Genomic DNA, 72,089 nt, shown 5'->3' with positions numbered 1-72,089 from the left:
GTGTGGGTTTGATTAGATTATATGTTGTTGCATTGACTATTCTACAGTTATGGTAGTCATTGAAAAGTTATTTTGTTACATCCATTTAGACATATCTATGTTATAGGAATCATTTTGAAATATACTTAGGAAATTGATACTTTGCCTTCTGGGGTTAGGTGTTTTGTTTGTAAAGTTTTATTTAGAGTGTAATTGTTATAATGGAAGTGGCATTTGTTTGATTGGGTTCTTTCTTTTGTTTCTTTTTTTATAAGGGCTTGAAAATACTCGAGGTTTGTTTCGATAATGTAAGTGGCTCTTATGATGTTGAGTTTTGATGTATTTATAGAGTATAGTGTCTACATTAAGTTTAAGATTAAAGTTTATTTATGTGTTTGTGGAGAGTGGGGGTAAGTTTATGTTTAAGTTTAATAATTAATGACTGTAGAAGTTGTAACATTTCAATTGTTGATGAGGTGGATGCCTTATGATACTAAGTTGTTGTTGATAAGGCAAAGAGTTCGAGGGAGGATATTTAGCATTTGATTAGAGTTCATGTCACATCTTGCTCCAAATGTTACTTTATGCGACCAAGTGGGGACGTGATCGCATAGAAATCTTTTATGAGTCTCTCCAGATTACATTCGATACATGGTACAAAGTTCCTTTCAGAAGAACTATACACAACTCAAAACAACTTTTAGACTCTTCTCGCCTAGCTTCTACATTTTACGGGAGTTGAGAATGGTCACTACCAAAATGATGCGTTCACAAATGGCACAGTAGGCGATTAAGGCTACAAGTTCCATACTTGATGTCTTTCACTACCTGTGGGGGAGAGGGGATTAAAACAAAATATTTGAAAGGTTTGACAAAAAATGTTTAGGGAGTAGGGTCTTTTATCAACACCTTTAATAAATTAAAGCTGCCTTAACTTGCTACAAATCATGTTACAAATACTTCATTTCCATAATAATATTGAGTTTAAAGCCAATCATGCATCAGGTAATTAACATGATTCAAATCTCACTATAAAACATCTACAATTCGTATGGAAAATCATTTCCTTTTTAAATCAATCATCAACGTTCGTATCGCATAAAAAACACATTCACCATCATTCATCTTATAATTATAACGTTGAATCATTATGCTTATCTAATTACATCTTTGTATTATTTCTTCAACTCAAGCGTTTACCACACTTTTTTGCTAAGTTATACCTATGTGGAGTAGTCTCAACGCATTTAGCAAGTTTCATCAATTTCATTACGCATGATGCGTCTTCCAATGTCATATCATATAGCAAGCAAAGGGCATCTCACACCAGATCACACAGGAAGTATGAGGTATTCTATTTCAGATCACACAACAAGAATATAACATCTTATCTTAGATCACATAGCAAGAACAAGGCATCTCATACCAGATCACACAACAAGTTTGAGACATTTTCATCGCTTAGAGTATAAGAGATCATTATTTCACTATTTCAACTCATATCAAATTTTATGCATTTATAAATCATGGACATTTGGAAAACATAATAGAAATTTTTCAATGGAAATATCTTTAAAGATGTAATCACATTGGGAATCCTTTTTGTTTTGAAATCATTTTGAAGAAGAACCATTCTCAATCAATGGGTTTCCTTGTCTAACTCTTTAGTCAAGAACTTCCTTGCAACATCTTGGCCGATCAAAATTCTCTAAAAATCTTCTGGAAATCTTGACAATTCTCTCAATTCTTTCTTAAGTGGGCTAAGGGTAAAAACAACTTCAAAATGGTCGAACTTCACCTATTTATAAGCCTTTTTGACGACACTTTCCATGTAGAAATGATGACTTTTGTTTGACAGTGAGAATCGACCAATGCCAAAATACCACATGTCACTGTCATTTACTTTTTCTGGATTTGAATTGGACGACAAAGTCAAATCAATTGTCAACTTCCTTACACAAGGGTGACGTCACTACTTCTCGGTGAAGTAAGCTCAAAACGCATAATAGTTCCTCGCATAGCCTTTATTGCATAGTCAGTTATTGGTCGCATGCATTCTGATTGCGTAGGGAAGAATGCGTTCAAGGCCTTATAGTTCGGGGTGGAGAGTCTTCAAGCAAATGATGTTCCATCCCCATTTTTTTAGATTTTCAAAGTAGGCAGTTGGAGGAATTCAACTTGATGGAAACTAGAACATAGCTAGAAAATTTGGGTAGTTTTTTTATATAGCTAAGTTGGTTATCTTTGTTCTTTGGCTATAAGTATAATCTGAAGCTTGTTTTGTATAACTAAGTTGGTTCTTTTTGTTCTTATGGGTCCGTAAAGATTGAATTGAAACTTAGATTTGCAACATTTATAGACTGTGTTTATGCTTATGTAGCCTGTGTTTTTATTTTAATTTTGTGTCCCTTATTTGTCTTCTTCTAAGTATTGATATCGATCTTTATTGACTTTGTTGAGGGTTATGGAAACATGATATAGTTTTTAAGTTCATAGATTTGATTTAAAGTTGACTGCATTTTCTCAAGTTTTAGTCCATTTTGATTTGGAGCCTATATATGCCTTTATGTTGTGGATTATATTGTTTTTGTTAGTAAAGTTTGATTTAAAGCAAGTTGTGTTAATGCAAGTGACATTTCAAACTTCAATTATAGTTCATCCTTTATTTATACATTGGCTTCTTTTGAAAATTTCATTTGTGTGCATATTATGAAGGTGAAATCTACTTGACATGTACTTAATGAATGTTAATTAAGGTTCATTTTTTGGCAAGTTTGCAGATATTTGAAGAATCCATGGACCATGAGATCGATCAAGTCAATTTAATTATGCGTTAGTTTGATTAGATTAGGTTACATTGATTAGATTAGGTTACCTATACATGTATTACAATTAATTTATTTATTGGATTATTGTAAAACCTTTACTGATTATGTAATTTAAATTTTTTATTATCAATATAAAGATGTTAAATCGTAAATTTTATTTTTTTTACAATAGACAAAAGTCGAAATATGTAAATATATGATAGAAAAATATGTGTTGTGAATTGAAAAATAACGATGATAAAAAAGTGTCATAATATAAGCATTTATTACACATGAATAGTGTTGAGAGAGATATTTCTTGACAAGAATTATGTGTAATGAAAAGGTAAAATATGACATGAAATAAGTGTCTTCAATAATGAAAAAGTGACAAGAACAAACAGATTACCACATGAATAACAACATTGTTTATGTTGAATTATAGATAATAGTGACACATTAAGAGCGTCAATATAAGGGTACTAATGACAATATATTGATGTCATCTACACATATTTAACAACACTTTTTTCGAAGTGTCATTAAATAACTTATCTTGATAGGGGCTTCAAGGATGCAAATTTTGTGTCGTTGAAACTTGTTACAACACAAATTTTGCGTTGTTAAATCCCATTTTTCTAGTAGTGTAAAAAGGTACCCAACTTTATCCCTATATTATAAATCGTTTTGACTATCTACTCAAACTTGGTTCTCTTTTATGTCTCTAAATAAAGTTCTACTCATACTCATAGTCATGAATCTTAGTTTATTAAATTTTAGGGTTTTCTAATATGAAATAAGTAATTTAAATATTCAATAACAATTTTATTGAATAAATATCAATATCAACTTTATTGCAAACAAAAATATGTTTAACGTTTACAAACCACGAGTTTTAGAACATGAACCTCAACAAGAGAATGTAACAAAATTTACATAGTGAACATAATGAATAATGCCTAAAGAGTTAGGGTGCGCTTGGTTTGTCTTTTTTAAAAAAATGTTTTTCAATAATACATTTTCTTTTTAAACACTTTCTTGAAAATGAGTTTAAAATTTAAACACTTACACATTTGGTTAGACTTTTTTATAAGTGTTTATAGGTGAATTTTGTTTGGTTTGTCATATAACAAAAATCTTTATACTTAACTCAAATTACCATAAAAGACTACTAAATACTATTACCTAATTTCACAAAAAAATACATATATTTTGATTTTTTAAAAAGAAATCTATTTTGAAATTAATTGTACGTTATCTTGAAACTAATTTTTTTAAAAAATTTTGAAATTAGTAAAGTTAAAACCAAACATTTTTTTTTTTTTGCATTAAGTACTTTTTTAGACAATTTTATTTTAGAAGTAGAAGTATCTTGATACTTAAGTTCATAACCGTAAAAAGTATGATTGATCTCCAACAATAAAACATAATAATAATAATTTTTCTTAAACAATACAATATCAACTAGACATGAGAAGTTTTGCAATTCGATCACATTTTTCATTTATTTCCATTTAGTGAAATAAACCTCTATGCTCTTCATTGACGTCCTCATAATTTATTTCATCATTTGAAGGTAGTAGTATCTCGTCGTCGTCATAAGGCTTGAACTCAAAATCTGCTTTTGAATGGACCCTTATAAAGTTATGAAGAGCCATTGAAGCAACAACAATTTTTACCGGTTTGTCAAGTGGAAAACTATGCATTTGCCGAACAATTCTCCATTTATTCTTTCAAACACCAAATGTTCTTTCAATTGTGCATCTTAATGAAGAATGTCAATGATTAAATACCTCCTTCATGTCTCTTGGTTGGCTTCCACGTCGAAAATCAGCAAGATGGTATCGTTCACCTCTATAAGGACCTAAATATCCTTTCGTTTGTGGATAACCAGAATCTACAATATAATATTTTTCTGAAATAATAAAGTAAACACTTAATAGTAAAAAATAAATATTTAAAGAATATAATAAACATTAATGTATTTATTCTTACATACTAACCTTTGGGTGGATGTGAAAACCCTAAATGTGGTCTTCTTAATACCTACACAGAAGTTTGAGTATCATGAGCAACTCCCTTCCATCCAGCCCAAACAAATGTAAAACACATGTTAAAATCACAGACTGCCATAATATTTTGGATGGTAATACTTTTTCGACCAATGTATGGTATATGCCTTCCTTTAGGTGCTACAACCTGTATCATGAGTAACATCAATTGCTCCAGTACAATCTTTGAAATACGACCAATATCGAGTGTCTTGTTTAACCTTATCAGAAGTAGTTTTGAATTGTGGATTTGTAGGCTTAATTACATCTAAGACCATATGACAAATAACATCTAACACTATATTAAACCACCTTGATACAGTCTCACCTGAGTGTTGAAATCTTTCTTGAACCATTCTATTTGAGAAACTGTGACTCAGTGTAATAAGAAACATTGCAAGAGTCTTCTCCAAAGGCAGACGTTTGGCTTTACTAAAGTTATATTGTTGTTCAAGTACTATTAACAATTTCTGAAATATATGTTTTTCCATTCTAAATTGTTGGTGACATCTATCCTCGTGACCATTCAAGATCTCCATTACAAATTTGTAATCAGTGTGAGAAGATGTTCTGCAAGGCTCTTTCCTGCAAGGCTCTTTGCAAACATGCATCACAAAATAATGAACTCCAGCACCACATCCCAATTCAACTAATTGATCGAGTTCATATTCAACATTACTTTCGTCAAAATGATCATTGCTATCAATATTGTAATTATCAAATGACATCTGAAAAACATAAAGGAATTAAAAAACAAAATTAGAAACCAAAGATCCTAACAATATAATATCTTGTTATTATTGCTATCTCGACGACGAAATAACACTCGAAAATGGTAATTGTCTACGAGCAAACATTTTCTATATATCTAAGGTCATCAAAAATTTCTTTTCCTTTAACCATACAACTTGAATCTCAGGCTCCTGTAACGCTACAAACATTTCTCTATTTTCCCTTTTTGTAAAGATATATGCAGCTTTCATGAAAAGCTCATCACCTTTTATAATTCCAGGTATATCTCGTAGGACATTCATCACTTCAAAAATACTTCAACTTGGAAGATCTCTTCTCCATTTATCTATTGATTCGCACACACGTTCCAACTAATCACAAAGTTTATTTGCAACATTACCTTTTGATCCTATTCTTTTTCTTTTTTTTCCTTTCCCTTGAGTGTAATCCTCAGCAGTATGTATCGAATATTCCGTTTCATTAGTATCATTATGCTCCATATCCTCAAATGTATCGTCATTTTCTTCTACATGTCTAGATGAATTGCCTTCAGTACTTTGAGGTACAAATCCTTGAGATGGTGCCCATGCTCTATCTCCCGTAACTGCAATATATTTAAAAAGAATATCTAATTGGTCTGCATTTTGCAACCCCTTTGCTCGAAATTTTGTTGCCTTAGACTTAACCTATAAGATATTGATTTAAGAAATATTTAATTATAATTTTTATTTCTAATAAATAAACTATATAAATAAATGATATACCTTTAAATTCTCTTCTCACCATTCAGTTGGTGCACCAATAGTTTGTCTTCGTGAATCCCAACCTAAGCCTATGTTGTTTCCAAGTCTGTCCATATCTGCTAATCTTTTTTTAGGGATAGTTGCAAATGTAGCAATTATATTTAAAATAATTAAGTATATAGCAACATTTTTAAAAAATCGCAAATATAGCAAAATTTGTCAAAATCTATCAATGATAGGAGTCTACCATCGATAGACCATGTAGCAAATGTTGATCTATCATTGATAAACCATAGGAGTTATTAAACGATAGAAGTCTATCACCGATAGATTTTGCTATATTTGCAATTTTTTTAAAATGTTGCTACATAGTTAATAATTATTCTAACAATGGCTATCCATTCTAATTACCCCTTTTTTTTAATACAACCCATTTATTTTTCATTTGTCTTTGATCATAATTTCTTTTGATTTTCTTTCTAGATATTCTAATAACATTTTTCCATCATTCTTGACTTAAATGTCCATTTAGCCTATTCCCTTTGAAAGTTTCATCAACACAAGCATGAATAAATGCATCGGTTGTAGTATCATCCTAAATTGCCTTAAATTGTTTTTCTTTTTCATCTCTATTTGTAGTTATATTTATGGACATCTACCAAAACAAAAAGGTGGGTTAAGTAATAGGTTTTTCTATTTATTAGAACTAAAATAGAAATAAAGCAGAGAACACACAACCATTAAAAACTACTTGCAACAAGTACTTCTCAACTACTCATCAATTACACAAGATGTAAATCACATGGTGGTATAGAAGGCCAACGTCATTCACAAAATAACCATCAAACCAAATGTTATTGCTGCTTAAACAAAAATATTAAAGTAAATTCACTCTCCCTCTTACTATTGACCAGAAGGAAAAAAGGGTTACCAACATTGCAACAATCAAACAAACAAGTAGATCTACAAAACACTAGACCTATCAACATAGAACAGTAATTCAACAAATCAAGCACAAGAAAACTCCAACAATGATCAAATGATAGTCTTTGAAGGGTCACCATCTTGAACAACAATTCCGCCATTGTTGACCAATTGACAGAGCTGCAAAATTGTACTTAGTTTTTAAGTACAATTTTTTTTATAGTATAAATAAGAATCTAACTTCTCAACATTCTCAAAATGTTACCTTCACTTAAATCTAAAATTCTCTACTCGTATCATAAGAAGTATTCTCGAAAGGACTTATCTCTTTAATTTTGGCTACAAAGAAGCTGCTAGACAACTTATTTTCTTTTCCTTTGGGTAGCGTCAGTTCACACTAAAGTACTCAAGAAGCTTGACCCAACTATTGAAGAAAAAGAATAAAAAAAAAAAGAAAAAAAGAGATTTATCTTCCATTGACTGTTGTATGTACATGAATACATAATTCAGTTTTGTTGCTAGGTTTACAGCTCGTTTGCGAAGTATATTCTGTTTTTGTTCATACAACTATAAAGTTGAAATAAAGATAATACACAATTTTATCAAGTTTGCACTGATTTGGGTTTCAATTGAATTTTGCTGTTCTTTTCAATTTATAGCTAAATTTCCTTTTCTGGGTTTCTAATTTCAGCTTAGTAAAAGAATCATGAAAACAGAGCTAATCTATTCTATATGAATCATCAACCAATTCCTAATCTATCATCTAGTACCCTAGAAAAGAAATAAGAAAGATAAAAACTGAAAGAAAGCTACATGATTGATTCTATATGACACCAAAAAAGAAAAAAAAAATCATCGGAAAAATTGGCACAATTCCAAACAGAGAAGCGATTAAAGTTCTAATGGCCAAAGGGACTATGCACATTTTATATTTAGTTTCAACGTACACAATTTTGTAGAAGAATTAACTTTATGAAAATTAATTTTATGGATAACTGATGTTTAGTCCTCTGAATTAAGTATACAATCTCAAATTGAAAAACAGAAACTAGTTGCAAAAATCCAACCAATCCAGATGAACAATAAAAAAATAGATATAGATGATCCCACGCAAAATAATAATAATAATAATAATAATAATAATAATAATAATAACTATGCACAATTTTCTACACGAACGATCGTTCCAAATCTAAACCATTTTTTTTTCAAAATTTGGTATAAGATCGTTTAGATTTGGCTACACGATTGTTCACATTTGCTTACACGATCGTTTAGATTTGAGGTTCCAAATCTAAAATTTATTTTTTCAAAATTTGGTATACGATCGTTTAGATTTTGCTACACGATCGTTTAGATATGGCTACACGATCGTTTAGATTTACCTACACGATCGTTTAGATTTTGAAAAAAAAAATCGTTTAGATTTGGAACCCAAATCTAAACGATCATGTAGCCAAATCTAAATGATCTTATACCAAATTTTTTTTTAAAAAAATTGGGGTAGCCAAATCGTGTACCTAATCAATAATCTTCTAAATATTTTCAAAACTACAATATATCAATAATTATTTTCCAAAATTACAATATCTATTCAAATTTTCCAAATAGCAATGTCCATTAAAATTTAAAAATACATTCAAAAATTCAAATTCATATAAAAAAAAATTCAAATTCATATAAAAAGTAATAATCACATAAAATAGGAATGTTAATAATGTCTAATAATGTCCAATAATGTCCATTCAAATTGAAAAATAGATTCAAAAGTTCAAAATTAAATAATGTCTACTAAAAATACATTAAAATGTTCAAAGTTCAATAAAAAAAAATTCCATTGGTGTCCACAATGTGTCACGACGATGATGATTTCGGGTAATTGTTCTTCTGAAAAAAATACAAACACATAAGAATTACATATAATGTAAGTAATAACATATAATGCTATAAAAACTCACACTAATTATCAATATGCTCTTCTTCCAAATCCTATTCATTAGTCCAAAATAATAGAAGATGATGGGTTCCCTACAAAATAAATCATACAAAAGTAAATAAAAATATACTTAGCATAATACATGTTAGTCGACAATAAAGAAAGCAATCAATTACCTATCTCAATATTCTCATAAGTCTCTAACTCTTCAAGTTGTGGATGAAAATCCAATAACACCAAGCAGCCTCGAATCCAATTTTGCGTACATATCAAGGTTTCAAGTGTTTTAGGAGTCAAAGAACTACGAAAGGAATCAAGAATCCTCTCACCTATACTAAATGCAGATTTAAAAGCCACAATAGATATTGGAACCGCCAAAACATCAAAAACAATTGTTGATAGAATGGGATATTTGTACCCATTCATTTTCCACCAATACATAATATCAAATTCCTCTTTATTTACTACATCTTTGTCAGACAAATAAGAAGTCAAGTCATTCTCCACTTCCATTGAGCTTTTTTCTTCTCTCAAAGCACAAAATGTTATCCATGGATCAACTTCTTCATCGTTCTCCACTTCCATAGTAACATTGTTTGATTGTTTAAGATCATCCGTGCTATGACCAATTTGAGTAGAAGGGTTGTGTTGTGATTTGTAAAAGTCATATAGACGATACAAATATATCTTCGTGCTCTCAACTACATCCTTAACAACATCACTCTCATAAACATTAGAAAGGCAATAAGTCAAGTACTTTAACTTGTACCGAGGATCAATCACCATAGCCACAAACATCAACTTATTCATCTTCTCAAGCGAATCCCAATACTTATCAAACTTTGTTTTTATATTCATAGCCATCAAACTAAGAACAGAGTTGTTGTTGTTGCTCCATTTTTTCAAAACAAATTGAATTTTGTTAATCTCCTTATAACCAACATTAGAAGTCACATATGAAGATCCACTTACTTTTGTAGTGGTTTCATAAAATCCTTTCAAAAACTTTATAAACACACTTACCGCCAACCAATTAGACTCACTTAGGGGCCCCAATCTCTTATTTTCACGATCATTTTCCTCAAAATACTCTACAAAATCTGAATCTTCTTTCTCTTTCTCTAAAATTTTGAAAGTTTTTTCAAATTTAATTGCATGTTCAAGCATTAAATATGTAGAATTCCATCTAGTAGCTACATCTAAACAAACAAGAGCCTTACACTGAATTTTTTCTTGCTTCACACATGCTTTAAATTTTTTCATTCTCTTAGGTGATGATCGTACATATCTCACAGCATTACGAACACTAGCAATAGAATCATTCATATCTTTCAATCCATCATTTACAATAAGATTATAAGCACAACATCTCATATGCAATAGCTCTCCATCTAAAACAATGGATTTCTAACTTTTAAGTCTTCTCTTAACATATGAAATAGTCATATCGTTAGAACTTGCATTATCAACAGTGATTGTGAAGATTTTATCAATCCCCCACTCCAACAAACAATTTTCAATTGCCCTCCCAATAGTCTCTCATTTATGATTAATGTCATTTTTCTTTAAAAGTTTTTCTTTGTGGAAATTTTCTTTTCCTTGATGGAGTTAGAAAATTCTGACCCACGTCATTTTTTTTCAATTCTCTTGTGAATAATAAATTATGACATGAACAAAATCTCTCACATTTGAATATACATTAATAATAATAATAATAATTAAAATAAATAATAATAAAAGAGATAACATGAGTCCCTTATGTTTACTTGTTTTTCCAATTTTATTTTTTTTAAAAAAAATCAAGTTTACCAGAGATATCTTGTGAAAAACCCTAGTGTATCGTCTTCCTTGCGATTTTGCAAGCCATCCTTTGTTCCTCGTCGGTCTTTGAGTTTGTGAGGTCCTCTCCGGTTTTCTTCGGCGACGTAACTCTCCTATATTCCCTTTACGATTTCAGTTTCATTTTTCCATAAAATTTCAAGTCTGCCATCCATTCGAACGATTATGTTCTTATCATCATCTTCTATTTTGTGTTTAGGCGGGAAGCTTGTGTATCAGACTATACCAAGAAAAGAGCTAGTACCCAAATGTCCAATTACCGGCAAAAGGATTAAGGGGGTATGTATTTTGATCACTCTTATCTACCTCTTTTATCACTTAATCTTGTTTATGTTTTGATTTGTTTTATGATGCTTACATTATCTCTTAGTAGTCTACATATTTGCGGTAAATGCCTTTAAAACTTGACAATGAAAGATTAAATAAAAACTGATGTAGATAGTTTTTCCTAGTTGCCACACTTGTGTTGCATTAGAGAAAAATTTTGGTCTCCCAATACTAAAATTTTGGGTTTTGGTTCTTTATCATCGTTACATTACCTGTTACTGAATGACAGACTTTTACAGGCTAAAATGCTCTCACAATCAAAACATATTGTTTATGATCGTCATATTTTTTTAACAAAAGGGTAATTTGTATTACTTCTTTGTAATTGTCGAAAGGATTCTTTACTGACCTAAACTTGATTCTCAAAGTTTGACTCCTCATTCTAATTTACTATTGGAGACTATTAAAAAATTTCTACTTGCATGTTTCTTTTACTATTCATTATTCTAGGTTTATAAATTCCTTTTTGGGCTTTGTATTTATTGTAAGTGGAGCAACTAGGTTGATGGTAAAATATTTTCTTATATAATTATTTGAACAGGTTTTGTCATTGATGCTTTCTTTTTAGTTAGTTATCTAGATACATAAATTATATCTTTTCTGCATGCAACTTAGAGTTTATCACAAGCTTACAACAAAGTTGAAGAGAAGTAATTTTAAGTTCAACAAGCATCGATGATCCTCCACAATTTATTACGGTACTTAGCTTCAACCTTGTATATTGAAATCTGGAGTTGTTTTCTACCATTCTTATGATGTCGTATTTATAACTGATATAGAAGCTTAAGATGTTGACCGCACACGAGCTCTCATTAGATGATATCTAGATATGATGATTAGAAGCAACCTCTAGTTGCATTTTCTTCGACCATCTCTTATAGCTATTATTTCTACATTTAGTACAATCTAGTTATTACATTACATTTATTTCATTTGCAGCTGATGAGACAAGCACCTTACACGCAATTTGAATTGGATGCAGTGAGAGTTGATTACAGTTGTAACTTTCTAGGACGCTACATATGATACATGTTTTTTATTGCAATGAACCCGTTTTTATACTTATAGGTTTAGGTATATTGTGATAAGATGTCAATTTATGCAGGGTTATGTCTTATATGATCCTATTTGTTAGATACTATTTTTTTTAGAAACATTGGTTCATAGTTGATTAATAAAAGTTAATTAGTTTATACGATGGATGTCTAGTAAGTTTATGAAATATATGTTACTTTCGTTTCAATTAAATGGTATAATTATATGAATTTTATATTTGTGAGTGTTGATATTTTGCCTAAGTTGTTTGAAGTTGTGAAGTTAAAAGTTTCGAGTTGTTGGAGTTCTGGAGTTGTGTGAGTTCTATAGTTTTAGAGTTTTGGCGGTTATGTAGTTGAAAATAATTTGCAGAAGTTGTTTGAAGTTGGTTTGTAGTTTTATGCAATGGATTTTGCATATTTTGACGTTTTCGTATTTTCAAGTTTTTGGAGCTTGTTTGAGGTCGATTGTAGGTCATATGTATGGAGTCGTAATGACCCTTTTTTTTAAAAAAAAAAAGTTGTTATAGTTGATGGGCAAAAAACATCAAGAATAGAGTTTTGTCAACAGGCACAAACCGTCAATAGAAGGTCTATCTTGATGGGCTAAACACGTCAATGAAAAGGGTTATCTTTACGGACTGATTCAATTTCTTGATGGACAAAAGATGTCAAAGTTCCCTTTCTTGATAGGCAATATCATTGAAAAAAAAGGTTTTTGATGACATGTTTTGGCCATCAAGAAAATGAGTTTTCTTGATGGGTCTTTTAATTTCCTTGATGGCCAAAAAACATCAAAGTCTCATTTCTTGATGACCAATACCATCAAGAAAGAGTTTTTTATGACATGTTTTGTTTTCTTGATGGTCAAACTTTCTTGATGTCTGCCTACATGATGGGCAAAAACCATCAAGTAGACATTTTTTGACATGCTTTGCAAATCGAAGGCCAAACTTGTAGTAGTGTAGGTAACTTAATTTTAGTCCTGAGCTAATTATGAACTTCTGTTTAAACAAAATTATCCCTAGATTTACATAGGTGAGAGCAGCTCAACGGCACTGGCCAATAAGCCTCCTATTTCAAAGGATAAGATCGAGTGGATGGCTAGGAACATAAGGTGCAAGACGGAATTCTCTTCTACCCACTTTTAAGGTTAATAGATAAGTTGTTCCCTTAAGGACTGAATTGAAGTCTTAAACAAGGGTCCTCACCCTTTCATTAGCCTAGGAGGGATTCAGTTTATAGGTTGAACCTTAAACCAATTGTTCAATAATGGATCAATAAGACTTAAGGAACAAGATGTAATTTTAGGGGTAAACGGTATTTTGACCTAACCGGGGTTATGAACAACCTGTGAGGAATTAACTTACTGATCATGGTTATATCAGATGGACATAAATATATCTATAGTGAGGGGAGTGCAACTATGAGATTTTAGTGGAATGATCCGTTAGTTAACGAATATTGATTAGCTCGATCTAAAAGGGTTTAGCCAATTAATCTCGAATCGTTGGAGCCCATGATCTATAAGTCCATTAGGTTCCCATGCTAGCTCATGTGGAATTAATTTAGAACAATATGTTGGAATAATTCGAATTTTTTGAGCATTTTATATTTAAATTACATTTAAACATAAAGCTCTATCTCAAACTTATGACCGACAACTATAGTCGTTGGTTTCTCTCTCTTTACCTAATTTAAACAATTCGAATTATTCCAACATATGTCCTAAGTTAATGTCATATGAGCTAACAGGGAACCCAATGGACCTAATAGATTATGGACTCCAACGATCCGAGATTAACTGGCTAAACCCTTTTAGACCAAGTTAATCAACATTCGTTAACTAACGGATCATTCCACTAAAGTCCCGTAGTTGCACTCCCCTTACTATAGATATATTTATGTCCAGTCAATATAACCATGATCATTAAGTTAATTCTTTATAGGTTATTTGTAACCTTGGCTGGGTCAAAATATCGTTTTACCTCTGAGACTACATCTTGCTCCTTAAGTCCCACTAATCCATTATTAAACAATTGGTTTAAGGTCCAACTTATAAACTAAATCCTTTCGGGCCAATGAGAGGGTGGGGTCCTTTGTTCAAAACTTGGATTCAATCCTTAAGAGAACAATCTACCTACTAACCCTAAAGCAGGTATAAGCGAATTCTATCTTGCACCTTATGTCCCCAACTATCCACCTAGTCTTACCCCGGAAATTGGAGGCTTATTGGGCCAACGCTAATGAGCTGCCCTCATCTATGCAGATCTAAGGATAATCTCGTGTGAACAGGAGTTCATAGTTAGCTCAAGATTAAGATTAAGTTACCTCGGTCATCAAAAATCGAAATAGTCAGTTTTAGACAGTAAACGACGTTATAATGTAAAAGTGACTATTTCATGGTTTAGTCTTATGTAAACTCTTTACAAAGGATGCCCCCATTTTCAAGTCTCTATGTGAACGATTCAGGATACATTGTTTGTACTAAATACAAAGCAAACTGCATTCGTAGTGTCTCCGAATAAGGTGTCCAACATTTATTCATATACTATATTTCGTTTTAGGCTATATACTTGAACTTGGTCCACGTTTATGTCTGTACATAAAGTTCAAGTTTACTCAAAATAGCCTCAGGACCTTAGTTTATTGGATTTAAGATTATGTAGTTGAGAGCATGAATATGTATTTGTATCGTATATGACTTCTACAAATAACAACATAACCCTTCAACTCGAGGTAGCCATAGCGTCAATGATCTTAAACAATCAAACAATGTTAAGTGGAGAATGATGAAGTAGTTAATCCATTGATAAATTTTTGTCCTTTGAAAGAAGAAGAAAACTCAATAAAAGTGGAGAATGACTTGACTTCTTATTCGTCTGACAAAGATGTAGTAGATAAAGATGAGTTTGATGTTATGTATTGGTGGAAAATGAATGGGTACAACTATCCCATTCTATCAACAATCGTTTGAGATGTTTTGACGGTTCCAATATCTACGTTGGCTTCTGAATCTACATTTAGTATAAGGGGAGGATACTTGATTCCTTTCGTAGTTCTTTGACTCCTAGAATAGTTGAGACCTTGATATATATGCAAAATTGGATTCGAGATGGCTCGGTGTTATTAGATCTCCATCCACAACTTGAAGAGTTAGAGACTTGTGAGAATATTGAAACAGGTAATTGATTGTTTTCTTTATTGTGTACATATCTAACAGCTAACATGTATTATGCTAGATAATATTTTTATTTACTTTTATATAATTTGTTTTGTAGGGACCCGTCATCTTCTATTGTATTGGATTAGTGAATTGGATTTGGAGGAAGTGCATGTTTAGTGTGAGTTTTTCTTGCATAAAATAATATGCTATTACTTACATTATATGTAATTTTTATGTGTTTGTAATTTTTTTCAGGCAGTAAGAAGTGTGGCCTAAATTCCAAGAAGAACATTCACCCAAAATCTTCGTGGCGCACTTTAAATGTCAAGTTGGAATGTTTTTTTATTGAACTTTGAACTTTTGAATGTATTTTTAATGGACATTAATGAAGTTTGAACTTTTGAATGTATTGTTAATGGACATTATTGAACTTTGAACTTTTGAACGTATTTTTAAATTTTAACGGACATTCCTATTTTGTTTGATCATAAATCTTATATGAATTTGAACTTATGAATGGACAATACTGTATACTTATAATTTGAAAAATAATATGAAAATTTGGGTCTAAAGAAAATATGAAAATGATGGAAATTGAATTATTACACCTATATAACCCATAAAAAATTGAAAAACAATACGAAAATTTGTCTAAATTATGGAGAGATAAAAAAAAAAAAAAGACCAACCTGTCAACCCAACCCAAATTTTTTGAGGTTGGTTGACCCTTCATATTGAACCGATAAGGTTCATTTTTTGTTAATTTAGTTTTTGGGTTGGTTCATATTTTTCCTCCAACCTAACTTATGTATACCCTTACCAAGGACCAAATACATTATTCAACTTTCTTAGAGGAATTGGTCTAGATAGCAAATTTTAGGGTTTGGTTTTAAAAATATAAAAAAAAAACAAAAATCTTAAGAATTATAGCAAACAATTTATATCACACGTGATTTCACTTATGGATAATCCTAAAATACTCTCGAGAGGATTGCAACTATTTGACTGTATCTTTTTTCTTTCTTTTTTAAAATTGAGATTTCGTTAGTAAAATCTTTTCTTTAAATTTACTTGTACAAATTTGCTATCGACTAACAATTTTTAAAAGATTATGTATTTAACCCTTATGGCTATGCAAATTTGTGGCATCTCCGTCTACCAATTTCAATAAAAACTCAATTCCTCTTAATTTCTCTCATATATCCATCTACAAATATCAATAAAAACTCAATTTCCCACACGATCCTTTTAAGAAGAACTATGAGATTTATTATCGCAATACAAATGTATTTTTCATTTTGTTGAAGAAATAAGAAGATTTATGGAGACAAAGAAGAATTTCAATGAAAAGAGGAGGTTATCTTATGTTCATGGTGAGACGAGAAAGAGTTTTTGGTTAGTATTTAATGTATCTACACCATACATAGCAATAATTATTTGGTTGAGATTTCTTATTCTAGTATAGTTTCTGGGTGCAATCTCAATAGTTAGCATCTAATGTATTTGTTTTATATTGAAATATTTTGTGTTAGTAGGTTTTGATGGTAGAAATTAAAGTAATTTATTTTATTTTTCTAAATAATTAGATTTTTAAATGTCGTTAGAATCTTGAATTTTTTAAAAATTAGATTTTTAAACAGTTAATAGAATCTTAGTTGTTTCAGATTTTGTTCGTCAAAATCTTTAAAAAAAATCTTTTATTGTATTTTTTACTTGGCATTTAAAAATCTTTAAAAAATCTCATCATTTCATGTTCATGCTCTCAATAGATTTTCTTTTATTATATTTTTAGGCATAGTAATTTCTTGTAAAGTGATTGGAAGATTATGGAAGAAACAAATAATTTTTTTTTAACACTTTACTTACGTTGTATTATTGTGTAGTTGTATCAAATTGTTTTGTGTAGTTGTATCAAATTGTTTAGTTATAGTTTATTTTTGTGCAGTTGTATCAAATTGTCTTTAAGTTATACTGTATTTTTGTGCAGTTGTATCAAATTGTTTTAGTTAAAGTGTATTTTTGTGTAGTTGTATCAAATTTGGTAGACTTGTGGCATAAGGTAAATAAAATTGTATATATTTATTTAGGTACGATGTATTTTTGTACTGTATTTGATTTGGTAGATTAGTAAAGATATGTACATATTTGGTTAGTTCTATTTTTGTGTATTTATATTTGATTTCTTAGAGTGGAGAAGAATATAACTAAATTTGTATATATTTGTATAATTAATTTTGTATAACTCTCTTTGATTTTGATTTAGCAGAACGGGGAAAAAGTTAAATCAAACTTATTAATAATGAACTAAATTGGAACAATTCATTAGTGATATTTTTAATTATTTTCTTATATTTATGGATTAGTTAGATTTTCGGTTAGGGTTATTTTCGACTTTCACTAATTACTATTGTAGGGCTTGTAGGGTATTTTCGTCTTTTGGTAATTAGTGTTTTCTATTCATAAAATTCAATTTGCTATTTTTACTATTTCGAAACTTTTTTGTTATTCTCTTAAATGAACTTTTAAAATTAGGGTTTTAAAAAAATATAACAAACTGTCCAAATATTTAAGAAAACTTTCATAAATCTAACAAAACACTAAACTATTTACGGCCCGTGTAACAAAGCCCATAAAATTAGCCAGTTTTTAAATATTCCAAGTTTGCTCTTCTGCCTTTATTCTTTTCCTTATTGCGTCCTCACTACGATTCATCGTCTTTCTTCTTTTCCTAATTTTATTTCTTTTCTACTGCGATTTCTTCCCATCGTCTTTCTTCTTTTCTGATTCTTTTTTTTACATCGTTTAACATTTCCATCATCTTTCTTCTTTTCTAATTCTTTTTTTACGTTGTTTAAATTTGGATAACCAAATCTAAATGGGACCGTGTACAAAAAATAGTAAAATCTAAAAGATCGTGTATAAAGAATCTTGAAAAAAAAATCATTTAGATTGAAGTAGCCAAATGTAAACGATCGTGTAAAAAAATAAATCATCGGGTAGACAAATCTAAACGACCGTGAACCAAAAGAATTAAAAAAACCATTTAGCCAAAACTAAACAATCGTGTAAACAAATATAAACGATCATGTAGCAAAAGAATTAAAAAATCGTTTAGTCAAACCTAAACGATCGTGTAACTAAATTTTGAAAAAAAAAATTGTCTAGATATAGGAATCAAAACGATCGTGTAACCATACATAACCAAATTAAACGATTATGTAACAAAATTAAACGATAGAATTGAAAAAATAAATTGTAGCCATATCTAAACGATCGTACACCAAACAATAGCCAAATCTAAACGATCGTGTAGTAAATATATTACTCGTGTATTGTTGACAGCGTAGTTGACGGGACATTTTTGGTATTTTACACGGTGAGCCTCTAGGCTTTTTCCGTTTTCAGAATTGTTTTATACAATGTAAATACTTTGTTACTTTATTATATTTTTGAAAAGACCCCAAATATTTATATGAAAAAAATTCTAAAAACGGAGAAAGCATACATGCCCACTGTGGAAAATACCAAAAATACTTCCGTCAACATGTAGTTAATAGGCTACACGTGCGCATGCAATATTTTTCAAAAAATGTTCATAATACGCGATCATGTAGATAATGATACACCATCCTGTAAGTAGTATCAACAGATCGTGTAGTTATTTTTAATCGATAGAAAAATGACTTTAAATCTAAATGATCGTGTTGACAATAGTAAACGATCGTTTAGATCATATCCACACGATCGTGTAGTTATTTTTAAACGATAGAAAAATGGCTTCAAATCTAAATGACCGTGTTGACAATGATATAGAATCGTTTAGATCATGTTATAGTGATATTTAAACGATCTTGATATTCTTGAATATAAAGAAAATGAAGTAGCTTTAGAAAATCTTTCTGAAAAATGGTGAAGATGAAAAAGGAGATTTAAACAAAAGAATAAATCGTTTTAAAACATAAGAAAGGAAATGTAGAAGAGGAGTCAAAAGAAATCTAGAAGAGAAAATGAATAAATCACGAACAAGAAAAAAGAGAAGTGACGAATTGTCGGCAATATTCAAGGGCAAATCTAAAATTTTTGAAAAATATTGTATCGGCTCATGGGCTTTTGCTTATTGTTATACGTGCTGTAAATATTTTCGTATTTTGTTACATTTATGAAAATTAACTTTTAAAATTTGCTATTTTTCTTGTTAGCCCATTTCCATACTTCAATTTGTACTTAGAAAAGGAAGAACAATCGTAGCCATTTTTTTAACTAAAAAAACTAAGATTAAATTATAAATAATGTCTCTCGACTTTGTGGTTTGTATCCAAAAAGACCTCTAAACTTTCAAATTTTAAAAGATGCCCTTAAACTTTCAAAAAATGCCTTTATGTTTAGTTTTGGATAAAAACCATGAAAGTTCGTTTAAAAAATACCATTGAACTATTGAAAAGTTTCTAAATACACTTGAACTTAAAAACAATTTTTAAAAAATACTCTCACTAATCTAAATTCTACACCAATTTTCTCACCAACCAAAATCTTAAGTTAAAACCACAAATTTAAATTTATTTGTCTATTAATACATAATGATATATCGCAAACATAACAAGTCTCAAGAACTATCTTAAAAATTAATATACAATTAATTGTCAAATAAAAAAAATATTTAACTATTAATACACAATGATAATTTGACAGATCTATCAGAGTGAGATTTTTTTATTCGACTACTTATTGTTTAAGTATGTTTTAAGTAGACATTTTAATTTTGGAATTTCGTGAGATTTTTTGTTTTAACCAAAATTTAAAATATGTATGTCGATGGATATATGAAATTCTCATTTTAGAGAAAATTCAATTTTGATTGATATTTCTAAAAAAATTATTAAAACAAAAATTTAAAAAATAAATTTCAATTAATAAATAAATATTTTTATTATTTTCAAATAAGGAAACATGTCTAATATTTATATTAATGTCGTTTTAATGTTTACTTCTTGTGATTTTAGATTTTTTCTATAATGTAATGAAAATATCGATTCACCTCTTCTATCGATTTTGAATCCACTGAAATATGAAAATATCGATTGAAATATCAAACACATCGATGCAAATTTAAACTATGATTTTACTTAAGATTTTGGTTGTTAAGAAATTTGGTGTAAAAATTGAACTAATAAGAATGTTTTTGAATTAAAATTTATAGAATTTTTCAATAGTTTAAAATTATTTTTTAAACAAAACTTTAACGATTTTCATTCAAAACTAATAAAAAAATATTTTTGAAAAAATTTTAAAAATTGAAAGACATTTTTTAAAATTTAAAAGAGAGATTTTTATAGAGTAGAGTAAATTTTTTATAATTTAACCAAAAAGTAATTAGAGGTAAGGAAGAGTAGGCAGAAGAAAACAAAAGAAATAGGGAAATCGAGGGAAGTGACAGCTTACTTTGTTGCGGGAAGGAGAGTATAGTTGAGAGCTGACATCAGTAACCATGAAAATGGGAGTGAAAGACACAAAAAAGATATTGAGAAATGGGTTTTCTGTTCAAAAACCAACAAAAAAGTGGGCAGTGGAGTAGAAGAAGTGGAAAGGACAACAATGGAGATAGATAAGCATTAAGCTCCCTTCCCTCTTCTTCATTCTTGTCCCTTTGCAATCTCTAAGTGGCATACTCGTACGCTTCCTTTTTCTCTCAGAACTTTCTGTCCCCTCTTTTTCGTTTTTCCCTTTTTTAACTTACTAACTTTCTAGGGTCTCATGAAGACGCCATTATCGTTCTTCTCCATCTTCCATTTCTGTTCTCCACATGGGTTTTTCTCTTTCTTCTTCTTGCCTTGGAACTTCCTCTCTCTCAATTAAGGTGCGTTTTCTTGATGCTTCTTGTTTGTGTTCTTCTCCTTTTTCTTCTGGGGTTGTTTCTGTCTTGCTGTTTATGAGAACTACTTTGATTGATTTGAAATCATTTCATTGTTTCGCCACTCAATCTTGTTTCTCTCAGATCTGTGGAGGGTTTCTTTCATCTGAGTTTTAACTTATCTGAGTTATGTGAACAGGGTGTGGTGTTTTTCTTCTTAATTGAGTTGTAAATGAATTTTGGGAGGTGGGTTCGTGTAAATATAGACTGTGCTTGATTTTCGTGTCTTTGTTTAAGCCATTGGCTCACAAAAGAATCTCCCTTTTCCTTTTTGCTTGTTTAGATGGATTTCTTTTGCAGATCCTTGTTTTAATGAGTTGGGAATTCACTGATTATTGACCTTCATTGGGTGAAAACCCAAAAAGAAGTGGGAAACACTCTTGGGTTGGATTAACTTGAAGTTTGCTACTTGGTTTTAGTCCAAATTCAAGTTTTTGTTTCACACCTATGTTAAACTACAAATTTAGTCTCAAACTTTGAGTATTGTGTATCATGGATTTTGAAAAACTTTTACTTACATTGTTGAGCTCTTGGCTGTATTTTTGTTTAGCCCTTGTGAATCACGCCATTCAAGTGTTTTGTGGCATGTTTATTGAACAAATTTTAACTAACTTGTATGAAATGTTGACTGCTAGATTGGCTAATAGATATTAACCATTAGTGTTTTGCAAGCGGTGGAGATAATTGGAGGTAATTAAAAGTAAAATCCAAAGTTCAGTGGTGCATTGTACATTTAAAGTTGAGTGATTAAATTTTATAATCCTACCCTTTCCCTATCATTTTCATGAACAAATTGATAGAACTCCGGCCAAGTAAGCTGAATGAACTCTTCTTTTATTAGAATCAGTAACAAACACACAGAATTGATGAGGTATCAATTCTGCCACAAGCTCTTGATCTTGCTTCTCAAGAATCAAGTACAACTTCTTTACTAAATTTCTGATGCCCTTCTTCTATCATTACTCCCCTATTTATACACATTTTCTTAACACATTTAACATGTGTTTTCTAACTAATTTCTAACTAATCTGTTAACTGCTTTTCTAACTAATTCTGTTGTAGCTTATTTCTTCTTTGGTAAACTAACTTGATTGGAGGTCTAACATTACTCCCTCCTTTGAGATTCACCTTGTCCTCAAGGTGTAGATTAGGGTACCGCCGGTGCATTTCATCATAGTCTTCCCACGATGCTTCATAGTCCGGCAGATTCTTCCAGGCAACTAGCACTTCCCATTTCCCGGTTTTGTCTTGTCTGTAGTCCCGTGCTTCTTCCGGTTGCGACTGCCACTCGAGCTTCTCTGTTATGTTTTGTAGTGTGGGCACTATATTTGTCTGCTGATTTACGAACTTTTTTAGTTGTGAAACATGAAAAACAGGGTGGATAGCGGCGTCCGTTGGTAATTCCAATCTATATGCTACCTCACCAATTCTTTCGAGAATTTTGTAGGGTCTAAAATATCGTGATGATAGTTTTTCATTCCTTTTGCTTCGTAGAGTGGCTTGACGGTATGGTCGTATTTAAGTAATACTAATTCATCAACCTGGAATTCCACTTGTCTTCTTTTTCGGTCAGCATATAGTTTCATTTGTTGTTGAGCTAGCAATAAGTGCTCCCGTAGTGCGTCTAAGGCCACATCTCGTTCTTTCAACTGCTCGTCTATTGAAGAATTTGAAGTTCTTCGTTCTCCATAAGACAGTAGGGCTGGCGGTTTACGGCCATAGACCACTTGGAAGGGTGATTGTCCCAGCGCCTTTTGATAAGTAGTGTTGTACCAGTACTCGGCCCAAGGTAGCCACATGATCCATTCCTTTGGGCGTTCACTACAAAAGCATCTGAGATAGGTTTCTAGTCCTCTGTTGACTACCTCTGTTTGTCCGTCGGTCTGTGGGTGGTAAGCTGTGCTTTTCTTGAGTTTAGTGCCCGCCATTTTGAACAATTCATTCCAGAAGTGGCTGAGAAAAACTTTGTCTCGATCGGAGACAATGGAGGTAGGGAAGCCGTGCAGTCGTACTATTTCTTTTACAAAGCTTTCTGCTACTGTCTTAGCTGTGTAAGGGTGTTTAAGGGCCAAGAAGTGGCTGTATTTGCTGAGCCGATCTACTACCACAAGTATTACAGCCCATCCTTTTGCTTTAGGTAGACCATCAATGAAGTCCATGGAGATATCGCTCCAAATTTGATGCGGTATGTCAAGTGGTACTAATAGTCCGGCTGGCGATAGAGCTAAAGCTTTTGTTGCGTTGGCATGTTACGCAAGCTTCACAATGTTTTTTAACATCTGATTTCATCCCTTCCCAATATAGCTCGCTTGCTAGTCTTTTATAAGTTCTTAGGAACCCGGAGTGTCCTCCTACTACTGAGTCATGAAATGTATTTAGTATGGCTGGGATTAGGGAGGACGCTTTTGAGATTACCAGTCTATTCTTGTAATGCAGGAGGCTATTCTTTATTGTGAATTTGCTGGTTTGGCCTTCGTCCTCTTCGTTTAAGCTTGCTGCTATTTTCTTTAGCTTTTCATCTTTCTCTACTTCTTCCTTTATGGTTTCCAAGTCCATCCAATATGGTATTGAAATGTTGTTTAATTGTATGTCCGGTGGTCTTCTTGATAAGGCATCGGCTGCTTTATTTTCTAAGCCGGGTTTGTACACCACTTCAAATGAGTACCCCAATAGTTTAGATAACCATTTTTGATATTGTGGCTGGATGACCCGTTGTTCTAGCAAAAATTTCAGTGATTTTTGATCCGTTTTTACTACGAATTTTGCCCCAAGCAAGTATGGCCTCCATCTTTGTACGGATAGTACAACCGCCATCAACTCTCGTTCATATATTGGCCGAGCTCTATCTCTCATGGATAGTGTGTGGCTGTAGAAGGCAATGGGTCTCTTTGCCTGGATTAGTACTGCTCCCACTCCAAAACCAGACGCATCTGTCTCTATTTCAAATGGGAGTGTAAAGTTGGGTAAGGCTAACGTTGGTAGAGACATCATTGCAGACTTTAGCTTTCGAAACGATTCTTCCGCATCTTCGTTCCATTTGAATCCCCCTTTTTTGAGTAGTTGGGTTAATGGGGCTGCTATTGATCCATAATGTTGGACAAATCTCCTGTAGTAGCCTGTTAATCCAAGGAATCCCCGAACTTCTCTTATATTTGTTGGGCATGGCCAATCTGCCACAACTTTTATTTTCTCCGAGTCTACTTCCACTCCTTCTCCTGATATGATGTGTCCCAAGTATTCTACCTTCTTCTGGCCAAAGTTGCACTTCTTTTTATTGGCGAAGAGGCTATGCTTTCTCAATGCAAGAAAGACCTTTTCAATATGCTCTATGTGGTCTTTTTCATTCTTGCTATAGATCAGGATGTCATCAAAGAAGACCTGCACGAACTTTCTCAAAAATGGTCTAAAGATGCTATTCATTAGGGCTTGGAAAGTGGCCGGGGCGTTGGTTAGTCCAAACGGCATGACAAGGAATTCGTAGTGGCCTTCGTGAGTGCGAAAAGCCGTCTTCGGGATATCTTTATCAGTCATTCTTATTTGATGGTATCCTGACTTGAGGTCTATTTTTGAGAATACCGTTGCCCCATTTAACTCGTCAAATAGTTCTTCAGCTACTGGTATTGGAAACTTGTCTGGAATTGTGGCGTTGTTCACTGCTCGGTAATCGACACAAAAACGCCAGCTGCCATCTTTCTTTTTAACTAGTAGTACAGGGCTTGAGAAGGGGCTATTGCTTGGTCTGATGATGCCTGAAGCTAGCATTTCTTCTACTAATCTTTCCATTTCTGCCTTTTGTTGGAACCCATATCTATAGGGTCTAACGTTTATTGGGTTGGTTCCTTCTTTGAGATGTATTTGGTGTTCTATTCCTCTTCTTGGTGGCAGTCTTTCCGGCCAGTCAAATATATCTTCGAACTGTTTCAACACCTTTTGCAGGGGTTCATCTCTGATGGTTGTTACTGCTGTGCTGCTTTGTCCATTTTCTGTATGAACTTGTACTGCCCTGCATTCGATTAAGAATCCTTCATCTTGTTCAACCCAGGTCTTGATCATACTTTTAAGGCTAATGCATGATTTAGTGAGGCTGGGGTCTCCTTTTATTGAGATCTGTTTTCCCTCACTAGAGAATGTAAGTGTGAGGTTTTTCCAGTCGACTACTGTTATTCCGAGTGAGTGGAGCCATTGCATACCTAGTATGACATCCACTCCTCCGAGTTCTAATGGTAGAAATTCTTCCTTCATCTTCCAATTGGATAGTTGGATTTCCACGTTTTCACATATTCCCTTACCTTGTACTGCTGTTCCGGATCCAAGTATAACACCGTAGTGACCGGTTTCCTTGACGGGTAATTGTAGTGATTCCACTAGTTTTTCAGAGATGAAGTTGTGGGTGGCTCCACAATCTATAAGGATGATTACTTCCCTCTCTTGGATTTTCCCTTTGACCTTCATCGTGCCCGGATCATTCAGCCCAACAACAGAATTTAGAGATAATTCGGCAAATGTCTTTTGCTTTTCTTCTTCTTGCGGTAATTCTAATGTTTTTTCTTCAGCGGTATTTTCCTCAATGATCTCGTATTCCTCGCCTTCTTTTTTCACCACAAACATTTTCAGTTCGCGTAATTCTTTCATTTTGCATCGATGATCCGCTGAATATTTTTCGTTGCATCAAAAGCATAGTCCTTTTTCCTTCCGGGCCTGGAATTCTGCGTCGGGTAATCTTCTTGAGTTGCCATCTTTACGAATTTCGGTATTATTAGAGCTCCTCAAAGTGATGGTTCGCATGGGGAAGTTGGTATTCGTCTTGCTATCGCTGTTGGTGTTTGCCGGCGTTCTGCTGTTCACTGTATTTTGCTGAAAATATTTCCCGCCTGCGAAATTATTCAATTTTGCCTCATTGCGCTCGATTTCTCTGTTTTCGACTAATTGCGCGAATTCCATCATCTCAGCTAATCCTTTGGGTCGACAGATTCTTACTTCCGCTCTTATCCATGGGAACAAACCATTCATGAAGGTGTCTTCGACGATTGGGTCTGGAACATCACTTAATGGCGCGACGAGTTTGTCGAACAAATTCCGGTAATCGTCGACTGTGGATTCTTGCTTAACTCGTAAGAACCGTCCCAATACTGTTCCGTCTCGGCTTGATCTGAACCTCACTAATAGTCTTTCTTTCAAGTTTGCCTAGCTGGTGAACTTCTCTCTTTCTTCTTGCGATCGGTACCAATTCAAGGCAGGGCCGTCGAAGCTGATCGTGGAAACTAACATTTTCTCAGAATCAGATAGTTTATGGATCTGAAAGTACCTTTCGGCTCTGAAGAGCCATGAGTCTGGATCTTCTCCGGCGAACACGGGCATTTCTACTTTCTTGAATTTATTCCGGTCGGCTGCGGCTTCTTCAGTCTCTATTTTTCCTTCATTTCGGTTGTCGGAGTTGCTTCGTCCCGATACGGCCGATTTGCTGGAATTTGCTTCTTTTTCCTTTCCCTTATTTGTCACAGACATGTGCGCATTGGGTTCCTCATTACGTTCGCTGGTGGTAGTTCGATCCTTGGCTATAGTTTCCATTATCATCAACATCATCTGTTCTTGTTTGTCCGATTGGGTACGCATCGTCTGCATATTTTTTGCGATATCGTTCAGTGTTAATTCCATGGTCGGCATCTTTCCGAGCTCTTTCTTTATCAATGCTATTTCTTGATCCATTACTTCAAGTCGTTCTTCGATCCTAGTCTGTACCATCTTGCCGGATCACGGGCTCTGATACCAATTTGATAGAACTCCGGCCAAGTAAGCTGAATGAACTCTTCTTTTATTAGAATCAGTAACAAACACACAGAATTGATGAGGTATCAATTCTGCCACAAGCTCTTGATCTTGCTTCTCAAGAATCAAGTACAACTTCTTTACTAAATTTCTGATGCCCTTCTTCTATCATTACTCCCCTATTTATAAACATTTTCTTAACACATTTAACATGTGTTTTCTAACTAATTTCTAACTAATCTGTTAACTGCTTTCCTAACTAATTCTGTTGTAGCTTATTTCTTCTTTGGTAAACTAACTTGATTGGAGGTCTAACACAAATATCATGAGTGACAAATGTTAACTTCAATTGATATGTAGAAAGTGTACCTATGATCAGCTTTGGGGTGATTTTCAACTTATATTGTTTTACTAGCATGGTCAGGGTCCACATTATATATTGATGATTCATGGTGCTTCTATTGATGCTTATGCTCACTTTCAACCTCAACGTTTAGATTTTCTAAGTAACCTTAGCTTTTTGTTGGCTATTTCCTGAAACTTCATCTAATTGTGAGTTAAACTTGATTGGTCTTTGTCAATTGCAATACGGGAAAATTCAAACTAAGTTCTACATTTTCTTCTCTATGTAAAATGTGACTGTTTGTGGCAAGTTTATTGTTCACTTATCGGGGACTTAAGTTTCATATGGAACTCTTATTTCTTTTTAATCTATTTTCTGCTTGAATGTTGAACTCTGTAGTCTTCTGCATGCTTTAAGATTTGTTGCTTAGTTTCATTTCCTCACATGGGCACGCATTTGATTCAATTTTCAACTTCTGGAGCTGCCCTGATTAAATTTTTTGCTGTTGAAAACTTGGGGCAGATTACAAAGCCCTGTTGTGATGTCAGACTTGGCCAAAGATCCTCTATCTTTACAAGAAGTCATAAACTCAATCTCTTAGGCCAACCAGTACATGGCTTGACTGCAGATGCATCAAGAAACTGGAGTTTCATTACAGGATCAAGAATTGCTATTAAACCAAAACTTTCAAAAGTAGATTTTTCCAAGAACGTCCAAGGAGTACGTGCCTCATGTAAATACTCACTTTGCCTTTTGATCTTCTAAATTTACTGCATAATTGAGTAGCTATAATAATCTCAAGTCAATGGTTGATACTGCCAACATTTTGTTTTATATGATTCTCCTAGAAGGTATGACATCTGTCCAATTTTTTAAGGCCTGTGATCTACTCTGTAATTGAAGACCACACTTAATATGACGACAAAGATTGTTTCTGCTGATTATTGCTTCTTGCAAGAACATGATAAAAGCATCCTTCAAACAGATCTATAGATTCTCTCCCCCTCTCATCATCTTGTGATCTCCTCACGCTCATTAGGCTAATTCCCTTCACCAAAATAACCGATGTGGGACAGCTAAAACAAGCTTTTCTAACAATTTCCATCAACAAGTTTTGTACATTCTGATAATTTCATGGTATATCAGCATAAGATTTAGTTCATGATAGTCATCCTAAGGCTTCTGGTCTCTTTGGAAGGAGTTTTTATGGATAGTGACAAGTTGACTACTTAGGAGGTGGCGATTGAGGCAAATAGTGAGTTATTAGAGTTCTAGGTCATTATAGTTGGGTTAAAATAGATTACGTTTCGATTATTTTAGTTTGAATTATAAATTGGATGCATTTGATATGTAAACTATTTTAATTTGATAAGGAAATAGTGTGAGTTGGGAGATGGTGGAGCGTCCTGTGTATGATGGAATCCGATTCCAACACAGGTATAAGATAGAATGAAATGTAAATCTTTATTGCTTATCAAACTTCTCTGTTACAATCTTAGGAATCCGAATTGAAGAATGCCTTCAATTCGTGAAAACAATAACTCTCCCTCACTAATCTGTAACCTATCTCTCAAGGTTGAATAGAATTTCTACTCAAAGATTTCCTACCTCTTCTCCTCTACGAATTCCCTATTTATAACTTCCTGCTCTACCCGTTGGTCCCCCTCTATTCTGTTACATTTTCAACCGACTTCTATAACTACCTCTATAACTACTTATTCTTTCCCCTACTATATTGATGAATTATTGGTGGTCTATCATTGCATCCTTGCTCCAAATTCACCTTGTCCTCGAGGTGGAAATCATACTTCTCCCATGTTGCTTCATGTCGTGGTAGTCCTTTCCAACTCATCAGAACTTCCCAATCTCCTTTGTCATTCTTTGTATAACCGTAAGCCTCATCAGGTACTGCCACCCATTCATGATTTTCGGTCAAGTAGGGTACCACTTCTTGCCTTTCCTTGCATTCACCGAAGGCTCTTTTCAGCTACGAAATATGGAAAACAGGATGGATGGTGGCTGAAGCTGGTAGTTCCAGTTTGTAAGCCACAAATCCAATTCTTTTAAGAATGCAGTATGAGCCAAAATACTTGGGAGATAGTTTTTCATTTTGCCTCTTTCTCATTGATACTTGTCTATATGGCTGGAATTTCAAGTATACCATCTCTCCTTCAAACTCTACACATCTTCGTTTAATATCAGCATAGCTTTTCATTTTCTCTTGAGCTACACGAAGGTGATCATTCAATGCTGTTAGGGCTATGTCTCTCTCCTTTAGTTGTTCATCTAGTATTGAGTTTGGAGTTTCTCTATCTCCATAGTAAATGAGAGGCAGTGGTGATCTACCATACACAACTTGGAAAGGAGATACTCCTAATGACCTTTGTTACGTAGTGTTGTACCAATATTCTGCCTAATGGATCCACCTATCCCATTTTTTCGGTCTTTCGCCACAGAAACAACGTAGGTAGATTTCTACTGATCTATTCACTACCTCGGTTTGGCCATCCGTTTGTGGATGGTATGTTGTACTTCTATTCAGTTTGGTTCTGGCTAGGCAAAATAATTCCTTCCAAAAATGGCTCAATAAAATCTTATCTCTATCCGAGACAATGGATTGTGGGAATCCATGTGATCTTACTATTTCTTTAATGAAGAGACCTGCCACTGTTTTAGCATCAAATGGGTGTTTGAGTGTTAGGAAATGAGCATATTTGCTGAACCAATCTACCACCACTAAGATTACTTCATATCCGGCTGATTTAGGTAAGCCCTCAATGAAATCCATCGAGATGTCATTCCATATTCTATCTGGAATCTCCAATGGCATTAGTAAACCAATAGGAGTTAGGGCTAAAGATTTATTTCTTTGACAAACCGTGCATTCTTCACAATACTTCTGAATGTCATGCTTCATTCCTTTCCAAAATATCTCTCTTGTCAATCTTTTGTAGGTTCTTAAGAACCCTGAGTGCTCTCCAAAGACAGAGTCATGGTAAGTGTGCATTATCGTTGGTATCAAGGAGGAGGTCTTTGCAATCACCATCCTTCCCTTGTCGAGCATATCATGTTGCATAGAGTAATTCGTCAATTCTTCACCACATTGCAGCTTAGCAATAACTTCTTTCAATTGTTCATCCCTTTCCACTTCTTCTTTTATAACCTTTAGATCAATCAGTGTAGGGGCTGTCAAATTATAAAGGTGTACTGTGGGTGGCATTCGGGATAGGGTATCTGCTGCCTTGTTTTCTAACCCGGGTTTATACAACACTTCAAACGAGTACCTGAGCAGTTTGGCTATCCACTTTTGATACTGTGGTTGTATTACTCTTTGCTCAAGTAAGAACTTCAATGAACGTTGATCGGTTTTGACTGATTTTCCTACCCAAGAGATAGGGTCTCCAACATTGCACTACTAATACTGCAACTATTAGCTCTCTCATATACTGGTTTGGCACGATCTCTCATTGCTAATGTATGGCTGTAGAATGCTATAGGTCTCTTGTTTTGCATCAGCACTACTCTAATTCCATACCTGAATGCATCGGTCTCCACTTCAAATGGTATATTGAAATCATGTAATGCAAGGACAGGTAATGTCATCATGGTGTCTTGTAATTTTTGGAAGGCTTCATCAGTTTCTTTGGTCCATTTGAATGCTCCCAATTTTAGTAATTGGGTTAAGGAGGCAGCCGTAGATTGTAGTGTTGTACAAAACGTCTGTAATACCCGGTCAATCCTAGGAAGCATCTGACCTTACGCACATTAGTAGGAATTGGCCATTGTTTGATTAATTGAATTTTCTCTGGATCTACTTCCACTCCTCTTCCAGACAAGATATGGCCCAAATATTCCTTTTTTGAGTAAGCAAAACTGCACCTTCTTTTTGTTAGCATAGAGTTTGTTTTCTCTAAATACTTCTAAAACTAACTCTATATGCTGAAAATGCTCTTCTAGCCCCCTACTGTATATGAGGATATCATAAAAAAAACCAAGACGAACTTTCTTAAGTAGGAGGGGAAAATAGTGTTCATCAAGGATTGAAATATTGTTGGGGCATTAGTCAGCCCAAAGGGCATAATTAAGAATTCATAATGTCCCTCATGTGTTTTGAATGTTGTTTTTTATATCTTCTTTGCACATTCTTATTTGATGATATCCAGTGTTTAGATCGATTTTAGAATATAAGTTTGCACCATTTAATTCATCAAAAAGCTCTTCAATAACGGGAATGGGAAACTTATCTGGGATGGTCAAGTTGTTGAGAGCTTTGTAATCAACACAGAATCTTCGGCTGCCGTTCTTTTTCTTCACCAATAATACCGAACTTGAATATGGGCTTGTGCTTGGACGGATGATCCCAGATGAAAGCATCTCATTAACTAACTTTTCCATTCTGGCTTTCTGTTGAAACACGTATCTGTAGGGTCTTACATTTACTGGATTGGTTCCTCTTTTCAAATGTATGTGATGCTCAATTGCTCTCTTTGGAGGTAATTATTCGGGCCAATCGAAAACATCTTCATATTTGTTTAGTACTAATTTGACAATTTCCTCGGCTGCAGATGTTTCTCCTTCTTCTTGTGCATCACTGCTTCTAAGGCTCTGCATTCAACCAAATAGGCTGAATCAGATACTATCCATGTTTTAACTAGACTTTTCAAACTAACTTGAGTCTTGGTTAAGCTTGGATCCCTTTTAATTATGATCTTATTGTTGTGGAAAAAGGTCATGACTAGATTCTTCCAGTCCATTTATGTGACTCCTAGTGAGTAGAGCCATTGCATTCCTAGTATTACATCAAATCTTCCTAGCTCCAATGGAAGGAAATTTTCCACAACCAGCCAATCACTCAACATGATTTCTACCTTCTCGCACACTCCTTTTCCTTTGACAGCAGTGTCGGATCCAAGGATCACTCCATAGTTGGAGGTTTCCTTTGTGTGCAGCTTTAATGAAGTAACTTCTCTAAAATGAAATTGTGTGTCGCTCCACAATCAATGAGCACAACAACTTCCTCTCCATGGATTTTTCCTCTCATTTTCATTGTGCCCAGATTGGTCAATCCAACAACTGAATTAATGCATAATTTGACCAACTGAATTAATGCATAATTCGACTATTGTGCCCAATTCTTCTTTCAATTCCATGGTGTGTAACTCTTTTTGCCCATAATCATCTTCTTCAGCGATCTCTTCTTCTGTATTATCGGGTCTTACCACGAACATTTGCAATTCTTTCAATTCTCTTTCCTTACATTTATGACCGAGTGATATTTTTCATTGCACTTGAAGCACAATCCTTTCTCTCTCTTTGCTTGAAATTCTGCGTCAGAGAGTCTTTTAGATGGTCCATCTTTCTTGTTTTCTCCCGTCGGTTCCCCTCTCAAGTGATCGTCCTCATTAGGAAGGTTGTTCCCGCTTTAGTTTCGTTTGAAACTAAGAAGGAATTAGGTTTATTAGGATTTGCTGGATATAGGGAATATTTGTTACTTGAATATTCGCTTAGATTTGCCTTTCTTCGAATGATTTCCCTTACTTCTACTCTTTGGGCCAATCTCATCCTTTGTGCCAGCCCAATGGGATCTGAGAATTCCACCTCAACCTTGATCCATGAAACTAATCTGTTCATGAATGTTTCTTCTAGTACTCTATTGGGCAAGTCTGTCAATGGCGCCACCAATTTATCGAAAAGGTTCCGATATTCTTCTATTGTCGAAGTTTGTTTATTCATGAAAAATCTGCCGTAGATTGATCCTTCTATAATGGATCAAAATCTCTCCAACAATCTTCGTTTCAAATCACTCCAATCTTTAAATTTCTCTCTTTCTTCTTGCGAACTGTTAGTTTCTTCAAATCATTGAGTTTATGGATTTGGAAATATCAATCTGCTCTAAATAACCAAGAGTCGGGATCGCTTCCACCGAAAAACGACATCTCCACTTTTTTAAATATACTCCGATCGCAGCTTTTTCTTCTTCTTCCTTCATCTTTTTCTTCGATTCGTCGAGTGATTCGTTGACCGTTTTTTTGTTTTCCTCCTTCCATTCATTTTGATTTGTTGGATGATCCTTCAGCATTGGAAGTAGTTGTTGACTTATCGTTGACCAGGCCCTTGATATACTTCATTAGCACCTGATGCTGTCATTGCTGCTTATCGCTTTGCGTACTCATATGATCTAAGTTCTTCATCAGCATCTGTTGCTGTTGTTGCTGTTTTTGTCCTTGAGTACTCAATCGCTCTATATTTTTCATTATCGAAGACAATTTATCTTCCATGGCGGGTAGCTTCTGTAAGTCCACTTTCATCTCTAACAACTTCCTGTTCTAGTACTTCGAATCTTTCCTCGTGCTTCTTCGCCATCTTCCTATGCTTTCCTAGGATTTCCGCTTTGATACCAATAGGATGGAATTCGATTCCAACACAGGTATAAGATAGAATGAAATGTAAATCTTTATTGCTTATCAAACTTATCTGTTACAATCTTAGGAATCCAAATTGAAAAATGCCTTCAATTTGTGAAAAGAATAACTCTCCCTCACTAATCTGTAACCTGTCTCTCAAGGTTGAACAAAATTACTACTCAAAGACTTCCTACCTCTTCTCCTCTACGAATTCCCTATTTATAACTTCTTGTTCTACCCGGTGGTTCCCCTCTATTCTGTTACATTTTCAACTGACTTCTATAACTACTTATTCTTTTCCCTTCTACTATATTGATGAATTATTGGTGGTCTATCAATGTATCAAGGGGGTTAGAGATTGACAATCTTAGAATTTTGATATGTTGGCTAAATGGCTCTGGCGCTTTTCTCATTGAACCATACTCTTTATGGCATAGGATTATTGTGAGTAAGCATGACATCCATCCCTTTGACTGGATGTCAAAAGGGGTTTAAGGTGCAAATTGAACTCCCTAGAAGGATATTTCCTTTGAGCTTCCCACTTTCTCTCGATTTACACGTTGCTTTATAGGGGATGGTAAGAATATATATTTTTGGGAGGATCAGTGGGTGGGAGAGAATACTCTTTGTTCTTTATTTTCTAATCTTTATCATTTATCCTCGTTAAAAAATTGTATGGTCTCTGATTGTCTGGTTAGCTTGGAGAATCTTGTGCCTTTTTCCCTTGGTTTCCGTCGTAATTTGACCAATAGGGAAGCGATGAAGATGACCTCTCTTCTTTCTTTGCTTGAGGGGTGTAACTTTAGGGAGCGGGGAGAGGATATTTGTGTTCGGAATCCTAATCTTAGTAGGGGCTTCACGTGTAAATTCATGTTTAGTCTTTTGATTAATCTCTCTCCCCTACTAAGTCAGTTTTTGACGTGGTCTGAAGGGTTAAGGTTCCTAAGAAAGTTAGGTTCTTTATCTGGCATGTCTTGCTTGGTCATGTTAACATTGTGGATAGGCTTGTTAGGGTTTAGGGTTTACGCTTGTTAGGAAAAGGGCTTCACTTGTCAGGCCTTTTTGTTGCATGCTTTGTCAAAAGGTGGAGGAAGATCTTGATCATCTTTTATGGGACTGCCATTATGTGACTGCCATTATGTGACGGCAGTGTGTAGTTCATTTCTACTAGGAATTTCGTGTTAGTTTTGCTGGCTCTAGGATGTCAAAGCGACGATTGAGGAGCTCCTTTCCATCCACCATTCAAAGATAAATGGAGATTTTTTATGGTTGGCTGAGGTGTGTGCTATTATTTGGGACATTTGGGGTGAGAGGAACAACCGGGCCTTTAGAAGTAGGAAGAGGGAGCATAGTGAGATTTGGTTTTTGGCTAGATTTCATGTTTCCTTCTAGGCTTCAATTTCAGAGCACTTTTGTAATTACTCTATTGGTGACATTTTACTTGGTCCCCCTTCGGTTAGTGGGGGTGTTTTGATCGGCTGGTTCTTTTTTTTGTACGCTCTTATATTCCTTCATTCTTTTTCAATGAAAGCTGTTTGGTTCATAAAAAAAATTGATAAGGAAATAGTAAACATTGTATCAAAGAATAAGAAAAATGATGAATGTAAAATAGTAAAACTGTAGCAAATAGTAAATATCGTAGCAAACAGGGGAGTTTTGAATTAGTGTTTATTATAGCTAATTGGAACTTTTAAATAGTATTTACTGTAGCAAGAAGTGATTATTATAGTCTTAGATAGTCTATGTCTCAAACGGCTTCTTAAAGCTTACTTATCAGGAGATAGAGGAGGTGAACTAGGTGTGGCCATACAAAATAAAGGTTGCATCGAGGCTTGTTAACTCAACATGTACTCCAACCAAATCTCATAGATCACACTTTCACCATTATTTTAAGAATATTCTTGGAGTGTCTTTGTGTAATGAATGTGTTAGAATTATTAGAATTAGTGGGCTTAGCCCATTGGAAAGATTTACCCTAAATATTCTTTTCTTCTTTATCACTTTGTATTTTCTATTTATTCCCTCTCGTACCTATTGTATGAATATCAGAAAATAATAAAACTAAAAACATCTTGGTTTTTCTTCCAGTTCTCGGGTTTCCACGCAAGCCGATTTCGTGTTTATTGCTTTCAATATGGTATCAGAATGAAGCAACAACAAAACCCTAGAAATAATTTTAGGAATCACCCAGACCAAAATAGCCACCGCCACCGTTGCTGTCGCCGCCACTACCGTCATCGCCGTCGTCGTGGACACCACCATGGAAAAACTACTCTAATGGATTTAGATGCCGCTGATCTATCCAATAGGCGAACCCTCGCCGTCGTTTGCACAACCTTCTGGCTAGAAACTACTCCACGCGCCGCCTCTGTTGAGCGCGTGGGCCCACGCGCTGTCGTCCGTTAATCTCACCGCCTATCCCATTCGCTTCTACGCGTCTTCACCTGTCCAACCGTCTCACCCTTTCGGTCATCCGCCGCCGCATGCGTCGCCTATCGCCGTTAGACAGCAACCTTTAAAACTGTCAAATTTGTACAGCAGTGCAAATTTGTTCGTCGACCCTTTACAGCAACCTTTCTTCTATAGGAACGGGGCTGACCCTTTACAGCAATAGATCAAGGATTGAAACGGGTGAGTCATTGGCACTCTCTAGTTATGGACAGCCATATGTTTGTGGTTTTGGGATTAATCAAACCTACAGGAGAGCTGTTTTTTAAGTTAGTGCATCCTTGACACAGATCGATCTACCGATGTATTCCAAGAACCCAGTAATTTCGCTTCTTAACGTGCCTTCAAATTATATAACTAACTCTGTTGCCTTTAGTGCTCGATCCTTGACCCATGATAATGGAAAACCAATTCTCGTTTGTGAGCACCACAAGAAACAATGACATACCAAGGATCAGTGTTGGAAATTCCACGGTCGGCTCCCAAGAGGTAACAAACGCTCCTCCAACGAACAACAGAACTCAGGGCGTACCGATGTTAGGGAGACTGCCAGCACCTCTTAGCCAATTGGCCCTACTGCTAGCTAGACCAGCTTTCCTATTCTAAGCGCCATTGCTCAATCAGGTATGTCTCAGTCCCTTGGCCTTATTAGGGTTGATAGGACGAATCCTTGGATTTTGGACTCGGGGGCCACAGATCACTTGACAATTTTCTCGGAGCACTTTGTCTCTTATATTCCTTGTGTCGGCAATGAGAAAATCCGGATAGCCGATGGCTCTTTAGCCCCGATTGCTGGAAAATGACAAATAGTTCTCTTTGACGGTTTCTCCCTCCAAAATGTTTTGCATGTGCCTAAGCTTTCTTACAATTTGTTATCTATCAGTAAGATCACCCGTGAGTTGCACTATAAAGCTACATTCTTACTTGAGTCTGTTTGCTTTCAGGACTTAAATTCGGGAAGGACGATTGCCACTGCCCGGCATAGCAAGGATCTTTACATCTTTAATGATGATACCTCTGGTAGTAGTATCTCTACGACTAGTTTACTGTCTTCCTATTTAGCACCTCTGAATATGACTTTATGTTGTGGCATTTTCGATTAGGTCACCCGAACATTACGTATATGAGATATTTGTTTCCCCATCTCTTTCTTAAAATAGATGTCTCCTCGTTATCTTGTGATGTGTGCATTCGAGCAAAACACCATCGTGTTTCTTTTCTCTCACAACCATATAAACCCACACAACCATTTACGCTTATTCAAAGTGACGTTTGGGGTCCCGCCAAGGTCACCACCTCATCTGGGAAAAGGTGGTTTGTAACTTTTATTGATGATCATACCTGGGTCTACCTTATCATCGATAAATCTGAGGTTTTCGCTATTTTCCAAAACTTCTATCACACCATTGAAACACAATTCGATAAAAAAGTGGCTATTCTTCGGTGTGATAATGGTCGGAAATTCCAAAACCATAACCTTAGTGAATTTCTAGCCTCTAAGAGGATTTGTTCACCAAAGCTCGTGCGCCTACACTCAACAAAATGGAGTGGCCGAGCGAAAAAAACCGTCACCTTCTGGAAGTAGCCTGTTCCTTTATGCTTTCCACTTCCCTTCCTTCATACCTGTAAGGAGATGCTATTCTTGTGATAGCTCATTTAATCAATAGAATGTCTTCTCGTATCCTCCATCTTCAGACTCTCTTAGAATGTCTTAAGAAGTCCTATCCCTCTACTCGTCTTGTTTCAGAGGTTCCTCTTCGTGTGATTGGGTGTACCGCTTATGTCCATAGTTTTGGCCTTAATAAGACCAAATTTATCCCCTCGGGTTCAGGCTTATGTGTTTGTTGGGTATCCCCTTCACCAGCGTGGTTATAAATGTTTTCACCTGTCGTCTAGAAAATACTGTCACTATGGATGTTACTTTCTATGAGGACCGACCCTATTTTCCCGTTAGCCATCTTCAGGGGGAGAGTGTTAGTGAGGAGTCTAACAACACCTTTGAATTTATCGAACCTACTCCTAGTACCGTGTCTGACATTGATCCTCACCCTATAATCCTACCTACAAACCAAGTTCCTTGGAAACCATATGACAGGAGGAATCTCAAAAAGGAAGTTGGATCCTCTATCAGTCAGCCGCCGACTCTAGTCCAAGACTTTAAACCTCCTCGAGATCAAGGTATGGAAAACCCTACTGAACCTTGCACTAATAATACAATGAATGAGAATGACAAGTCTGATGTTGCTGTTTTTGACAGTGGTGATGAGATTGAGGTCAGAACAAAAACCAGTAACAATGAAGCTTAATAGAGCCATACAGGTAAACTTGACAAGTATGATCCTTCTCTTGATCTTCCTATTGCACTGAGAAAAGGTACTAGGTCTTATACAAAGCACTCCGTATCTAATTATGTGTCATACGAGAATCTCTCATCACAGTTCAGAGCTTTTACTGCCAACCTTGACTCTACCACAATACCGAAAAATATTTATATTGCTTTAGAGTGTCCTGAATGGAAGAATGTTGTCATGGAGAGATGAAAGCTCTTGAAAAGAATAACACTTGAGAGATCTGTGCTCTACCCAAGGGACACAAGCCTGGAGGATGAAAATGGGTGTTCACTCTCAAATACAAGCAAATGGAACACTTGGCAGACACAAGACAAGGTTAGTTGCAAAAGGATTTACTCAGACCTATGGTGTTGATCATTCAGAAATTTTTTCTCCTGTTGCTAAGTTGAATACTGTCAGAGTCCTTCTTTCTATTGTTATAAACAAAGATTGGCCTCTATATCAACTGGATGTTAAAAATGCTTTTCTGAATGGAGATCTAATAGAGGTCTACATGAGCCTTTGTCTGGCTTTGAAGCCCAGTTTGGTCAACAGGTTTGTAAACTCCAAAAATCCTTATATAGTCTGAAACAACCACCCAGAGCATGGTTTGACAGATTCACTACTTTTGTCAAGTCCCAAAGATACAATCAGGGACACTCTGATCACACTTTATTTACAAAAGTTTTCGAGACAGGGAAGATTGCAGTTCTTATAGTTTATGTGGATGACATCGTTTTGTCTGGAGATGATCATGCAGAAATCAATCAACTTAAGCAAAGAATGAGTAATGAATTTGAAATCAAGGATTTAGAAAATCTGAAATATTTCCTTGGAATGGAGGTGGCCAGATCTAAAGAAGGCATCTCCGCGTCTCAGAGAAAATACACCCTTGATCTGTTAACCGAGACAGGTATGTTGGGATGTCGTCTCGCTGACACTTCTATTGAATTCAACTGTAAACTAGAAAACTCTGATGATCAAGTTTCAGTTGATAAAGAACAATATCAACACCTTGTGGGTAAATTGATTTACTTATCTCATACTCGTCCTGATATTTCCTTTGCTATGAATGTTGTTAGCCAGTTTATGCAGGCTCCCTGTGAGGAACACATGGAAGCTATCAAAAGAATTATGAGATACTTAAAAACGACACCTGGTAAAGGGTTGATGTTTAGAAAGATAGACAAAAAGATCATTGAAACATACACTGACTCGGATTGGGCAGGATCTGTTGTTAATAGAAAGTCTACTTTCGATTATTGTACCTTTGTTTGGGGTAATCTTGTAACTTCGAGGAGTAAGAAACAAAATGTTGTGGCCAGGAGCAGTGCTGAGGTCGAATATAGAGCTATAAGTTTGGGAATATGTGAGGAAATTTGGCTTCAGAAAGACCTGTCTGATCTTCGTCAAGAATGTGACTCCATTGAAGCTCTTTTGTGATAATAAAACTGCTATTAGTATTGCTAACAACCCAGTTCATCATAATAGAACTAAACATGTTGAGATTGATCGATTTTATCAAAGAAAGACTTGACAGTAGGAGCATATGCATTCCGTACATCCCTTCAAGCCGACAGGTTGCTGATGTCCTCACCAAGGGGCTTCTCAGACCAAACTTCGACTTTTGTTTTAGCAAGTTGGGCCTCATTGATATTTATGTCCCAACGTGAGGGGGAGTATTAGAATTATTAGAATTAGTGGGCTTAGCCCATCGAGAAGATTTACCCTAAATATTCTTTCCTTTTTTATCTCTTCCTTAACGGATTGTTGACACGCGTTTTAAGGTGGGAGAAGATGGAATTTATTTAATTCTAGGGATTAAGGTAGAAAAATTGACAAGCTGGTAGAATCATGGAAAGACCAATTTCTTCCATATCGAAAGCTACAAAAAATGGTCTAACCTTGATATTATCCCAATTCTTTTCACACACAACCGGATGTAGATTAACGTTGTTTTGAAATCTTATCATAAATAAAATATACATCTTTTTCATTCTCTTGTTTTGGAATGTATTTGGAAGGGGAGCCTGATAGTGTTTTATTGTAAAGGAACAATGTATTACTAAGCGTACATTCCCCCTAAAATAACTTAAAACTTCTTTCCAACTTTATATCTGAATGAGCTTTCATTTACAGGGTTGGCAAACGCTCAAGTTGCTAGCAATGCTTTTACTTTAGGTACAATAGCTGTTCTCCCCTTTTATGGCCTCATGGTTTTGGCTCCTAAATCAGAATTGGTATGCTAAATTTGATAATATCTATATATATTTCTTTATCCATCAGTTTTTTTCATTTGCACTGGGTTTCTGAATGTAACCATTCTGACCTCTTTGATGTTTTCTTTCCCTTAAATTTCTGCAGACTAAGAGGTCTATGCAAAGTAACATACCATATGTAGTGCTTGGGCTTCTATATGCATATCTTCTCTACCTTTCTTGGACTCCAGAAACTATGCAGCTTATTTTTGCTTCCAAATACTGGCTGCCAGAGGTTAGTGCTTAGTCCTTTGAGAAATTTCGACCATATCGTAATAGTCCTATGTACTTTTCAACTCATTGTCCATGGTACTTTAAATGTTCAGCTGCCTGGTATATTAAAGATGTTCTCTAGCGAAATGACATTAGCTTCTGCTTGGATTCACCTGCTGGTTGTCGACCTCTTTGCTGCAAGGTTTCTCTCTCTGCCTTTCATTGGTTGCTGTTTATTAATTTGATTCACTTAATCTATGCACTTAGTTTCAGCATATTAAGGTTTGCTAATGAGTTTTCTTTTGAAGAATGAGTAGAATCGATACTTTCATACAATTTTGAAGGAGAGAAAAAGAGAAACTTATTACATAGATGAAGAGCATTATGTAAAATTGAGATTAGAAAATTTTAAATTCTTAAACAGAGCCTTCTCCCAAATCTGCAGGCAGGTTTTCCACGACGGAGTTGAAAATAAAATCGAGACCCGACATTCTGTGTCTCTTTGCCTCTTCTTTTGCCCCATAGGAGTCCTCATTCATGTTATCACCAAAGCACTAACAAATAGAGTTGGCCCCGCAAAACATGGTTCGTAACAGGGCAGGGAGTACATCTCAACTAATGCTTCACCCATCTTCAGAATTTATATTCTAAGGTCGTGTTATCAGAGTTCGGAAGTCAATGCAAACTTTTAGCACCTAATGAACTCCATTATTTTGATATCAATGTTTGTATTCAAACCAACCCATACAATCTTTACTGAAATCTCAGTGAAAGAAATACAGGCGTACCAGCAATACCTCTTGGCCTTTAAATTTTTATGAAACTCAAAAAGAATTTTGATATTGCGGTGGAAGATCAAGAAATTTAGAGAAGAGAACTTGAAAGAGATTTCTTCGTATGAAAACTATCATTAGTCTATGTATTAGTGAAGTTTGAAGTACAAATTAGAGATGAAATGAAAACATAAATTTAGAGGACCTTATAAATTGTCAGCGCTACATATATTCAGCAAAAATTTGAGGCTGCTTGGAAAGCAGACTGTACAAGCATGAAAACATGGTATGTTAGATCAATGCGCACATTTGCTTGATGCAATTCAGTACAGCACTTCGCAGCCGTATAAGAAGATTTTTCTGCCTTACAACAGTTGTAACAATGGGCCAAAACGCCATCTTGTGTACTGCACAGGCACCGAATTGTTTTAGGTTAGGCGTTGAGATCAATAAACCTAAAGGAAATCAGTAAATGGACAAAAAAAGTTGTCAAATTTTCATATGATGTGAATACTGATAAGAGTCTGTTTGGGAGAACGGTCTCAAAATATCCATTCTAGGATCACTGTATGGGTGGTTAGACTTTCTAAATGTTTAATTTTAAAAACAAGTAGTTTTGGAAAGTAAATTTTTGGATAACAATTCAAAATAGCTTTCGAACAAGGGTATTTTTAAAGTTTTTATCAAACAGTTCAAATGAGAATGACTTTGGAAAACACTTCTCTGTAAACAAGTTTTAATAGGGTGCTGACACAAATGCGCATCAAACATTTTACTAACATGGCCCATCCACTAGAGTGGTAGTTCAGAAGATTCAATCGACACAAATATTTCTCAACTAACTTGTAAAACATGAAAACAAAACATAGCAAAGCATGGTAGAAACGTACATCAAGTTGGAAGTGAGGGCATCTGATCCTGGTCGTCCAACAGACCATTTGATGTATCTTGATTCCGAGAAGAATCTTTTCTACTGCGGTCTAAAGAAGTTGCTTCATATATCCCTAACAACCGTTGTCATTTGGTATTAGTCAATCCAATTGAAGAAATGAAAAGCATAGGAAGATTGGGTAAAAAAAGAGATGAGATGGTTCACATGGTGAACTGGGGCAAATTGTGACCTCTATAAAGATTCAAGCAATAACAAACGGAATATATGAAAACTTGAGCATACCAAACCCCAAAATTGAGCAGCAGATAACAAAGCCGACCAGAGAAAAATCCATCTTGTATACAATCTCCAGAAGAATGATGCTTCCACCAGCTACCATCAAATGTCTTGGAGAAGAAAAAATCATGTGCAGTCTACAAAGACACAAGAGTATGTTATTTTCAGAGTCTTCAAATGAATGAAACTGGTGAATAATCTGTAATGTAATGTAGAAATTCATACAAGGCCACTGAATATAACACTGTCCTCCACAACAGAAACCGTTATTTGTCTCTCTTAACAAATATATATGACGAGCAAAATTACGTGGGATACAATCTTCATTCCAAAATGTAAGAGGCTCTTGCAGACACAACCACCAGTTCACCCACTCATCTTACAACCCATGCTTAAATAGTATTTTGTTAGGGCTTTGAAGGTTACAATCCTTGACTTAGGGAAATAATAACATTTTGCAACTGTTGGGTGTTCACCATGCCTAGGACAGAAAGGAAGAAGAGAGGATGGGGGACAAATAGTGAACATTTCCATAATTGGAATGCCCATCACTTTTGATTTATATAATTACCTTTCTTCAGCAATGCTGTCAACGTAGAATATAAGAATAACACCAAATATTATAGTGCTTAAAAATGCCCAAGTAGAGAAAGGAAGCTCGCTGCCGTTATCAGAAGTTGATCCCTGAAGTTACGACAATGAAGAAAAATCAAACACTACTTCAGGAATTAATGTATTCAAAAATCCTGCTGGAACTTACAATTATCATGTCCCACATGGCTATAGGAAAGAGAAAACAAGTCGCAGAAGCCATTGTTATAGCATGAAGTCGTCTTTTAAGTTGATTCTGAGGTGCATTATAAAAGTAATCTCACATGAGAATGGCATTAGTAGCTTAAATATCAAAGAATACAAAGTAAAATGAATATTAGACAACACCTTAAGTGAAACACGCCGAGCAATGACCCTTCGCAATGCTGATAAAATTCCAGCAAAGATGGGTATTACCATTTCTTTCAAACCCAACGCTTCTTCTGTCAGACCCTCAGAGTCAAAGCTATCTTTCCGAGGTAGTCTCAAGTTAAAAGTTCACAACATTTTTTTGATATAGGAATGAAAATGCAGAAATACTAAAAGAAATAGGAATGATAAATAAATAATAATAACAATAATGTACGAAAAAGAAGAAAAAGAATCCAAAGGTTGCAACAAATAATCACAGCCACTTGCTTTCATACATACAGTTCCAATTGAACTTCCAAAGGATATAGAAGGGAAAATGTGTGGCCATGGCCCACCCTTGTGCTAAGAAGTAGAAAGATACCAACATTGCAATGAGACCGCCAACCTGATATGATATTTAAAGGAAAATCTGGTAATTAATCTAAAATTGAAACAATCTACCATACCTACAGTGAGACTCTCACAAGTTTCAAGTTTCAAATTAAACTGCAAGCCTAATTTAGAAGAAGACTTCAGATTCAGATAAAGCAACACTTCTACAACATACTGTTAAGACACTCCCAGTTCCTTTTCTATTTCCTTTCAAAATTCAGATTACAGCCCAAGAACTAAATAACAAAATAACACTAAGCTTAATAATATAGTCTCACTGAGCTTGTAGGAACACTCAAGCTTGCGAACAATACACACAGAGAAAAGGAAAAAACAAAACACAATAACAAGGAATTTCTGCCCTCCTTCCTTGCTACCAACCAGCTACTTAAAACACAAAAAAAACACAAAATAAACAAACGGTAACCTGTGCTGCACTCTCCCCTCTCAGGAGGTGGCTGCCCTGCCTTCTGCTTCAAAACATTCGTACCCTTCTCTGTGCCTCCTGTCCCCCTTTTAATCCCCACTACTAACGGACTGTGGGTCCCCTCTCTGGTCCCCATCCTCCTTGCTTTCTTCCCCTTCAACACGTGCCTGCTCGGGATTGGTTTCATGGTTATGATCTTCTTTGCCACTTGTCTCCCCCTCATTGGTTTCATGTTTTTTCTTATTCTTCCTATGATACGTAAATAGAATTGGTGGCCTAGCATCACTCTCCTCTTCCAAATCCACCTTGTCCTCAAGGTGGAATTCCGGAAATTGATATTTCATGTCAGTGCAACTCTCCCATGTCGCCTCGTGTGGGGGCAGTCCTTTCCAACTGATCAAGGCTTCCCATTCCCTAGTAGATGGATTCTTGCGATAGCCGTAAACCTCTTCCGGTTGTGTGATCCATTCGTGGTTTTCATTGATGTATGGAGTCAATGATTGTACGGTTTCTCCTCTTCCGACCGCTTTCTTCAACTGGGATACATGGAACACGGGGTGGATAGCAGCCTCAGCGGGTAGTTCAAGTCTATATGCCACCTTCCCGATCCTTTCTAAGACTCGATACGGTCCGAAATACTTTGGAGACAGCTTTTCATTTCTTTTCTTTCTGATGGATGCCTGTCTGTAAGGACGCAATTTGAGAAACACCATGTCCCCTTCCTGAAATTCTACTTCCCTTCGTTTACTGTCAGCTTGTTTCTTCATCCGTTCTTGTGCTAGTTTCAAGTGTTCCTTCAAGGCCCCCAGCGTTATATCCCTGTCTTTCAGCTGCTGGTCTAGCGTTGAATTAGGTGTCTCCATATCTCCATAATAAATCAAGGGAGGAGGTAAACGTCCATAGACGGCTTGAAAAGGAGTAATTCCAATCGAACTATGATAGGTTGTATTGTACCAGTATTCGGCCCAATGTAACCACTGGCTCCACTCCTGTGGTTTTTCCCCACAAAAGCACCTCAAGTATGTCTCGACACTTTTATTTACCACCTCGGTCTGCCCATCCGATTGGGGGTGATATGAGGAGCTCCTGTTCAGCTTAGTACCTGCCAGACGGAAGAGTTCCTTCCAGAAATGGCTTAGGAAAACCTTGTCCCTGTCGGACACTATAGACCTCGGGTACCCATGGAGTCTGACCACTTCCTTTATAAAGGTTTCAGCCACCATCTTGGCCGTAAACGGATGCTTCAGCAACAGGAAATGACTATATTTACTCAACCTATCCACCACCACCAGGATCACATCCCATCCCTTGGATTTTGGTAGTCCTTCAATGAAGTCCATGGAGATATCACTCCATATTGCATCTGGAATTTCTAAAGGCATCAGTAGCCCTGCTGGGGTTAAGGCTGATGACTTGTTTCGTTGGCAGATGGCACACTCTTCACAGTATCGCATAACATCCCTTTTCATTCCCTTCCAATAAATTTCCCCAGCCAGCCGCTTATAAGTTCTTAAGAACCCCGAGTGTCCTCCGAACACAGAGTCATGGTAGGTGTGCAATATCGTGGGAAGCAAGGTGGATTTGTTTGAGACTACCAATCTTCCCTTAAACTTCAGCACCCCCTGCTGCAGGGTGTAATGGGGTATCTCCATCCCTTGTTCTTCGATCAACCGGATGATTTCTCGCAGCGCTGGATCTTGCCTGGTTTCTTCTTTGAGGATCTCTACATCTATCAAAGCAGGAGCTGTAATTTGGTTCAGTTGTGCTGTTGGAGTTATCCTGGATAAGGCGTCGGCTGCTTTGTTTTCCAGCCCGGGTTGGTAAACTACCTCAAACGAATACCCCAAGAGTTTTGCTACCCACTTCTGGTATTGGGGCTGCACCACCCGTTGTTCCAACAAATACTTCAGCGATCTTTGGTCTGTCTTTACCGTGAACTTCCTTCCCAGTAGGTATGGCCGCCATCTCTGGACTGCAAGGACTACGGCAATTAATTCTCTTTCGTACACTGGCCTTGATCTGTCTCGAATACTCAAAGTTTTACTGAAATACGCCACCGGCTTCCGGCATTGAGTCAGCACAGCCCCCACTCCGAACCCTGAAGCATCGGATTCAATTTCGAAAGGCAGGCTGAAGTCGGGCATAGTGAGTACCGGAAGAGTCATCATGGCTCTCTTAAGTTTACCAAAGGCTGCCTCCTCTTCTTCACCCCATTTGTACGCACCTTTCTTAAGCAGCTGGGTAAGTGGCGCGGCTATTGTTCCATAATTCTTAACAAAACGCCGGTAGTAGCCCGTCAGTCCTAGGAAGCCCCTAACTTCCCGCACATTAGCCGGAGTTGGCCATTCACTCACTGCCCGTATCTTTTCTGGATCTGCTTCGATACCTTGTTCCGAAATGAAATGCCCCAAGTAACTAATCCGCGGTTTTGCAAAGCTGCATTTCTCCATATTCACATATAACTCCTTTTCTTGGAGTAATCCTAGGACCACTTCTAAGTGCTGGAGGTGCTCTTCCATCCCTTGGCTATACACTAAAATATCATCGAAGAATACCAGCACAAACCTTCTCAAATACGGCTTAAACACTTGATTCATCAGGGCTTGAAAAGTCGAGGGAGCATTGGTTAATCCAAACGGCATCACCAGGAATTCATAATGCCCTTCATGCGTTCTGAACGCGGTCTTCTCGATGTCTTCTGGGCACATTCTTATTTGATGATAACCGGCTTTGAGATCGATTTTAGAAAACACACTAGCCCCCTTCAATTCATCAAACAATTCTTCTATCACCGGTATAGGGAACTTGTCGGGGATCGTGACGTTGTTCAATGCCCGATAGTCTACACAGAACCGCCAGCTTCCGTCTCTCTTTCTCACTAACAGAACCGGGCTGGAGTACGGGCTTTTGCTCGGACGAATAATCCCTGAGGTCAACATCTCATCCACCAGTCTTTCCATTTCTTCCTTTTGATGATGCGCGTACCGGTATGGCCTTACGTTGGCTGGATCAGCTCCACTCTTCAAGTAAATGTGGTGATCAATGCCACGCTGGGGTGGGAGTGTTGAGGGCCATTCAAACACGCGAGCAAACCGCTGGAGCAGGGCTGCTATTGGTTCCGCGTTCATCTCCCCTGGCTCTCTATCCTGTTCATACTCTTCCAACGGCCCACACTCTATGGTTCTGCACTCCACGAGGAACCCCTGATCATCAGCTCCCCACGATTTCATCAGATTCTTCAAACTTACTCGAGCTTTGGTAAGGCTCGGATCCCCCCGTATCACCACCTTCTTCCCCTGATGATGGAATGTCAACACCAGCCTTTTCCAGTCGACTTCGGTCACTCCCAGAGAGTGGAGCCACTGCATCCCTAGGATCATGTCTACTCCTCCCAGCTGCAGAGGTAGGAAGCTATCTGTCACCTTCCAACCTTCCAAGTGCACCTCGACATCCTGGCACACCCCCTTCCCTTTGACTGCTGTTCCCGACCCCAGGATCACTCCATAGTTCGGTGTCTCCTGCAATGTTACTCCCAATCTGGTCACCAAATCTTCCGCAATGAAGTTGTGTGTCGCCCCACAGTCGATCAGAATCACTACCTCTTCTCCTCCTACCTTTCCCTTGACCTTCATAGTTCCCGGGTTATTCAATCCCACCACGGAGTTAAGCGACAATTCGATGTTTAAGTTCTCCACGCCTTGCACGTCTACTTGTTTCATCTCAGCCTCCGCATCAAAGAATTCCTCCTCCACAATCTCTAACTCTTCCCCTCCTTCTTTGACTACGAGCATCCGGAGCTCCTTATGTTCTTTCAATTTGCATCGATGCCCTGCAAAGTACTTCTCCCCACAACGGAAACACAAGCCCTTTTCTCTTCGAGCTTGGAACTCTGCGTCAGACAACCTTTTCGTGGGCCCTTCCCGTCGGTTATCCCCCGTAGCTACCTCTCTTAGGGTGATCGTTCTCATTGGCCAACTTCCACTGGTCGTTCCTTCTTTCGTGGCTGTCGCTATGGTGTTCTTAGTTTGCAGGGGTTTATGGCCCGTTTTACTATCGTAGGCACTGATCAGCCCACATTCCCTTCGGACCATTTCCCTATTTTCTATCTTCAAAGCCAGCTTCATCATCTGGGCCAGCCCATTGGGCTCCAGGGTTTCTACTTCAGACTTCAACCATGGGCTTAACCCGTTCATAAACGTTTCTTCTAACACCACCGTAGGTAGGGAAGCCACCGGAGCCAGTAGCTTGTCGAAACGGTTCCGGTATTCCTCGACTGTGGTCTCCTGCTTGATCGTTAAGAACCTGCCCACCAACGTTCCTTCCCTGGTCGCTCGGAACCTCACCAGCATTTTCTGTTTTAAATCATCCCAGCCGGCAAAAGCTTCCCGCTCTTCTTGTGATCGGTACCAATCCAACGCAGGCCCATCGAAACTGATCACCGCCACCGTGAGTTTCTCTGAATCCGTCAGGTTGTGTATCTTAAAATATCGGTCTGCTCGGAAAAGCCATGAGTCGGGTTCGGTTCCATCGAATACTGGCATCTCCACCTTCTTAAACTTACTCCGATCTACTGATCGCTCTTCCTCTGTTTTCGTTTCCAGCTTCGGCTCTTCAACCATCGCTAGAGGTGACGCCTCTGCCATGGTGACCTTGCTAGTAGATCCTTCTTCTATCTTTCGTTCGGGAGAATCTTCTTTAACGATTCCTTCAATGTACTTCAATATCACCTGCTGCTGTTGCGCCTGTTTGTCGATCTGAGAGTTCATTTCCGTGATGCTTTTGGCTAACAAGGCTATATTCTCCTCTATCACCGGTAGCCTTTTCATTTCCAACTCCACCGTCTCCAACCTTTCTTCCACTGCTTTCGTCATGGATACGTTTTGCCCAGGTATGATGCTCTGATACCAAAAATGTTAAGACACTCCCAGTTCCTTTTCTATTTCCTTTCAAAATTCAGATTACAGCCCAAGAACTAAATAACAAAATAACACTAAGCTTAATAATATAGTCTCACTGAGCTTGTAGGAACACTCAAGCTTGCGAACAATACACACAGAGAAAAGGAAAAAACAAAACACAATAACAAGGAATTTCTGCCCTCCTTCCTTGCTACCAACCAGCTACTTAAAACACAAAAAAAACACAAAATAAACAAACGGTAACCTGTGCTGCACTCTCCCCTCTCAGGAGGTGGCTGCCCTGCCTTCTGCTTCAAAACATTCGTACCCTTCTCTGTGCCTCCTGTCCCCCTTTTAATCCCCACTACTAACGGACTGTGGGTCCCCTCTCTGGTCCCCATCCTCCTTGCTTTCTTCCCCTTCAACACGTGCCTGCTCGGGATTGGTTTCATGGTTATGATCTTCTTTGCCACTTGTCTCCCCCTCATTGGTTTCATGTTTTTTCTTATTCTTCCTATGATACGTAAATAGAATTGGTGGCCTAGCACATACATCCAGTTACCCCCTACAACCTACTTACGACGTTAGGTATGTGGATGACATAATAATAAAGAATTAACAATGTCATAGTAGAATCTTATAAATACATTAGATTAGATTGAAGCCCTCACATATATGGCTGCCTATAACAGCATTAAATGAATACAAAAAAGCCTAAGAATACAAACGTAGATTAAACCAAACCTTTTTCCAAACAAAGCCCCTCCGACCATGCAAAACAGCTGAAAGCACTCCAAGAACAGCACCAGAATACTCGGCAAGTACAGCCCTAATTTTATATATAAAAAAAAAAAGAACAAACGACAATAAAATAAGTTAACCACAAGGACAGAAGGCAAGAAAAAATAAACATGACATGGCAATAAAGCATCCATAAATATTCCCATTCCATCCCATAATAAATTCCTAAATCGCTGTCTAAGTGAGCTCGAAATGACTCATGGGGTACCACGCACCCAGTAGAAGATATCAATAGAGAGTGGTTGGTTAATTTTTTTCATCAAAAAACAGAACTTTGTAGATACAAGTATTGCGTTCAAAAAGAGGAAGAAAGATAACGGGAGAAATCAGGCACCTTAATAACATAAAAGGAAAGACTTCAATAAAAAAGAAACTAGAACAATTGACTCTATTCTGGTAAGTGTCTTGTCAAACTTGCCAAATTAAACATACAAAAAAATCCTCCTTCCTTTCTATCACAACACCTAAAAACATTAGGAACTACCCAGCACAAAATCTTTCTTTTAAGCCCTTCCACCAAATATCTGAGCAAAGAATAAATCACGCACCTTGAAGGAAGATCGAAAGAACATCAAATTCATATAGAAGGATGACCCAAAATCTTTTTCAAACTGATCTAGAAATAAATTATTAAAATAAAAAGGTTTTGTCTTCTGTAATAAGTATTGAACCTTCTTACAGACAGAAATGAAAGATTGAATTTTCAAACAGGTCTCTGTTAAACCTAGCAAGATCATAAGAATCAACCAAAAAATTGAAAGATGAGTATTTGGTAAGTAGATTTATGCACTGGATTTCCCGAAGGACAATAGTTTCCTCCAAAATATAACTCAGAATCAGAATAGTATTAACTATCCAATCTATCTTATTCTATTAACAATTTGTACTTCTAGTATTTCAGACCCTAATGAGGCTAAGTTTTCTATAAAACATGACCATCTAATATATTCGTATGCTGAAAATAGAAGAAAATTCTTGATCAATCTAAAAGATAAGAACAAGGAATATATGAAACAGTATGATTATACATTATATATTGTAAACAATGTGATCATACTTATATTCATCCTGATTTAGTTGAATCTCAGGGACATTTTCCATAAAAAACATGAGTTTATATGGTGCACGTGCACCCATGCACCATTCATGTATGTGCTATAAAGAAGAGCAAGTGGTATTTTATTATCACCCACCTCAGAGGTCCACAGGCTTTAAGACCCTTTCCCCACAAGATAAAGTACAAAGCGGTAATGGCACCATTAATCACAGAAGGAACTACCTAAAACAGCAGGTTAGATCTAATAAACAACTGACGAATTAATATGAGGAAATTGTAACAATTGGTTCTTACAGCTAAATTTTCTACTTCACCTGAGTATTCGAGAGAGGCTTTCCCTTCCAAGGCTTTTGCAAAGTTAAAAATATGATGGCCGCTGGGGCCAAACAACAAAAAAGGAAAAGTACAACTGAAGCTCCAGTCTGAGAAAAATAGCGATACATTGAATAGATTGACCATATACGAAAGAAATTTCCAACCATGTGGATTATCTGCAATGGTGTATGTCTGCAAAGAAGGTGTCACCAGCATGAAATAACAATCATACAATAAGAGAAGGATACAACTTTATACTAAACCAAACCAACCCGTTTAGCTGATCTAAGATAGCATAAAATAGCTAGCAGCCTATTGAATCAATAAAACTATTCAGGATTATTTTGTCAAAAGTTTGCACACCAATTTTTGCTAGGACTTGAGTGTGTTGAAAACGAGAAGAGGAAAACAAGTATTGACCACTGCTTTCCCCATAAACTAAATTGGAGGAATCGCATGGTGGTTAAGGCTGTGCAATCGTTTCACTCAAGCAATTTCAACTTTTCGCCAATTCATTATAGCCACTTCCCACAAATAAATTGCCATAAAACTTAAACTACAAGTAATGTTGTGACCATTCCAGAATCCAGCAGCGTGGAGTTGGTGATAAGATAAAGTAGAAAACCACCGCATCCAAATTCTAACCCGCAGTGTCCCTTAGCTAGGGACTAATCCCAATTCCCCAAAGTAGAAATTTTCAAATTAGATTCGGAAAACTAAATTTGTTCTATGTTCCGGAGTTGTCTAAGGGACAGAACAGAAGGGTAGAAGCACAATAAGGAAAGGAAGAGAAGCATGAAATTGGGAAAAAGAAAATAGAGAAGACCTGAAATTAGGCGAAGATCCTCGATCCTCAGTCATTGGCCTCGGTGACATCATTGTCCGAAGCTGAGAAGCAGTGAATCAGCGCCGTCGACGGCGGAGGAGGAGCAAGTGATTCGAACAGCAAGAATTAAAAAGAGGTGGATGGAGAAACAATGGAGTTCAATGGTTGCAGTGACTGAACTTCTCTTCTTCTCCAAATTCTCCGACGATTCTGTCTCTCTCTCTCTCAATTTCAAATGCCGACTTTTTTGGGCCGTGGTGAAGCCCAATACTCAGTCATGGGTTTTGGGTTGGTACAAATGGTAGAGTTGAAAGGAACAAAACTTGAATAGTCTAAATTGCTCAAAGATAGTTATATATAATGGACCTTCTTTTTAATATATTTTATAAAAGTTTTAAATAGATTAATATTTTTTACAAAAGAATGACCCAATTTACCTTGTTACCTAAATTTTATTAAGGAAACCTTGAATTATTTACGGCCCGTGTAACAAACCCATAAAGTTAGTCATTTTTTAAATATTTCAGGTTTGCCCTTCCATCTTTCTTTTCTTCCTTGCGATTCGTCTTCTATTGTTATTTCATCTTCTCCGTCTTCTCCTGCGATTTCGTCTTTCTTCTTTTCTTTTTTTCCTTCTGCGATTTCTTTCCATCGTATTTCTTATTTTTCAGTTATTTATTTATGTTGTTTAATCTTTCCATCATTTTTCTTCTTTTCCTCTTCGTTTTTTTTCGCTTCGATTTCTTTCCATCGTCTTTCTACTTTTCTTCTTCTTTATTTTGCTATGATTTTTTTCTTCGTTTTTCTTCTTTTCTTTTTTTTACGTGTTTACATTTTGGTAACTAAATCTAAATGACTGTGTATAAGGACTGTGTACAACAAAATAGCAAAATCTAAAACATCGTGTATAAAGAATCTTGAAAAAAAAATCATTTAGATTAGAGTAGCCAAATGTAAATGATTGTTTAAAAAAGTAAACGATCCTGTAAAAAAATAAAAGATCGGATATAAAAATCTTGAAAAAAATCCTGAAAAAAAATCATTTGGATTAGAGTATCCAAATGTAAACGTGTAAAAAAAGTAAACGATCATGTAAATAAATCTAAACAATCTTGTAAATAAATCTAAACGATCGTGTACCAAAAGAATTAAAAAAATTGTGCACCAAATTTTTTTAAAAAATCATTTAGATTTGGGTTCCCAGATTTAAACGATCGTGTAACAAAATTAAACGATAGAACTGAAAAGATAAATTGTAGTTATATCTAAACGATCGCTTTATAGCCATATATAAACGATCGTAGTATAAATTATAGTCATATCTAAACGATCGGGTATAAATTATAGTTATATCTAAACGATCACGTTGTAGCCATATCTAAACGATCGCATTATAAATTATAGTCATATCTAAACGATTGCGTCATATCTAAACGATCGCGTATATATTGAACCATATCTAAACGATCGCGTATAAATTGTAGCTATATCTAAACGATCGTGTATCAAACAATAACCAAATGTAAGCGATCGCAAATATATTACACACAAGTTATTGACGACGTAGTTGACGGGACATCTTTTGTATTTTACACGGTGGGCCTCTGGACTTTTTCCATTTTTGGAATTTTTCTAAAGAATGTAAATATTTTGCTGCTTTTTTATATTTTTTAAAAGACCCCTTTTATTAATCTTGAACAATATTTTTCTTAATTATCAACAACCATATTTATTATATCAATTATAACTTCCTTAATTATTACATATATATTGTATTTATTAAGGGAAATTATCACAGATATAACAAACTATTAAAATATTTACGGTCCATATAACAAAGCTCGTAAAGTTAGTCATTTTTTAAATATTCTAGGTTTGTCCTTTCATCTTTCTTTTCCTTTGCGAATCGTCTTTCTTAGTTTTTTTTCGTTGCGATTTGTCTTTTTCTTTTCCTCTATTCTTTTTACGTCCCAAATCTGATGTATTTTTATCGTCTTTTCTTCCCTTTTTTTACGTTATTTAGATTTGGGGTAACAAAATTCGTGTATAAAAAGAATCTTGAAAAAAATCGTTCCTAAAAAATTAAAAAAAATCGTTTTTCCATATCTAAATGATCATGTAACAAAGAATCTCGAAAAAAATAAACGATCGTGTAACAAAAGAATCTTGAGAAAAAATCTTTTAGCCAAATCTAAACGATCGTGTAACCTAATTAAACGATTGAGTAACCAAATTAAACGATAGAATTGAAAAAATAAATCGTTTAGATTTGACTATCCAAATTTAAACGACCAAATCTAAACGATCGTGTACCAAATAATAGCCAAATCTAAACGATTGTATACCAAATATATTATCTGTGTTGTTGACGGGACATTTTTGGTATATTTCATTGTGGGTCTGTGAGCTTTTTCCGTTTTTAGAATTGTTCAGTGTAAATATTTTGCTACTTTTTTATATTTTTGAAAATACCCCAGTTATTAATGTAATATTTATTACCTTTTTAATGATTTAAATATGGTATAAATTATTATGTTATATAGTAATAATATTTTTAATTATTCTACAAAATAAATATTTTCAATTTCATGTCCAACCAAAAGTTATTTTCTCACGATCATTAATTCCAGTGACAACATTCTTCTCGAATTTCTATTACATAAAAAAAAGTTGTTCTTTCTTCTTCCTTTCCGATTTTCTTCTTATGATACGATTAGTCTTTTTTTTCGTATATTATTTATTCTTCCATTTTGTGTCATATATATTTTTTTCCTTAAAAAATTTGTTCTTTCTTCTTCAGTTTCATAGCATATATTCTGGTAATGTTCTTCCTATTTTGATTTTTTACATATATGCTATTGAATATTACATTTATGTTTTGTGATTTGTTACATATATACTATTGAATATATTCAATAATACATACATAGATTTTTTCTCATGTTTTGTAATTTTTTCTTACTCAATTTATATACTAATGCATATATTCAATAATTACGACATGTTCTGATCATCTTATTCATATTTTTGTTTAGTAAAGTTTTTGTGAACAATATATACATTTATATACTACTATTTAATCTACTTCTATTATGTGATTTATCAGATATATATATCTTACTCATATTTATGTTATGTGATTTGTTATATATATATTACTACACATATTCAATAATACATAAATTGTAGTTGAATTTCATTATATATCATTGCATACATACATGATGTTATCAGTATATACATCTGTATATATACAATAACATGTTTTTGGTGACACATATAGTTTAGTTTTTTTCCTCCATGTTTCGTATCGTTTTCTTTATTTTTTCTCTCGATTCGATTAGTATTTTCTTTGGTTTCTTACATATATACTACTACATAATACATTTATGTTCTGTGATTTGTTACAAATATACTACTGCATATTTTTAATAATACAGAAATTGAAGTTGTCATCCTCCCACCAAATGTAAAACGTTCAGTTGGTCGACCGAAGAAGATTAGAATTCCTTCTAAAATGGAGTTCAAGAGATGTGTCAAATGTGATCGTTGTGGACATGTTGGACATAACCGAAAGAGATGCGAGTTTTCCTTATTGAAGTACTTTTACCTTATTGAATTATTAGACTTTTAGTATGTTGTTTCATAATTTTATTTGATATATTCATATTCCAGTTTTTAGTTCAATTATTTTATTTCCATATTTTTACACAAATTTCAAACGTACTAATCAAAGTTTCTCAATTTATTATATTTAATATACTACCTTTCATACATAATCACTATTGTTTCAAACACAACTCATCATTTTTTACATATAATATGAATATTTTAAATAAAATATATAAATCAATTTAACAAATTGAAAACACCACCTTTCATTCCTAAAATATACAATGTATTATTTCATATATACTATTCATAAATCAATCTAACATATCCTCCCTATTCAACCAATTTTTTGTTGACTGAGATGAATATGTTACATTAGATTTAATATCGTATATAATAGTACAATATTATGTATATGATGGATATTATACATTAGAATTGGACATATATTAAAATGAAAAATGTGATAAAGTGTTTGCGTTAAGTATATTTGCAATAATATTACGTATATAATAGTACAATGCAAATTTTTAACTATAAAACTAAAGAAAATAATGTAAACATAACTGGTAGATATGAAATAATCAAAAAATTAGAGGATAATTAAAGAATTGAATTTGAAAGTATAACGAAAAATTATTGTATATATGTAATAAATATTATGTATATAACAGATATTAAACATTAGAATTGAAAGTAAAAAATACAATAAATAACAAACTCTCACTAGAAGAAATCTGGTCTTTAATGTCGGGTGGAAAAAATGAAAAATAAGCTTTAATGTCGGTTTTCAAAAGGCGAATGTTTAATGTCGGTTTTAAACCGACATTAAAGCTCTATCTGTAACGACCCAACTTTCCGGACTAAGCTGAGGTCACTACTCAATACCAAAACTCGACCACACAACATAAAATTTATAACGGACCGGTTACAATTTCTTAAAACGTTAGAAATATTACAAAAAAACAGTATCGGGCCCTATTTTAAATCACAGTCACAAAAGTTTCAAATAAAAACTCAGGTCATCAACTCAAAATCACAAAACCACATATTCTAACAAAAAAAAACATCAGCGGAAGCAATAAGAAAACCAGACGCGTCCATATGGCCTTCACGCATCCTTCCTGCCTCTCGTCGGTCTGCCATTCGCTGTGCCCTTACCTGAAAAGTTAAAGAAGAGAAAAGGGTGAGTATAAACATACCCAGTAAGGGACCCACTACTGGGCCCGTTAGGGGACAACAGTTAAATTCCTATTCGGGGGTACCCTACATAACAGTCTAGTGGTTTCGTAGAACGCACATATCAGTCTAGTGCTCCCGAAGGATGCACACATCAGTCTAGTGCTCCCGAAGGATGCACACATCAGTCTAGTGCTCCCGAAGGATGCACACATCAGTCTAGTGCTCCCGAAGGATGCACATATCAGTCTAGTGCTCCCGAAGGATGCACACATCAGTCTAGTGCTCCCGAAGGATGCACATATCAGTCTAGTGCTCCCGAAGGATGCACATATCCGTAAGGCACACTACCCCATAGATGAAGCTAACCGTTACCCCTCAGTCCATACTAAACCGTCTACAACAGTCACACCCCAACGACATTCATATTATAGTTTCGCCATAGGCTTTGTCAGTCAGATAGTATAGGTTTAAACAACTACACCCTCAATTGCTATACGCGTCACCAATTCGCACACCATTAGGGAAAACCCTAGACCCAATCAACTAACCAACCAAAATCGGACTCACTGTCCTTCCCCGTCCAAACTCCATGATCAACATCCAGACCAATGATTACTACATACTGAACCGTAACTTCAAGGTCCATCAACATAAAATCCCAATCTACAATTAGCAGTCACAGTACCTTTACATCAGACAAAATATAATAACAGTGCTTAATAGTCAACACACATACAGTTATTCAGTACAGTCACTAACGTGTAATCCCCTGTGGATTACTACGTTTCCAGCCTCGATCCGAGGTCCAGTAGTAGGAAAACCCTTACCTGATACTCGGTTATGCCCCTCGATCGAGTCCACGCTCAACGGATCCACCTAAACAAAAACACGAAGATTTTAATCGATGACACTAGCAGAAGTCATTTTAAAATGGTCCTAAGCACATCCGTTGACTTACCCGAGGAAAGGAAAGCTATCTCCAATTTAACTTGCCGTGGGACCGTAAACTTGAGCGTCAACCCCTATTACCTTCAAGGAACGAAAGATAGGGCCCAGTCTTACTCTAATATTCAAACTCGACACGGTTATGGCAACACTGGGTAAATTACCAAAATGATACTTACCGAAGACTCACCGTGACCCGGAGTGGAGGAAGGAAGGCTTAGGTGGCTCGGTGAACAGGGAGCTCGGCTTGGCTTGGAGGTGATCGGCTCGGCTCGGCTCGGCTCGCGGCTTGGGTTGGCCGGCTCGCGGCTCGGCTCGTTGCTCGGCTCGGCTCGGTCCTCGGCTCGGCTCGGTTCTCGGTTTGGCTCGGTCCTCGGCTCGGCTCGGCTCGGTCCTCGGCTCGGCTCGGCTCGGTTTTCGGCTCGGGTACGGCTCGCGGCTCTGCTAGGATTCACGACCCGCGGCTCACACTCGGCTCGATCTTCAGCTTGGATTCACGGCTCGGGTCGGTTTGAATGAGGGTTCTCGGGTCGGGTCGGCTTGATGGGAAAAATCCGCGACTGATGGAGGTTCGCCGTCGGTTGCTCGACGAACGACGCGGCGGATGGCGGCTTGACGTCGGCAGACGTTGTCGGATGAAGGACGCACGACGGCGTCCGGTTACGTGAGGCCGAGAGGGATATCGGAAATGGGGCGTCGCGATGGCTGTTCGATTGCGGAGACGGAGACGACGACGGGCGACAACCCTAGAGATGGAAACGGAGATGAAGTTGGAGACGGGGATGGAGGCGGCGGCGTGAGCGGAAGAGAGATGGTGGCGACGGAGCTGAAACGAAAGGAAGGAAAAGAAAAGAAAAATGGGCGGCGGCGGCGTGACACGATGAAGAAGAAGACGAATTTGAAAGAGAAGGGGGGTGCCGCGCGTTAGGGTTTTTAAAAAAAAAGAATTATTTTATATATATATATTAAATTAAATAATAATTATAATAATAATATTTAATAATAATAATAATAATAATATAATTAATAATAATATTAATTAATAATAATGTAATAATAATATTAAATAATAATAATAATAATATTAAATAATAGTAATAATAACAATAATAATTTATAATAATAATAAAAATTAATATTAATAATATAATTAATATCATATTATTATTATAGCAATTTACAAAACATTAAATTCAAAAAAATTTCGTATCCCCGCAAAAAGATAAAATTTACCTCGAAAATTCGGGACGTTACATTCTTCCCTCCTTAGGGAACTTTCGTCCTCGAAAGTTTTGTTCCTCGAAAAGCTCGGGATAACGGGACCTCATGTCATCTTCTCGCTCCCATGTAGCCTCTTCCACTCGGTGATTCCGCCATAAGACTTTAACGAAAGGAATTTCTTTATTCCTCAACGTTTTCACCTATTTAGCCAGCACCTCAACGGGTTGTTCAGTATAGCTCAAGTTTTCGTCAATCTCTAGTGGCTCGTAATCTACTACATGGGATGGATCTAGCACGTACTTCCTCAACATAGAAACATGAAACACATCATGAACTGTCGAGAGTGATGGTGGCAACGCCAAGCGATAAGCTACAGGGCCAATCCGCTCCAGAATCTCAAACGACCCAACAAAACGGGGACTCAGTTTTCCCCTCCTTTCAAATTGTAAGACACCTCTCATAGGTGCTACCTTTAAGAACACCTTGTCCCCTACCTCAAATTTGAGATCCTTCCGCCTCACATCTGCATAACTCTTCTGCCTACTCTAAGCGGTATGCATGCGTGATCTAATCTTCTGTATCGCTTCGTTAGTAGACTGAACTAACTCAGGGCCCATCAATCTCTGCTCACCCACCTCACCCCAGCAAACCGGGGATCTACAACATTTGCCGTACAAGGCCTCAAATGGTGCCATGCCAATAGTAGCCTCAAAACTGTTATTATAAGCAAATTCCATCAAATGCAAATGGGAGTCCCAGCTACCTGGAAATTCCAATGCACACGCCCGCAACATATCCTCTAAAACTTGGTTCAGACGCTCAGTCTGACCGTCAGTCTGTGGATGGAAAGCTGTACTAAAGTCTAACCTCGTTCCCATAGCCGTCTGCAAACCCTTCCAGAATTTGGAAGTGAAACGGGCATCTCTATCAGAAACAATCGACACTGGCACTCCATGTAATCTCACTATCTCCGACATGTACAACTGTGCCCACTTACTAGCAGTATAGGTGGATTTACCCGGAACGAAGTGCGCTGATTTGGTAAGCCTGTCCACCACAACCCAAATCACTGTAAAACCCCTCAGAGTTCTTGGCAGTCCTGTAATGAAATCCATGGATACGTTTTCCCACTTCCATTTCGGTATGCTTAAGGGTTGTAATAAACCCGCTGGTTTCTGCCTTGGTGCCTTAACCTGCTGACACACCAAGCATCTACTAACAAATTCTGCTACCTCCCTCTTCATGTTACGCCACCAATAAACCCGCTTCAGGTCCTGATACATCTTCGTACTACCAGGGTGCATGGAGAATGGGGAACTGTGAGCCTCAGATAATAATTCTGTCTTAACCGCACTATCTGACGGCACACAGAGGCGTTTCTCAAACAAAAGTCCACCATCAGAGGATATGGAGAACTCAACCGCTTGCCCTACCTCTGCTAGGCCACGTTTCTCGACCAAATAAGGATCGTTACTCTGAGCATCAATGATCCTTTGCCTCAAAGTCGGCTGTACCGTCAACTGGGCTAACTGCATAGTAACTGCCCCCACCGACACTGCAATCTCAGCCCGCTCGAGATCCCGATGCAATGGGGCCTGTCGGGTAATAAGTGCTGCTGAATGTGATACCTTTCTACTAAGAGCATCAGTTACCACATTTGCCTTGCCTGGATGATACAGTATCTCACAATCGTAATCCTTCACTAACTCAAGCCACCTTCGCTGTCTCATATTCAATTCTTTCTGAGTAAAGAAGTATTTCAAGCTCTTATGATCCGTGAATATCTGTATCTTTTCACCATATAAATAATGCCTCCATATTTTTAAAGCAAAAACCACCGCTGCCAACTCTAAATCATGTGTAGGGTAGTTCTGCTCATGACTCTTCAACTGACGAGTTGCATAAGCGACCACCTTACCCTGTTGCATCAAAACACAACCCAAACCCTTCTTGGAAGCATCACTATAAATCACGAAACTGCCAGAACCATCAGGTACAGTAAGAACCGGTGCGGTAACTAGCTTCTGTTTAAGGTTCTGGAAACTATCCTCACACGCCTTGCTCCAAACAAAAGGAGCTCCCTTCCTGGTCAACTGAGTGAGAGGAGTAGCTATACGAGAAAAGTTCTCCACAAACCGTCGATAATAACCTGCTAAACCCAGAAAGCTACGAACCTCACTGACTGTGGAAGGTCGGGTCCAACCGGTGACTGCCTCTATCTTAGCTGGATCCACAGAGACTCCAGCCTTAGAAACCACGTGGCCCAGAAAAGACACCTGCTTCAGCCAAAACTCGCATTTCGAGAACTTTGCATACAACTTATTATCTCGAAGTGTTTGCAGAACTATACGTAAATGCTCCTCATGTTCGGCCTCCGTCTTGGAGTATATCAAGATGTCGTCGATAAACACGATCACAAAAGTATCTAGGAACTCCCTAAACACTCTGTTCATCAAGTCCATAAACACTGCCGGAGCATTCGTCAAACCAAAAGACATCACAATAAACTCGTAGTGTCCATATCTGGAACGAAATGCTGTCTTCGGTACATCCCCATCCTTAATCCTCTGCTGATGGTATCCCGACCGAAGGTCAATCTTAGAGAACACTGTGGCTCCCTGTAACTGGTCAAATAGATCGTCGATCCTGGGCAAGGGATATCTGTTCTTTACGGTTACCTTGTTCAACTCCCTATAGTCAATGCATAGACGCATCGATCCATCCTTCTTCTTAACAAATAAAACTGGCGCACCCCAAGGTGACACGCTCGGTCGAATGAATCCCTTATCAAGCAATTCTTGCAACTGCACCTTCAGTTTTTTCAACTCTGCGGGGGCCATTCTGTAAGGGGCTCTGGATATAGGAACCGTGCCCGGCTCCAACTCTATGGCAAACTCAACCTCTCTGTGAGGAGGTAACCCTGGAAGTTCTTCAGGAAAGACATCCGGATAGTCCCTCACCACCGGTTCTGATGACAGGGATACATCGACCTCTCTAGTATCCACCACGCTCGCTAAGATACCCCAAGTACCCTGACTGAGCAGTTTACTGGCCCTGATGGCTGAGATTACCTAAGGCAACGACCTTGACCCTCCTCCCTTAAATTTAAAACTGGCCATCGAGGGAGGGTTAAACGTTACCTTCGTACGGGAACAATCTATGCTGGCGTGGTTAGCGGCCAACCAATCCATACCCAGGATTACATCAAAGTCGAGCATATCCAGGACTAACAGCGTTACTTCAATCACATGACCTGCTATCTCAATCTGGCATGCTTTCACCCTTTCCTTCGACAACATACACTTCCCGGAAGGGCTCTACCTCTAAGCGGGCATGCAACACAAATGCGGAAGAGATAAAAGAATGTGACGATCTCGAATCAAACAAAACTAAGGCGTAATGCCCCAATACTGGAAGCGTACCTGTCACCACCGTGCCTGCCTTCTCAGCCTCAGTCTTGTTGGTAGTAAATACCCTACCCTAATGTGGAGCACCTGCTCCCTGATTCTGCGCGTTCCCCGTAAGTCTCAACGGGCATCTATCAGCTTTATGACCCTCTTGCCTACACTTAAAGCAAGTCCTGGTCCCGAATAAGCAACGGCCCAGATGGTGCTTTCCACAAGTGGTACACAACGACTTCCCTCTGGCAGCTTCCCCTACCTCAAAAGGTTTCTGCTGGAAGCGGCGAAACTCGCCACCTGACCTGAAGTTCCGCTGTGGCACTGGAACAGGCTGCTGCTCAGCCTTCCTCTTCTGTCCCGATGTTGAACCTCTACCAGCGGTCTTAGACGAGTTAGCCCTCTCCTGTAAACTGAGATCCATTGCCAGGCGCAGTGCATCGGCATGAGTAGCGGGTCGGAAAGCTCGAACCAAACCCTGAATGTCCAGTCGGAGGCCTCTAACAAAATTATCAGCTCTGGTCGCCTCGGTCGCTATCATCTCGGGAGCAAAGCGGGATAACATGTCAAACTCCGCATCATACTGCTCCACTGTCATGTCACCCTGCTCTAAGTTCAGGAACTCCTGCCGCTTGGCATCTCTCAAACTAGCAGAGAAGAATTTCGCATAGAAACTCTCCTTAAATTGTTGCCACGTGATCTGACTCACATCACCACCTAGCATTCTCTCTGTAGTCTCCCACCATGCAGTACCTCTGTCAGTAAACATAAAAACAGCACACTGAACTTTCTGATCCTCAGGGCATTTCATGTATCGGAATATGGTCTCCAAAGACGATAACCACAGCTGAGCCCTGGTGGGGTCCTCCAAAGACCCATCGAATGTCGTGGGATTATACTTCCTGAAATCCCTTAGGTGCTTAGCCTCTGCTGACAACTGATCCGGTACAACCTGGGGCGCAACTGGTACTGGAGCGGGAGCTGGAGCAGGAGCTGGTGCTGGAGCTGGCGGGGCAGGCTGCTGCAGCTCCCGCATCTGCATAATCAAATCTCTAAACCTCTGCTCCATGGCAGCTAGATCCGCATGAGTAACTGGCGCAGCCGGGTCAGTGGCTTTGGCTACAGGCTGCACCTCAGGCTGAACGCGTCCTGCTCCTCTTCCTCGGCCTCCTCGGCCACCCCTACGTGCACCTCTCCTTGGCGGCATTTCCCTAACAACCACCATTGATCCCTTTAGTCATAAATGGTAATTAACTTTGCAGTTTAACTTAGGTAAGGTAATGCATATAGAGTTATACATATACTTTCATGAGAGCGTACCTGACGAGTGGCAAGGATCGTTTTAGCGATAAGGACACAAAACACCGACTCACATTATAAGTCAGTCTACAGAACCTAAAACTTAGGCTCTGATACCAACTGTAACGACCCAACTTTCCGGACTCAGCTGAGGTCACTACTCAATACCAAAACTCGACCACACAACATAAAATTCATAACGGACCGGTTATGATTTCTTAAAACGTTAGAAATATTACAAAAAAACAGTATCGGGCCCTATTTTAAATCACAGTCACAAAAGTTTCAAATAAAAACTCAGGTCATCAACTCAAAATCACAAAACCACATATTCTAACAAAAAAAAAAACATCAGCGGAAGCAATAAGAAAACCAGACGCGTCCATATGGCCTTCACGCATCCTTCCTACCTCTCGTCGGTCTGCCCCTCGCTGTGCCCTTACCTGAAAAGTTAAAGAAGAGAAAAGGGTGAGTATAAACATACCCAGTAAGGGACCCACTACTGGGCCCGTTAGGGGACAACAGTTAACTTCCTATTCGGGGGTACCCTACATAACAGTCTAGTGGTTCCGTAGAACGCACATATCAGTCTAGTGCTCCCGAAGGATGCACACATCAGTCTAGTGCTCTCGAAGGATGCACACATCAGTCTAGTGCTCTCGAAGGATGCACCTATCAGTCTAGTGCTCCCGAAGGATGCACATATCAGTCTAGTGCTCCCGAAGGATGCACATATCCGTAAGGCACACTACCCCATAGATGAAGCTAACCGTTACCCCTCAGTCCATACTAAACCGTCTACAACAGTCACACCCCAACGACATTCATATTACAGTTCCGCCATAGGCTTTGTCAGTCAGATAGTATAGGTTTAAACAACTACACCCTCAGTTGCTATACGCGTCACCAATTCGCACACCATTAGGGAAAACCCTAGACTCAATCAACTAACCAACCAAAACCGGACTCACTGTCCTTCCCCGTCCAAACTCCATGATCAACATCCAGACCAATGATTACTAACGTGTAATCCCCTGTGGATTACTACGTTTCCAGCCTCGATCCGAGGTCCAGTAGTAGGAAAACCCTTACCTGATACTCGGTTATGCCCCTCGATCGAGTCCGCGCTCAACGCGTCCATATGGCCTTCACGCATCCTTCCTGCCTCTCGTCGGTCTGCCATTCGCTGTGCCCTTACCTGAAAAGTTAAAGAAGAGAAAAGGGTGAGTATAAACATACCCAGTAAGGGACCCACTACTGGGCCCGTTAGGGGACAACAGTTAAATTCCTATTCGGGGGTACCCTACATAACAGTCTAGTGGTTTCGTAGAACGCACATATCAGTCTAGTGCTCCCGAAGGATGCACACATCAGTCTAGTGCTCCCGAAGGATGCACACATCAGTCTAGTGCTCCCGAAGGATGCACACATCAGTCTAGTGCTCCCGAAGGATGCACATATCAGTCTAGTGCTCCCGAAGGATGCACACATCAGTCTAGTGCTCCCGAAGGATGCACATATCAGTCTAGTGCTCCCGAAGGATGCACATATCCGTAAGGCACACTACCCCATAGATGAAGCTAACCGTTACCCCTCAGTCCATACTAAACCGTCTACAACAGTCACACCCCAACGACATTCATATTATAGTTTCGCCATAGGCTTTGTCAGTCAGATAGTATAGGTTTAAACAACTACACCCTCAATTGCTATACGCGTCACCAATTCGCACACCATTAGGGAAAACCCTAGACCCAATCAACTAACCAACCAAAATCGGACTCACTGTCCTTCCCCGTCCAAACTCCATGATCAACATCCAGACCAATGATTACTACATACTGAACCGTAACTTCAAGGTCCATCAACATAAAATCCCAATCTACAATTAGCAGTCACAGTACCTTTACATCAGACAAAATATAATAACAGTGCTTAATAGTCAACACACATACAGTTATTCAGTACAGTCACTAACGTGTAATCCCCTGTGGATTACTACGTTTCCAGCCTCGATCCGAGGTCCAGTAGTAGGAAAACCCTTACCTGATACTCGGTTATGCCCCTCGATCGAGTCCACGCTCAACGGATCCACCTAAACAAAAACACGAAGATTTTAATCGATGACACTAGCAGAAGTCATTTTAAAATGGTCCTAAGCACATCCGTTGACTTACCCGAGGAAAGGAAAGCTATCTCCAATTTAACTTGCCGTGGGACCGTAAACTTGAGCGTCAACCCCTATTACCTTCAAGGAACGAAAGATAGGGCCCAGTCTTACTCTAATATTCAAACTCGACACGGTTATGGCAACACTGGGTAAATTACCAAAATGATACTTACCGAAGACTCACCGTGACCCGGAGTGGAGGAAGGAAGGCTTAGGTGGCTCGGTGAACAGGGAGCTCGGCTTGGCTTGGAGGTGATCGGCTCGGCTCGGCTCGGCTCGCGGCTTGGGTTGGCCGGCTCGCGGCTCGGCTCGTTGCTCGGTTCGGCTCGTTGCTCGGCTCGGCTTGGCTTGGATCGGTCCTCAGCTCGGCTCGGTCCTTGGCTCGGCTCGGTCCTCGGCTCGGCTCGGTCCTCGGTTCGGCTCGGTCCTCGACTCGGCTCGGCTCGACTCGGTCCTCGGCTCGGCTCGGTTTTTGGCTCGGGTACGGCTCGCGGCTTGGCTGGGATTCACGACTCGCGGCTCACACTCGGCTCGATCTTCAGCTTGGATTCACGGCTCGGGTCGGTTTAAATGAGGGTTCTCGGGTCGGGTCGGCTTGATGGGAAAAATCCGCGACTGATGGAGGTTCGCCGTCGGTTGCTCGACGAACGACGCGGCGGATGGCGGCTTGACGTCGGCAGACGTGGTCGGATGAAGGACGCACGGCGGCGTCCGGTTACGTGAGGCCGAGAGGGATATCGAAAATGGGGCGTCGCGATGGCTGTTCGATTGCGGAGACGGAGACGACGACGGGCGACAACCCCAGAGATGGAAACGGAGATGAAGTCGGAGACGGGGATGGAGGCGGCGGCGTGAGCGGAAGAGAGATGGTGGCGACGGAGCTGAAACGAAAGGAAGGAAAAGAAAAGAAAAATGGGCGGCGGCGGCGTGACACGAGGAAGAAGAAGACGAATTTGAAAGAGAAGGGGGGTGCCGCGCGTTAGGGTTTTTTAAAAAAAAGAATTATTTTATATATATATATATTAAATTAAATAATAATAATAATAATAATAATAATATAATTAATAATAATATTAATTAATAATAATGTAATAATAATATTAAATAATAATAATAATAATATTAAATAATAGTAATAATAACAATAATAATTTATAATAATAATAAAAAATAATATTAATAATATAATTAATATCATATTATTATTATAGCAATTTACAAAACATTAAATTCAAAAAAATTTCGTATCCCCGCAAAAAGATAAAATTTACCTCGAAAATTCGGGACGTTACACTATCTTTAATGTCGGTTTAAAACCGACATTAAACATCATGTTTTTTAGAACCGACATTAAAGGTCTTTTTTATTTTATTTTTTATTTTTTTTTTAATTTTGTAAAAAGTTGAATTTCTCTCTCTCTTACTTTACTCTTTTCTCCTTTCTTCTCTACCAAACCCCACGAAAGAAAGGTTTTCTCTCAACATTTCTTCCCTTTTTTCCTTTCTCAATCTCATCACTTTCTCTCCTCTCTTCTCTGATCAGTCGCCGTCCCCACCATCACAGCCATCTCTCATACCCAGCTCGTGCTCGTTCGTCGTCGTATTTCTTGTATCATTTAAAAAATCTTCATTCTTTCACTTTGCACCAAGAAAAAAATCACATTCAATCTCGCAAGTCTCTCCTCTCCCAGCACTCTCCATATCTCAGCATCGCGCAGCCACAGCTTGCACCTCCGTCCCACGTTACGGTGAGCCATTTTCCATCTCTGCCTCTCTATGTTGTTAGATTTGGAATTTGGAGGTTTTTTACGAGCTGTCCAGCAAGGGTAAAAGTTGTTTCGGCTGATTTTTTGGATAAGCACTGTAAATTGAGTTTGATTTTGGCGAGTCGAAACGAAGGACAGATTTGTTAGGATGAAGATTTTGTAGTTTAAACTATTGAGAGACAATCTACACAAATTACGATTTTGTTAGTGGGGGTGGATATGACAATTAAAACATTAATTTTGACCTTCAAAATTGGGTATGTCGATATTTCTATTTTTTTCATTGATGATATCCTTATTTTTCTTGTCCAGTTTTATTCAATTTTTTTGGGTTCTTTGAGATTTTAGGGCAATTGATTTAATTTGGGTAGTTGGAATTCATAATTTTTTGATTAATTTTGAAAATTGGAATTAACTAGGGGAGAAAATGTCTACTTATGAGGACATAGGAGAAAGCAGAGGAAAAAAAAAAGCCCTAATCTTTGCCTTCTACCCCTCTTCTCTCATTTGTGCTTTTGTGAACTATAATATCGACTTGTGTTTCTTTGGTTGTAGCCTTTTAACTTTGTGAGAAGCTCTCCCAATACGTTTACTACACTTGGAAATTATAAGTTTCATAAATCATAAAATTTTTCAATTAATGATCTTTAATGGTTAAGATTTCTTTATTTGAAGTCTAAACTTTTTTTTTGTTTGTACTATTAGTTATAGTGTTTTTTAGGATATTTGTATAGTGACTAGACTTCTAACAATGTTTTTTAATTTGCATATTGAGTTTAATGTCTAACAACGTTTTTTACAGGGAGGAGGAAGGAAACCATGGAATAGTGTCAACTTATTTGTGCACACGATGGTTTCACTTTGGCTGATTTAGTGACTGATAATAGTAAACATAATTTAGCAAATGGTGAAGACAACAATGATAGTGAAAATCATAATAATAGCTGTAACTATTGAATTCTGTCTCTCTTTAAAATTCTCTGCAATTTATTTCTTGCATAAACTTCAATTGCAAAGCCCCCTTGGTTACTTAGAATTGTAAACAATTTAATTTCAAAGCTACCAGTACTACAATTTAATTTGGTGTAGAATCAAGTGAAAATTTTCCACCGTTCATGTGTTTTTCTCCAAGTGTTTTGATTTTATATGTATGTAAGAAATCCATAAGGGACCCATGATCAATTAGCAAAAATCAATGTGTTTATATGTGAGGGTTGTTGAACATTTATCTAGATGCACCATCTACATTTTGTTTTTGTTTTGTGCAAGGTTACTTGGGATTCAGAATCAATGTAACTACAGATTTTTGTTCTTCCATTGGGGTGAGAGTTAAAATTTCTGCATTTTGGTAATTAGATTGTTTCCTGATTGGATGTGTCTATTTTTTGCTTTAATTTCTATGATATGAAGCAACAGTACAAATTATATCATCATCTTTAGAAGAGGCACCCAGATGTCCATACACTAACAAACCAAATGTAGCCGGTCCCAAAATTATAAAAAATCCTATGTTCTGTCACCACTCCTAGAAATCCACTTCATCATAAGTTAGCTTTATTTGACAAGCTTGGCCTCAAGTCAGTCTACCAAAGTGTCACATGGGTTTCTTAGGTTATCGTCCATTCCTGCTGCAGATGTAGGGTTCTTGTGTTGTTGGCATCTTTCCAGTAGTCCCTATGACAAAGTTTTGCTATCAATCACTTGTCTGGTTGTGATTAGAAGAATCATAAACTAAGGAATTTGGATCTTAAAGCTTAGGAAAGAAGAGTTTGTGAATGCTGGGTTTGTCTACATTCCATATTTTTTTTGCTTCTTTGTCATTTAAGTGATGTTGCTAATACAAAGTAGTTAATAAGAAGAAACAACATGAAGGGCCTGTGTGTGCTATATGTGGTGTAAATGAAAGTTAATGATTTTGGCTGTTAATTCCTCCTTTTCAGGGGACCCTTTCTTTCTCCTATGAGTCCCCACAGGCTATAGAACTGCTTACTACTATGCTTGACATGTTTGTTTGTAATAATGGAGATGATAGAAATCATAAGTTATCACATTAAATGGTTTATTTTGATATTGCTTGTAGAATGATTGAAGTCATCAGATTGAAAGCTAAGCGATTGTGTAGATAGCCAGACGACCGTTTAAGGTTGAAGACTGAGAAGGTGTTTATGATTTCTTATTTAAGTCTTGTATTAGGATCTTGTTTCATGTACTATTGTAGAATGTATATATAAACTCAATATTAAGTTTTCATTTTGTGTATACAAATTTAAAAGATAAATATTATAGTTTCTAAAATAATATTAATTTTATTAGTTTGTTGGAGCGAGAAAAAAATATTTATGTATATGGATTCAATGTTGGTTTATAAAAAATGGACAATAATACAACAATTAAATAAATTTCTAAAAATGGACAAAAACAAGCCTTTAATGTCAGTTTTAAACTGACATTATTGGCCTCTTTAATGTCAGTTTTAAAACGACATCATAGCCCAGTCGACATTAAAGGGCTTCAATAACACTATCAAAGATGTCGGTTTAAAACCGACATTAAAGCCCAACCGACATTAAAGGGCTTCAATAACACTATCAAAGATGTCGGTTGAAAAATGACATTAAAGGCCTTTAATGTCGTTTTTAAACCGACATTAAAGAGGCCTTTAATGTCGTTTTTAAATCGACATTAAAGCCCAATCGACATTAAAGGCCTTTAATAACGCTCGCAAAGATGTCGGTTGTCAAGTGACATTAAAGCCCTTTAATGTCAGTTTTACTTGTAGTGCCTTCTTAACACATTCTATAGGACCTAGGTAAGAGTATATATCAATATTGTTCATAGCACATATGTTCATTAACTGTTATTTTGGATGTACTAAAACTAACGTAATTGTTCGATTCATTGAAAAAACCATCGAAGTAGACTGTAATTTTGGTCATCCTACCAAATAATGTTAGAAATATATGTCACTAATAATTTATGTTGTAATTAAGAAAAGATATATATATATATATATATATATATATATATAATAAATCACAGAACAAACATATAATATTCTTCGGTTACTGGATGTCAATCTATATGTATTATATATGGTAAATAAGAAGGGATATATATACTAAATCATAGAACACGAATATCATAATTATTGGTTATTGTATGTCAATTTATATGTATTTTTGTATATATAAAGGGGTATATATACACTAAATCACAAAACAGACATATCATATTCTTTGGCGATTGTATGTAAAAATATATGCATTATTATATATATGAAGTGGTACATATCTAAAACAAATATTCCGAAATATAAGGTTAAATGTTCTAGGAAAACTACGATGTAATGGAGTATAGAAAAATATGAGAAACTGAGGAAGGCAACTAATCAGAAGTATGAGGAGAACGAAAGGACAAAATAAATTGAGAATCGGTGAAGAACGAGATCGGAATCGGTGATGGATGAAATAAAAATCGGTGAAGAACGAAATTGGATGTACTAGAATTGGTGAAGAACGAAACTGGATGACTGCAGAAATTACTGGTGAGGAAATTGAAGAAGTTACTGACGATGGATGTGTTGGGGTTGATGCCTTAAATCTCGTGGTCTTGTAGTTTGTAACTGTATATATTATACAAACATTTTATTTATCAAATAAAATAATTTAATTGCATTAACCCACAAAACC

The 72,089-nt window shown here is 36.8% G+C and overlaps 3 protein-coding genes across 11 annotated transcripts; 2 read left to right on the top strand and 1 right to left on the bottom strand.

The window, feature by feature from the left end:
- The first annotated feature begins 21,020 nt into the window (after positions 1–21,020).
- Positions 21,021–42,126, top strand: LOC103500161 (protein ABA DEFICIENT 4, chloroplastic). Of its 4 annotated transcripts, none has more exons than XM_017047232.2 (8): positions 21,021–21,206; positions 21,296–21,392; positions 28,078–28,275; positions 37,352–37,427; positions 40,877–40,977; positions 41,102–41,230; positions 41,322–41,410; positions 41,654–42,126. In XM_017047232.2, the coding sequence occupies exons 2-8, from the start codon at positions 21,339–21,341 to the stop codon at positions 41,799–41,801; spliced, it is 795 nt and encodes a 264-aa protein (XP_016902721.1). In that variant the 5' UTR covers positions 21,021–21,206; positions 21,296–21,338; the 3' UTR covers positions 41,802–42,126. The 4 variants fall into 4 exon arrangements, with proteins under 4 accessions (XP_016902721.1, XP_016902720.1, XP_008461597.1 ...); XM_017047231.2 differs by having other exon boundaries at positions 21,284–21,392; XM_008463375.3 differs by lacking the exon at positions 37,352–37,427 and having other exon boundaries at positions 21,023–21,206; positions 28,078–28,288; positions 41,654–42,050.
- LOC103500160 (uncharacterized) lies at positions 37,440–40,189 on the top strand. Its single transcript, XM_008463373.3, has 3 exons — positions 37,440–38,585; positions 38,665–38,726; positions 38,846–40,189. The coding sequence occupies exons 1-3, from the start codon at positions 38,243–38,245 to the stop codon at positions 38,945–38,947; spliced, it is 507 nt and encodes a 168-aa protein (XP_008461595.2). The 5' UTR covers positions 37,440–38,242; the 3' UTR covers positions 38,948–40,189.
- On the bottom strand, positions 42,087–53,066 carry LOC103500159 (transposon Tf2-1 polyprotein). 6 transcript variants are annotated; one of them, XM_008463369.3, is made up of 11 exons: positions 52,809–53,049; positions 51,982–52,174; positions 51,804–51,889; positions 50,554–50,638; positions 44,419–44,497; positions 44,089–44,219; positions 43,910–43,996; positions 43,721–43,833; positions 43,156–43,286; positions 42,872–42,985; positions 42,087–42,388 (listed from the first exon to the last, which is right to left on the bottom strand). In XM_008463369.3, the coding sequence occupies exons 1-10, from the start codon at positions 52,859–52,861 to the stop codon at positions 42,873–42,875; spliced, it is 1,071 nt and encodes a 356-aa protein (XP_008461591.1). In that variant the 5' UTR covers positions 52,862–53,049; the 3' UTR covers positions 42,087–42,388; position 42,872. The 6 variants fall into 6 exon arrangements, 5 of the variants coding, with proteins under 5 accessions (XP_008461591.1, XP_008461592.1, XP_008461593.1 ...); XM_008463370.3 differs by having other exon boundaries at positions 42,087–42,436; positions 52,809–53,048; XM_008463371.3 differs by lacking the exon at positions 52,809–53,049 and having other exon boundaries at positions 51,804–51,885.
- Between the last annotated feature and the right edge of the window lie 19,023 nt (positions 53,067–72,089).

Source organism: Cucumis melo, chromosome 6 (genome assembly GCF_025177605.1).
Source record: "Cucumis melo cultivar AY chromosome 6, USDA_Cmelo_AY_1.0, whole genome shotgun sequence".
Lineage (NCBI taxonomy): Eukaryota > Viridiplantae > Streptophyta > Magnoliopsida > Cucurbitales > Cucurbitaceae > Cucumis > Cucumis melo.
This window is presented reverse-complemented; position numbering and strand designations above follow the sequence as displayed.

Bases quoted from the DNA above. Each gene is read 5' to 3' on its own strand.
- LOC103500160 (XM_008463373.3), top strand. From the start codon at position 38,243: ATGTGTTTGTTGGGTATCCCCTTCACCAGCGTGGTTATAAATGTTTTC. The intron at 38,586-38,664 runs GTATGGAAAACC...TGTTTTTGACAG, and splicing joins TAAACCTCCTCGAGATCAAG to TGGTGATGAGATTGAGGTCA. The intron at 38,727-38,845 runs GTAAACTTGACA...CTCTCATCACAG, and splicing joins AGCTTAATAGAGCCATACAG to TTCAGAGCTTTTACTGCCAA.
- LOC103500159 (XM_051086227.1), bottom strand. From the start codon at position 49,782: ATGACGAAAGCAGTGGAAGAAAGGTTGGAGACGGTGGAGTTGGAAATG.
- LOC103500161 (XM_017047232.2), top strand. From the start codon at position 21,339: ATGGGTTTTTCTCTTTCTTCTTCTTGCCTTGGAACTTCCTCTCTCTCA. The intron at 37,428-40,876 runs GTAGTAGTATCT...TTTCATTTACAG, and splicing joins CTTTAATGATGATACCTCTG to GGTTGGCAAACGCTCAAGTT. The intron at 41,411-41,653 runs GTTTCTCTCTCT...CCAAATCTGCAG, and splicing joins GTCGACCTCTTTGCTGCAAG to GCAGGTTTTCCACGACGGAG.